The 71,196-nt window shown below is 47.5% G+C and overlaps 2 protein-coding genes across 5 annotated transcripts in view; one reads left to right on the top strand and one right to left on the bottom strand.

Annotated features, from left to right (window-relative positions):
- Positions 1 to 1,109, top strand: part of COX4I2 (cytochrome c oxidase subunit 4I2) — a 6,298-nt gene extending 5,189 nt beyond the window's left edge. For both annotated transcript variants that reach the window (XM_080814451.1, XM_080814452.1), the window contains exon 5: positions 864 to 1,109. In XM_080814451.1, coding sequence (XP_080670577.1) covers positions 864 to 1,000 — 137 coding nt within the window. In that variant the 3' untranslated portion in view covers positions 1,001 to 1,109. The remainder of the gene's footprint in view (positions 1 to 863) is intronic.
- Positions 1,110 to 16,005: 14,896 nt separating this feature from the next.
- On the bottom strand, positions 16,006 to 66,403 carry BCL2L1 (BCL2 like 1). Of its 3 annotated transcripts, none has more exons than XM_080812977.1 (3): positions 66,180 to 66,403; positions 64,076 to 64,769; positions 16,006 to 17,670 (listed from the first exon to the last, which is right to left on the bottom strand). In XM_080812977.1, the coding sequence occupies exons 2-3, from the start codon at positions 64,637 to 64,639 to the stop codon at positions 17,533 to 17,535; spliced, it is 702 nt and encodes a 233-aa protein (XP_080669103.1). In that variant the 5' UTR covers positions 64,640 to 64,769; positions 66,180 to 66,403; the 3' UTR covers positions 16,006 to 17,532. The 3 variants fall into 3 exon arrangements, with proteins under 3 accessions (XP_080669103.1, XP_080669104.1, XP_080669102.1); XM_080812978.1 differs by having other exon boundaries at positions 66,294 to 66,394; XM_080812976.1 differs by lacking the exon at positions 66,180 to 66,403 and adding an exon at positions 65,054 to 65,821.
- Positions 66,404 to 71,196: the final 4,793 nt, after the last annotated feature.

The raw sequence follows: 71,196 nt of genomic DNA, 5'->3' as shown, positions 1-71,196 counted from the left end.
ATCTGTGTTTTAACAAGCTCTCCAAGTCATTCTGATGCCCACTCAGCTTTAGGAAGCACTGCTCCAGAAGGGACGGGGATGTTGGAGGAGAGCTGGCAGCCTGTGCCCCAGCTTTTCACCTCCCACAGCCTCACCTTTCTTCTTCTGTGAGAGTGTGATGGGAATTCCTGCCTTGCATGAGGAAGAAATGAGGGAGACTTTGGGAAGAATTCTAGTCTAGCCCAGTGTTTGGTGCTGACAGGTGCCATAAAGATCTTTTCTTTCTTTCCCACCCACTGGGATAGGAAGTCCCAGTGAGGAGGTCTGACAGGCTGAGTCAGCCTTAGAGCAAATGGACCAGGAAGTCCAGTCTGAGCTGGGTGGGGAGGCCCACGGTCCCTCATGCACACACCTCAAGGCACCTAAAATGCCTTTGAGTGCCCCAGCCTTTTAGCGAACTACTGCCCACTTCAGATTTTTAAAGTGAACACCCCTTCCTCACCTCCTACTTCCAACCTCCTTAGGAAGCAAAAGAAACCATCTCATCCTGGGCCCTTCTCAGTCAGTGGGAGCAAACTCAGTAATTGTAATTTGAACCAGTGCTCCTATTCCGTTGGGCCATAAGGTAAGGAAGCGGGCTCAGAAAGGGGAAGGAGCTTGGCCCAATTCCCAGTGAGTCAAAGGCAGAGCTGGGACCAGAACCCAGAGGTCCCTGCAATGAAGCTTTAGCAGGGAGTCTGGTGGGGGGACAGACAGGGTGGAAGTGGGGTCCTCAGTGCAGGGCGTCCTAACCCTGTGACTGGAGACCCTGGCTCAGGGGGACAGGGTGGAGGACTTGCAGGGTCCTGAGCCACCCTTGCCCCCACCCCATGCCTTCCCCGCAGTGTTTCCAAAGAAGCCCATCACCCTGACGGACGAGTGGAAGGCCCAGCAGCTCCAGCGTATCCTGGATATGAAGGGCAACCCCGTGCAAGGCCTGGCCTCCCGGTGGGACTATGAGAAGAAGGAGTGGAAGAAGTGATGCGGCATCAGGGCTGACCTCCCTGCAGCTCCACTCCGGCCTAGAGCCTGTGGAGGGCCCTTTCCTCTCCTTAATGCCAATAAAGCAGGCCTGTTCTCTTCTGTCTTCCATCTCCACCTCAGTCTTTACTTGGCACGAGCCCTAAAGTATACCTAAGATTGAGTACTGGGGTGAAGGAAGGGGAGGCATAAGCCACTTTCCAGGGGCCCAGAGCCCAGCCAGTCATGGAGGGCTTCCTGGAGGAATAGGAGCTAGGTTTTAAGTCTTAAGGATCTGCGGCTTTCGGAAAGGGAGGAAGGAGAAGGGAAGGTATTCCAGGTGGAGGGAGTGGCTTGAGCAAAGGCACGGGCTTATTCAATTATTAGCAAATATTTACTGAGCACCTACGGTATGCCAGGTACTAATCCAGGCCATGGGGATGCAGCAGTGAGTAAGACGAAGTCTCTGGGCCCATAGAGGAGGCATTCTTTTGTGGAGGGAGACAGAAAAACGAATATGTAATGAGTGCTGTAAGGAAACAAAACAAAGCAGGATAAAGGGACAGAATTAAGGTGCGCCTGGGTGGCTCAGTCGGTTAAGTGTCTGACTCTTGGTTTTGGCTCAGGTCATGACCTCAGGGTCTTGGGATAGAAACCTTGTGTTGGGTTTCATGTTCAGCTCCCGACACCAGTTGGGTGTATGAAAATTCAACTCAATTCTGACATGCAATTCGGAAATAGCATCACAGGTTAAGGGTTCCGTCCTACCAGAAGCCCTGCCCCCGACTTTTAGACACCAGTCCCCAGCCCAAGTTACCTGTGCTTCTGACTGACTGGCTAGAAATCAGAGGATTCCACAACCCGCTCCCTGGGTTTGATTAGTTTACTAACACAGCTCTCAGAACTCAGGATTACTCGCTGGATTACCAGTTTCTTACAAAAGGACAGAACTCAGGAACAGCCAGATGGAAGAAATGCAAAGGACAAGGCATGGGGAAAACCACGGAACTGCCCTGCCCCCTCCAGGCACTGCTCTCCGTGCATCTCCACGTGTTCACCAACCCAGGAGCTCTCCAAAACACCCGTCCTTTGGGGGTTTTATGTAGTCCTCCTTACAGAACCATGATTGATTAAATCATTGGCCTTCGCAGAATGATTCAACCTCCAGTCTCTCCCTCTCTCTCTCTCTCTCTCTCTCTCTCTCTCTCTCTCTGGACATGGGTCGGGGTGGGTGTGGTGCTGTGGGATTCAAAGTTCAACCCTCTAATCACATGGTTTGTTCTCTGGGAAATCCTTAGGTGGAGCCCCAAAGTCACCTTGTTAACATAAGAAGCGTCTCCTTCCTTGCTCTGATTCCTTAGCAAATTTCAAGGGTATTAAGAGCTCTGTGCCAGAAACTGGATGAAGACCAAATTTATGTATTTCTTATTATAAATCACACCATCACAGACTGGCATGACAAAATACCACTGGCTGAGTGACTTAAACAACAGAAATGTATTTTCTCACAGTTCTGGAGGCTAGAAGTCCAAGATCAAGGTGTTCGCAGGATCGGTTGCTTCTGATGTCTGTCTTTGGCTTGCTAATAGCCACATTCTTGCTACATTCTCATGGTACTTTCCTCCGTGCATATGTGCGTCCCTGGTGTCTCTCGGTGTTTAGATTTCCTCTGCTTATAAACATGCCAGTCCGATTGGGTTAGGGCCTTTCCTAAAGGCTTCATTTTCTCTTCCTTGCCTCTTTAAAGACCCTATCCCCCCAAACCACTACATGCGGAGGTTCTGGAGGTTAGGACTTCAGTGTATGCATTTGCAGGAGACGCGACTCAGCCTGTAACAGTTGGGGTTCAAAATTATTCCACTGTCTCCTTGTTCTGGGAGCATCGGGCACCTAGGGCATTTTCTTCTCTTGGCAGAAGTCAAAGACCCCTGAGGGGGCAGGGGGATGACTAGAGACCCAGGATGCTCTTAATGGCTGGGCTCACATCGAGCACACACAGAATCCGCACCACATTCCACTGGTCAAAGCAAGTCCTATGGTGTTCCAGTTACTAGTGCTGCCTTACAAACTACCCCAGAACTTAGTGGCATAAAACAGCCATTGTATTATGCTCACTAATTCTGTAGGTCAGGAATCCAGTCATTACTCTTTGCTTCTGTTCTAGAATGTTTGAGGTCTCAGCTGGAAACACTCGAAAGGCAGTGGACAGAATCTTCTGGAGGTGTTTTCACTCTGGTGGTTGATGCTGGCTGAGCATTAACCTGAGCCAGACAGCTCAGTTGGCGCTGTCAACCGGACATCCTTATTTTGTGGCTTTCCCAGGTGGTCTCTCTGTGTGGGCTAGTTTGCACTACCTTGGAACATGGTGGATGGGTTCCAAGAGTGAGAATTCGAAGAGAACAAGAAGGAAGCATACTGCATCTTCATGATCTAGCCTCAGAAGACACATAGCATCACTTCTGCTGAACGCTGTCGGTCCGGGCACTCGCCAAGTTCCACCTACGTTCAAGAGGGAGAGGACATAGACTTCCTGGCGTGATGGTTACAATGAGAGATGTAAGATGGATATGAGATGGGAGATACTGTTGTGGCCGTCTTTGGAAAATACAGGATATTTGGAAATATCCTCCATCTGAGTACACATGATGAATGTGGAGTGGGGGAAAAGGCAGAATTGTCAGCGAATGCTACATCCTACCACTGACAGTGTAGAAACAATCAACACAGGGGTCCCTGGCTGGCTCAGTCGTTAAGCATCTGCCTTCAGCTCAGGTCATGATCCCAGGGTGCTGGGATTGAGCCCTGCATCAGACTCAGTCTGCTTCTCCCCATCCTGCTTGCTGCTCTCCTGCTTGTGCGTGCTCTCTCTCTCTGTCAAATAAATAAAAAAAATCTTAAACAAACAAACAAACAAACAAACCAGGGGCACCTGGGTGGCTCAGTGGGTTAAAGCCTCTGTCTTCAGCTCAGGTCATGATCCCAGGGTCCTGGGATAGAGCCCCACATGGGGCTCTCTGCTTGGCTGGGGGTGGGGGTGGCAGTCTGCCTCTCCCTTGCCCTCTGCCTCTCCCTCTGCTTATTCTCTCTCTCTCTCTCAAGTGAATAAATAAAATCTGAAAGAGAGAGAGAGAGAAAGAAAGAAAGAGAGAGAAATAAAGAAAGAGGCCTCCAAAGTTCTTATGGAAAATTTTAAACACACAGGAAAGACTAATCTAACAACCTCCACGTACCTCCCTGACACCCACAATTACCACAATTATCTGTTTTATCTGTTCTTGGCCCACTCACTGCCCCATCTCCACCCCTGAATTATTTATTTTTAATTTATTTTACTTAATTAATTTTTTAAAGTTTTTTTTTTATTTTTACTTTTTAAGAGGAGGAGGAGAGAGAGAGCACGCAAGCAGGAACACCCACTATCCAGAGGGAAAGGGAGATTTTTTTTTTTTTTTTTTAGATTTTATTTATTTGTCAGAGAGAGAGGAGGAGTGAGAGAGGGAGAGAGAGAGAGCACGCGCACAACCAGAGGGAGGAGCAGGGGAACTTCAGAGGCAGAGGGAGAAGCAGGCTTTATGCTGAGCAAGGAGCCCCGATACAGAACTGGATCCTGGGATCAATGACCTGAGCTCTAGGCAGACACTTAACCTACGAAGCCACCCAGGAGTCACCCCCACCACCCCTTTTTTCTTTATTTTAAAGATTTATATATTTGACAGAGACAGCTAGAGAGAGGATACAAGCAGGGGAGTGGGAGAGGAAGGAGCAGGGAGCCCGATGCAGGGCTCCATCCCAGGACACCTGGATCATGACTGAGCAAGCAGAAGGCAGAAGCTTAATAACTGAGCCACCCAGGTGCCCAGGAGAGGGAGAATTTTAAGCAGACTCCATGCCCAGTGTGGACCTGGACGCAGGGCTCAATCTCACAGTCCTGAGATCGTGACCTGTGCTAACAAGAGTCAGAGACTTAACCGAATGAGTCACCCAGCCACCTTCTAAGATTTTATTTTAAAATAATCTCTGCATCCAGTGTAGGGCTTGGATTTACTCCCCGGAGATCAAGAGTTGCACATTCTACCAACGGAGCCAGCCAGGCAGCCCACCCCAGAATTATTTTAGATAACTCGTGTAACATCATTTCATCTGCAAATACTTCAGTGTGTGTCTCTAAACAATAAGGACTATTTAATGTATACGACTCCAATACTATTAATATACATACAAGTTTTAACAATATTTCCTTAATATCAAATATCCAGTAGGTATGCACATTTCTCTAGGTGCCTCATAAAAGTTATATTTATGTGAATTTTTTTGGTATGAGGATCCACTTTTTTTTTTTTTTTTTTTTTTTAAGAGAGGGGAAGGCAGAGGGAGAGGGAGAGACAGAATCTTAAGCAGGCTCTGCACTGGGCTCCTTGAAGGGCTTGATTTCAGGAGCCTGAGATCAGGAAACTGAGATCATGACCCGAGCTACAATCAAGCGTCAGATGCTTAGCCGACTGAGCCTCCCAGGCACCCCAGGAAAGAGGGTCCACCTTAAAGCTAAAGATTGCAGTTGGTTCATCTACGTCTTTGGTTTTGCTAAAAATGTAATTCCCTTCCTTTTTCCTTTATTTTCTGGAAGAGATTGTGTAGAAATAGCGTTCATTCTTTACACATTTGGGTGAATTCTCTGGTGAAATCATTGTAGGTGGTAGGGTGGGTGGGTATTTAAATTACTGAATCAATATCTGTGATTGTTACAGGGTTATTCAAATGACCTATTTTACATTGGGTGAATTGCGGTAGCTCCCTCTAAGCCCAGCTTTTACTGTATCCCAGAAATTTCGGTGTTTTGTGTTTTCATTTGTCTCTAAGTTTTTTCTTATTTCCTTTGTGATATCTTCTTTGATTTATTGGTTAACAGTGTGTTTTAAAAATGTCCATATATTTGTGAATTTCCCGGTTTTCTGTTACCGATTTCTATCTTCATTCCAGTGTGGTTGGAGAAGATACATTATATGATTTCAATCTTTTAAGTTTACTGAGCGGCACCCAGTTGGCTCAGTCCCAAGAGCCTGTAAGTCATAATTTCAGGGTCGTGACTTCAAGCCCCACACTGGGTGTGGATTCTATTTAAAAATAAATAAATGAAATAAATTTGTTGAGGCTTTTTTTTTTTTTTTGTGGTTTAACATACAGGTATCCTGGAGAACATTTCATGTGCACCAAAGAATGTGTATCCTGCTATTGTTGGGTGGGGTGTCCTATAGATGTCTGGTAGGGCTAGCTGGGTTTCTGGTTTGTATTTAAGATGTTTATTTATTTGTTTGATGGAGAGACAGAGAGAGCCAGAGAGCACAAGCAGGGGGAATGGCAGAGGAAGAGGGAGAAGCAGGCTCCCAACTGAGCTGGGAGCCCAATGTGGGGCTCGATGCCAGGACCTTGGGATCATGACCTGAGCCAAAGTCAGAGGCTTAACCTACTGAGCCACCTAGGTGCCTGGGGCTAGTTGGTTTATAGCGATGCTTAAATTCTTGATTTTTTCTCATTTCCTTTCGTGTGTATTTTAAGTTTTTTTTTTTTTAAAGATTTTATCCATTTATTTGACAGAGAGAGATCACAAGCAGGCAGAGAGTCAGGCAGAGAGAGAGGGGGAAGCAGGCTCCCTGCCGAGCAGAGAGCCCAATGCGGGGCTCAATCCCAGGACCCTGAGATCATGACCCGAGCCGAAGGCAGAGGCTCAACCCACTGAGCCACCCAGGAGCCCCTAAGATATTTTCGTAAGTATCATGTCACCATGGGGATTACAATTAACATCTTTTAAAAATTATTTATTTATTTATTTGAGAGAGAGAGAGAGAGAGAGAGCATGAGCGCACAAGAGGGGTAGCAGCAGAGGCAGAGGGAGAAGCAGACTCCCCATTGAGCAGGGAGCCCGATGCAGGGCTCCGGGATCATGACCCGAGCCAAAGGCAGACACTTAACCAAGTGAGCTACCCAGGCGTCCCACAATTAACATTTTAAATTGACAATAATCTTGCATTGATAGCAATTTAAGTTGAGCAACATAAAAACTGCTCCTATATGGCTCCACCCTCCTCCTTTCTATAGCAAATTTTTGTCACAAATTGTATTGTTATACATTATGTGTCCATTAACATAGATTTCTAATTTTTTTATGCATTTGCAGTTAAAAAATATTTTTTTTAAGATTTTATTTATTTATTTACTTGAGAGAGAATGAGTGAGAGAGAGCATGAGAGAGGAGAAGGTCAGAGGGAGAAGGAGACTCCCCAAGGAGCTGGGAGCCCGATGCGGGACTCGATCCTGGAAGTCCAGGATCATGACCTGAGCCGAAGGCAGTTGCTCAACCAACTGAGCCACCCAGGCGCCCCTGCAGTTAAAAAATATTTAAGTAATCTCTGCATCCAATGGGGGGCTCAAACCTATGACCCTGAGATCAAGAGTCACATGCTCCTCCAACAGAGCCGGCCAGGTGACCCTTTAATGCTTTTGTATTTTAAATCATGTAGGAGGGACGCCTGGGTGTCTCCATGGCTAAGTGTCTGGGTTCAGTTCAGGTCCTGATCAGGCTCAGCGGGGAGTCTGCTTCTCTCCCTCCTTCCTGTTCATTAGTCAGTCTCTCTCTCTCTTTCTCTCTCCCTCTCCCTCCTCCTCCCTATATCTGGCTCTCAAATCAATCAATCAGTCAGTCAATCATGTAGGAAACAGAGTTACAACCCCAATATACAATTTTATATTTTTCTATGTAGTTACCTTTATCAGAGTTCTTTATTTCTTTGTATGTCTTCAAATTTCTCTGATTTCCATCCACTCTTTTCCTTATTATTTCCTTCCGTCTGCTTGGAGTTTACTTCAGTCTTCTTTTCCTAGTTTCCTGAGCTTAGATTATTGAACTGAGACTTCTTTTTTTCTCGTGTGAGCCTTTATTACACACACTTACCTCTCAGCACTGCCCTCACTGTGTCCTGCGAATTTTGATATGTTGTGTCTTCATCTCATTCAATGAAATATATATATTTTTATTTCCCTAGAGTTTTCCTCTTTGACCCGTGAATTATTTTAAAAAGTGTTTTTTAGTTTCCCAGTGCTTGGAGAGTTTCAGATTATCTTTCTGTTGTTGATTTCTAGTTTGATTTCACTGAGAACACACTGTGTAATTTCAAATGCTTTTTCATTTGTCGAGGTGTGTTTTATGGCCCAGAACATGGTCTGTATTGGGATATAGTCAGTGGGCACTTGGAGGGATTGTATATTCTGTTGCTGTTGAATTCAGCATTCTATAAATGTCCACTGGTTTCCACTGTCTGATGGTGCTATTGAGTTCTTCTGCATTGTTGGTGATTTTCTGTCTAGTTGTTACCTCAGTGGTTGAGAGAAGTGTATTATTAATCGTGGATTTGTCTGTTTCTCTTTTTAGACCTATCAGTTTTTGCTGCTTGCATGATGTATCTTTTCTATCCTTCTTCCCCCAGCTGCTTCTATATTTGAAGTGTTTCTTATAGGCAACACATAGTTGGTTTTAAACATTCACTCTGCCAATATATTTTTATTTTTATTTAAAAAAATTTTTTTAAAGATTTTATTTATTTATTTGACAGACAGAGATCACAAGTAGGTAGAGAGAGAGGAGGAAGCAGGCTCCCCGATGAGCAGAGAGCCCGATGCAGGGCTCTATCCCAGGACCCTGGGATCGTGACCCGAGCTGAAGGCAGAGGCTTTAACCCACTGAGCCACCCAGGCGCCCCATTTTTATTTTTATTTTATTTTTTTTTAAAGATTTTATTTATTTATTTGTCAGAGAGAGAGCGAGAGAGAGCGAGAGAGAGTGAGCACTGGCAGACAGAGGCAGAGGGAGAAGCAGGCTCCCTGCCGAGTAAGGAGCCCGATGTGGGACTTGATCCCCGGACGCTGGGATCATGACCCGAGCCGAAGGCAGCTGATCAACCAACTGAGCCACCCAGGCGTCCCAAAGATTTTATTTATTTATTTGAGAGAGAGAGTGGAGTGAGTGGGTGAGGAGCTGAGGGGCAGAGGGAGAAGCAGGCTTCCCGCTGACCAGGGAGCCCAATATGGGGCTCGATCCCAGGACTCTGGGATCATGATCTGAGCTGAAGGCAGACGCTTAACCTACTGAGCCACCCGGGTGCCTTTATTTTTATTTTTTAAGTAAGCTCTATACCTAACACGGGGCTTGAACTCACAACCCAGTATCAGGAGTCATGTGCTCTGCAGACTGAGCCAGCCAGGTGCCCCTTTCCCAGTATCTTTTCATTGGTGTATTTAGACCATCACACTTAAAATAATTACAGCTGTGCTAAGACATATCTTCCCTCCCCCCACCTCCGTGTGTTCTCTCTGTTATTTATTTCTTGTTTTATTTTTCTGGCTTTTTGTGGAAGAATGTGGACATTTTTTTACAATTCCATTTTATTTTATCCATAGTGTTTTTGAGTGTCTTTTTGCATAGCTTTTTAGTGGTTGCTGTTGGTATTACCTTATGTGCACGTACCTTACTGCAGTCTGCTGGAACCACCATTTCCCAATTTGCGTGAAGTGTATAAACCTTACCCTCTTTACATCCCTTTACCCACTTTCATTGCTGCCAGGTGCGGGGGTGGAGTTGTGGGCTCCCAGCGTGGCCTCCATCAACATTGTGCGTGGAGGAGGAAGAGGCAAGAGCGGGCTCCTTACTGGCCAGCAGACATGAAAGTCCTGGCTCCCTGGGCCTCCTCTCACAATGTCCCACAATGGTGGGGGTGTTGGGGCACCCTGACTCATGAGGGTAGATGGAAGTCGCCAAATCCCTGCTTGGCCTTTGCTGATGTGCATAGGGCCACAGTTTTTGCAGTGGTGTTTGGCTGGAGTAGAGCTTGGAACTGTCTAAAAGTTCTGTCCTGCTGGCTTGTTCCTTTCCTAATCCTTTGACTAGAGAAAGCAGGCTTTGGGGGCTGTTTCATCTTTTTTGTACCCAATGGCTTTTTTGGGTAGCCAGCTCCAGCTTCTTTGGCTCCAAGTCCGGGATCTCTGAGGCGAAAAGAAAACCCATGGGACTCGTCACCGTGTCATTCCTGGGGACCTGAGGTCCCTGGCTGGTTTGCCTTCTCATCACCTTTCAGAGTTTTCTTACGCTTTTTTTTTTTTTTTAAGATTTTATTTATTTATTTGACAGAGAGATAGCACAAGCAAGCAGAGCAGCAGGCAGAGGGAGAGAGAGAAGCAGGCTCTCTGCTAAGCAGGGAGCCTGATGCGGGGCTCCATCCCAGCACCGTGGGATCATGACCTTAGCCGAAGGCAGCCGCTTAAACAACTGAGCCACCCAGGTGCCCCTCTTATGCTTGTTTTATATACAGTGTCCAGGGTTTCTAGTTAGCAGGACAAAGAAAAGAAAGATCTGCTCTATCTTCCTGGAAGAGTGAGTAGATAAGTAGGGTCACTTGACGAGCCCCCCCAACCCGGTCTGCATTTTACTGATTACATTCCTATGTAACTTATTGTGCCCCTCCATCCCCTGCATTTTCCATATATGGTGGTTACATTTAGAGGCTTTGGTTACATTTAGATCTGACTTTTGGACACGAATATTTCACGGGTGTGCTGTGTTCCTCGGCCAGGAGGCTCACGATGCTGAGCGTTTTTGCCTGCCATTTGTAGCCTTTGTCGGCCCTCGTGCGGATTCATTAACTGATCAGGGATACAGATGGCTTTTATATTATTAAAAGATGCCAACCTCAATTAGAGTTTTGCAAATGAAATTTTAAAGCATGGGATACTATTTTTTCATCCACCAGACTGACAAAGATCAAAGAGTGTGAACAAGGATGCTGGCGAGGGTGCAGGAGACTAGCAGTTCCACGGGATGACAGCTTCGGCTGTCTCCATCAATACAACAAACGCACAGATCTTTTGGCTCAGCGATTCTGCTTCTATGAATATCCCATGGGTATACATGTATGTGAGCAAAAGGATGGACACGCCAGGTTGTCGATAGCAGTATTGTCTGGATTAGAGAAGGAACTAGGAATTTGTCCCTCCCTCAAGGTGAGTGTCCCAGCCGGTGTACTTACTACCCAGCTTCACAAGTTGTGGCAGATGTGTTGCTGCCCCGGCCACGTGCCCTCAGCCCATCCTCAGAAGTCCTGTGCAACTTTGGTGATGGTTCTCATTCAAAGAAACAGTCACCTTGTCTTTGAGACTATAGGCTCCTTTGTGCTCAGCGCAAGCATGGGGCAGGCAGGACGTGCCAAATGCTGAGGGGAAATCACACAGGAGTAGCCCTCAAGCAATGAGGAATGGGAATTGGTGGAGAAATACCTCGGAAGGTCTTGTCCCTAGAATATTCCACAGATCTTTCAAAGGATCCCCTGGGAAGGAGCCCCATTGTCTGAGGTGGCCACTTGTCATTGCACCCTGTCTTGGCTTCCTGTCCTTCCCACTTAAAACTACTTAAACCTGAATCCTTACTTTTAGACTTTGCTTTCAGGGGATCTGCAATAAGACGCAGAGCTTGCGGCAGTCAGAGCCCCAAGACTAGTCCCCTCAGGGGTCTGAAGAGCAGTGGTATCGGGTGTGGGAATGGTCTGACAGCATAGCCTAATAACACATTTATGGTGCCGATGTCATTCTTAAGCACTTAAACATAAAACCTGCATTTAATCTGCATAGCCACTCATTACTATCATCTCCATTTTACAGGTGAAGACACTCTGGCAGAGATGTCAAGACACTTTTCCAAGGGCATCCAGCTATCCCAGGAAGTATAGTTTTAGAGCCCTGCTCCCAACCACTACACAGCCTGTCTCTCCTCTGGTCCTCATTGCTCTACCAGGATGAGTGGAGCATGGCCAAGGTTGGGCTCTTCCTGGACATCTACTGCAGGGGTCAGCCACAAAGCACGTGGCCAGCCAGCTCCACAAGGACCCTCCACGAAGTCTGTGGAACCATGGAGGAGTTTGTTTTCCAGGTGCCCAACGAGCTTGGCATTAAGCCCAGGTGAGACTGATGTGCCTAAAAGGGATGGCCAACAGCTGCAGAGAGATGCCCGCCACATAAATGGTTTGCAAATAAAGACTTTATCATTATTTTCATTTATTGCTATTATTTTTACAAGACAATAGGACAGGGAACAGGTGTGTTTGTTTTTTTTGGCAGGGGGTGGGGGCACTGTTTTTCACAGCAGTGCAGTTTGAACCAAGCCTTCCTGATGTGGGGACTGGTCATTTCCCTGCTCAGCAACAAATTTACAAACTGTCTTGTTGGCTAGCCACTACATTGTTCGTATTCCTTTTTATTTAAGTATTCTCTACACCCAAAGTGGGGCTGAAACTCACAACCCCAAGATCAAATCCCATGTTCTACTGACAGCCAGCCAGGTGCCCTTGGTACTATAGTGTTTTTTGTTTTTGTTTGTTTTTATTTGACAGAGAGAGATCACAAGTAGGCAGAAAGGCAGGTAGAGAGAGAGATGGGGAAGCAGGCTCCCCGCTGAGTAGAGAGCCCAATTCGGGGCTCGATCCCAGGACCCTGAGATCATGACCTGAGCCGAAGGCAGAGGTTTAACCCACTGAGCCACCCAGGCGCCCCGGTACTATAGTGCTTTAAGAGTGACTTCCGTAGCACTTGGCTGGCTGTGGGTAGGGCTCTTGGTCAGGAGTTCAAGCCTTGCACGGGGTGTGGAGCTTACTTAAAAAAAGGATGACTTCCTCAAACTTTAAGATTGACAAATATGATCTCAATAAATTTGTCTTATTTGATTTTTTAATAAATGTCCATGTACTAATGTTAGAATTCTGGTCATATTTAGTATTAATTCCCTCCTAAATTATTTAAACCACCTCATTTCAGTAGGTTCACGCATGATTAGCTTGAATAATTTCATGTAAAAAGCCTTGTGAATTCTTATGAAATTTAAATGGTCTCAGTACACAGTCTGTCCCTTTCTTCTTCCCTTCCTTTCGTACTCTTTCTCTCCCTCCTTTCCTCTCTGTGTGCTATTTGGTCTTGCCCAGGTTTAATAACAGTTATAATTTTCTAAAAAAAAAAAAAGGATTTAAAAGCTTTACACCATTTCCTGTGTTCTGGAACTTATCATTAATTTAAAATACCTGAAATGAAAAAGTTCATTTTGATTTGAAATTCACTTGAATACAGGATTATACTTGTCAGTTAAGTAAAGGGAAGAACTGTGGAACATTCAAATATAATTTCAGTTTTAACTTTTGGATGGTTAAAATTTTTCTTTTATCACCTACTTGGGGCTATGAAGTCTCTTGTTGATGCTGACTACCAAGAATTTGAATCAGAGATCATCATTAATAAACCTTGATCAGGAATTGTGTGAACCACTTTGATTATAAAAGTTCATATAAAATAATGTATTCATTGTTTCAATCGAAGTTAATACTTCACTATGAAATATATTTCATTTTTCTCCTCATAAAAATAGTATATAGAAATGGAATGGATTTTCCCTTAGGACCTACATAGGCAGTCTGAAACCCCTCCCAACTTTCCCTCAGCGTGCAATTCCAGTATTTTATGCATGTGCCATGGCATGTATAAGGTTGGAAATCACCGAGTTTGGGGTCTGGGTAAAACACTACACAGCTAGAAAAAAATAATGAAGCTGCCATGAGTGTTGATAACTTGAAGTTGCACGATGAGTACACAGGGATTCATGTATGAATATGGAAACTTCTGTAAGATACCTTATTTAGGGGGAAAAGGCAAAGCAGTGTGTGTCTGCTACCATTTGTGGAAAAAAAGGCGGGGGGTGGTGGTGCGGTGAGGATCAAAATATATTTGTATCTATGTATTAGCCTGTATGTGAAAAGCTGTTTCCAGAGGATCAAAATTCTTTAGAGGGGGCCTGAGCGGCTAAGATAAAAGGACAGGGGCAAGGGACTCATCGTGGGGGTAAGGGTGGGGGGGAAAGACTGGAGACTTTGGTGTTGAACTACGGAGGATGACCCTGAGTCCTAAGAGAGCCCTGGGAAGCTCTGAATACGGTATCCCAAGAGTGGAAGTGTAGAGATCCCTCTGGTGACCAGGACGGAGGAGACACCAGAGAAATTTGGCCCGCGGGAGAGAGGGGTCTGGGGCGCCGCGGAAGGGCAGCTGCAGTAGGCGTGGCTTCAGGTCTCACCCCCCCCACCCCCTCGGCCACCAGAGGGCAGCCAAGCCCGCTCCGGAAAGCGGGCGGGGCGGAGCGTCCGAAGCAGGCCCCCGCCTCCAGCCCCGCCCCCGCCTGGAGCGCCCGCCCCCGAATTCCTCGATCCTTTTCCCAGACCGCTCCGGGACCACCCGCTGCATGGAGTTATCGCTGCTGCGCCTCCCCATGCAGTCCCCTGCCAAGCTCTGTTGCGTTATTTTAGTCTTGACCACAATCGTGTGAGATGGGTACTGCCATTAATCCCATTTAGAGAGGGTAAAGTGGGAGCACAGAGAGGGTAGGTAACTTGCCCAAAGTCAAAAAGCCCAGGAATGGTACCTAGGAAATACACCTGGCCTGCCCACCCTGAGAACCAGAGCCTTAATCAAACCATGGCTTCTTCACTGGTCTCCAGGTTTCCACTGGGCTCCCTTCTAGACCTCCACATAGGGTGTTTCTGTTTTGGGGGCTCTAGCGGGGTATATCACTCCCTTACAACTTCCCTTTGGCTCTCACTGGCCTCAGGATCAAGTTCACTCCCCTCACCCCACCTCTCTGGCACAGTCTTGACCCAGGAGCCTCTTTCTCAACTCCATACACCAGCTATCCTTTCCTTCTGCCTGAAGAACACTCTTACTCATCCTGTGCACTTGCTGCTTCTTGACCTGGACCACTCTTCTGGCTTCCCCCTTTCTTTTAGTTAACTCATACACTCTTCCCGCCCTAACTCACCACTTCTTCTAGGGAGCCTAGACAAGCTCAGGTCCCCCTGTTAAATACTGTTGGGCACTCACTATGAGCCTTTTGGGTTGTACTGGCCTCAGACACATGCTTCACCTTTCTAATTATAATGGTGTCACATCCCCAAAATTCCAATCACCTTTGATTCCTCTTTCTTTCTTCAACTACCTCTAATCCATCAGTAATTCTTGTGGGATTTACCTCAAGTCTGGAGGTGCCCGGGTGGCACAATCGGTTGAGTGGTGACTCTTGGTTTCAACTCAGGTGAAGACTGGAGTCATGAGGTGGAGCCCCGCATCAGGCTCCCCGTTCAGCGTGGAGTCTGCTTGAGATTCTCTCTCCCTCTGCCCGTCCTGCTCATGCTCTCTCTTAAATAAATCTTTTTTCAAAATTTTAAATTTTTATTTATTTATTTGAGAGAGACAGTGAGAGAGTGAGACAGAAAGAGCACGAGTGGGGATAAGGGGCAGAGGGAAGGAGAAAAGCAGACTCTCCTGCTGAGCAGGGAGCCCAATGCAGGGCTCGATCCTAGGACCCTGGGATCATGATCCGAGCTGAAGGTAGACGCTTAATGGACTGAGCCACCCAGGTGCCCCCATAAATACATCTTTAAAAAAAAATGTTACCTCAAGTCTGACTCCTTCCTACCTCCTTCCCACTAGGTCCTTCATCAGTCTTGCCATTCTTTCCTCATGGTCACCCGGCTTCCACCTCTGCCCTCCAATGGCTAGACCCATCCTTGTATTTGTGTGTCTCCCCAAGAATGGGAATTCCATAAAGGAAGAGCTTTGTTCACTGTAGGGTCCCCAGCCCCTAGGAGTGTGCCTGGGCAGAGCAGGGCTCAGTAAACACTTGCCAAGTGGCTGTTCCCCCAGAATGTCAGTTCCTGAGGGCAGGGACTGTGTCCATCCTGCTCACACACACCCCAGTGCTCAGCACACAGCAGGTGCTCAAAAAAACCCCATCAGTGAGCAGGTGGAGAACTTCAGGCCCAGACTGAAGAAGGGATTTGTCCAAGGCCTCTCCTGAGGGCAGCAGAGCCAGCAGTGGTGCCCAGCTCCCCCGAAGAACGTGCTGCCAGCCGCACAGCCCCTCCTTCCCCAGCCCGGGGCACACAAGAGCCCAGGCCCTTTGCTCACTGAGTCAACACAGTTTATTACCGAACTGCACTTTCACCTTCACACAGACTATTTCAAAGAGCTGGAACAAGTGTGGGGTGGGGGCTGGGGGGGGGGACAGGTGCCCCTCAGGAGCCAGGACCCCCAGCTGGCTTCCCCAGACCAGGGCAGGGGAGGGAGCATCAGGCCGTTCAGTCTCCGGGCACCAGCTCTCCACGTGCACACGCACAGCAAGCCAGCAGCTCCTCACACATAAATACAGACACGCTTAACAAAAATAGTATATCATCTTCACAAGGAATAAAAACTAGTCTCGAATATGTACAGCAGAGAGCCCGGGATGGCCAGGGGTAGGCCGGGACCCCCAGGGATGAGACAGGGGGTCATGGGTGGAGTAGAGGAGAGGGAGGCCTGAAGGACACCGGGCCAGGCCACTCTGACCTTGGCAGCCCTGCAGCCCAGGCTGAATGGGGGTGGAGCACACATCTGGCCAGGTAGGGCTGGCCCCTCCTGCCACCCTCACCTTCACCCTGTGCATCAGGGTCTCCCTCCTGCCCTTCCTGCCTGAGGTAGGGAAGACTCTAGGGCTTCCGCAGCTGCTCCCTGTAGCTCCCCTTCACCTCTGGGCCAAGGCCCCCCAAATCCCTAGACTCTATGGGCGGCAGCCCAAGGCAAAGATGCCACAGGCCGATCTTCTTGCAGGAAGTGAGGCAGCTGAGGCCATCAACAGCTCTGGGGCACCTGCCTTGGGCCCAGTTGGTCCCTCAGTCATGGTCATGGGAGCCAAGGGAGGGGAAGGGGAAAGGAACTTGGGTGGTGCTAAACTGCAAGGGTCACCCCAGCTTTGGCATGGGGCGCTTCCTGCAGCTACAACCTCCTCCTTCCCGGGTGGGGCTGGCCTCTAGCCAGAGGCTTTTGGAGGACACGGGGGTTGGGGTCAGGGACTCTGGCCAGGTCAGAGGTGGGGAGGGGGTCCTGGTCCTTTTTTCTTTATTCCAAGCAGCTTGAATCCCTAATTAGTCAGAAGTGGCCCCTAAGTGGCTCTTGGGAAAGTGGGGATGGAAGGAAGGGGTGCCTAGGTCCTCGGAGGGGAAGGGAATGATCAATTCTGAGGCCACAAACATCAAAACGAAGGCAATCTAGTCTCTCCTTCTGGGGAAAAAGGTCAGAAAACTCACCAGCTCCCTGGCAGGAAAGCATTCTTGGGGAGGCTAAGGGGTCGGGGGCTTCCACCAATCAGGCAGGGCCTCCAGCTCCCAGCTACAAACACCCCACACCTGCCAGCTTCCATGGGGCAGATTTTGGGGAAACCTTGTGGGTTCTGAGGCCAGGAGAACTGACGTGTAGGGAAGGCAGCTCTCACAGAAGCATGGTAGATTCTAGAAAACTAATTGCAGGGGACCAGGTCTAGGCCCAACCCTGTTATGGGCAGGTGGCCATAGGTGGCATGTAGTGGTTCTCCTGGTGGCAATGGTGGCTGGACAAAGGGATGTGGTGGGGGCAGGACAAGGGTGGGAGGGTAAGTGGGTGGTCAGTGTCTGGTCATTTCCGACTGAAGAGTGAGCCCAGCAGAACCACGCCAGCCACAGTCATGCCTGTCAGGAACCAGCGGTTGAAGCGCTCCTGGCCTTTCCGGCTTTCGGCTGCTGCATTGTTCCCATAGAGTTCCACGAAAGTGTCCTGCAGTGGAGAGAGGAGAAAGGAGGGTGCTGTTTGAGTCCTCTGTCAGTAATGTGGGTGGGTGGGAGAAGGGGCCCAGCCACCTGCATGCAGGTGTTTTTTATTTTTTTAATTTTTTTATAAAGGTAAGTTTCAGACTTTTTTTTTTTTTTTAATTTTTAAGGTTATTTATTTATTTATTTGACAGACAGAGATCACAAGTAGGCAGAGAGGCAGGCAGAGAGAGAGGAAGGGAAGCAAGCTCCCCGCTGAGCAGAGAGCCCGATGCGGGCCTCAATCCCAGGACCCTGGGATCATGACCTGATCATGACCTGAGCGGAAGGCAGAGGCTTTAACCCACTGAGCCACCCAGGTGCCCTGAAGATTTTTATTTTTATTTATTTATTTAAAGACTGGTTTTAGGTGATTCACAGACCTATACCCTTGTGGCAAATAATACATTTTATGTTAATAAAAATGAAAAAAAAAAGATTGATTTTATTTATTTATTTGAGAGAGAGAGAGAGAGACAGTGAGAGAGGGAACACAAGCAGGGGGAGTGGGAGAGGGAGAAGCAGGTTTCTCTGCCCAGCAGGGACCTGAGTTGAAGGCAGAGGCTTAACCAATAGAGCCACCCAAGTGTTCCTGCAGTGGTGATCTGAAAAACTAAAGCCATCCATGCCCACTCTGGGCCAGATAAAGAGTTCAAGGCCGCCCTCGTTCCGTGACCCTGCTGGGCACAGTCAACGTGCATTATTGCTGAGGTAACGGTGCAAAACTGGGAAGGGCTTTGTCCAAGGTGAGCAGGCTAAAAAGTGCTGCTACTGGAGAACCTCCAGTGGGAAAAAGGCTGGGGCAGGGAAGCGACAGGAGGTTAAGGTTAGCGAGAGCTGACCTGTGTGTGGTCTGGAAGCCGAGGAGCACGGAGTTGAGTCTGTGCACAGTGTAGAACCATTAGGCCTTAGCCTTCCCATGATGGGACTGAGGCAGGGAGGGAGAGGGGACAGGGCTAAATTCCCAGCGATTCAAGGGCAGGCCAGGTCTGGACACTACTGGCCTGCGGCTCCTTCTCCCCCAGGAGAATGGAGAGCCGGTTGATGGGTACGGTTGATGGGTACGCAGAGAGGGCAGAGTAGAGGGACAGCTATTCTGATGCAGGACTGGGATGGGATGGGGTTTGTGAGGCCAAGTCCCTGCCCACCCCCTACCCCCTCCACCCAGGTGTGACTTGGGGCCCAGAAGGAGGTGAGCAACAGTTCTCAGCCCTGAGGACAGTCAGGAGCAAAGCACATGATATGGGGAAGGTGGGGCTGCGGGTTAAATTAACCAGCCTAGGGAGGAGCCAGCCTGTGGGGCAGGGAGAGGAGGGCTGCAGCACCCTTTAATGGGTAAGCTTCACACCCCATTTGTCCTTTAGTTCTCCCAACAATGCTGCAGTGCAGGCCGTCTCTCCCCATTTACAGACCAGGAACCCCTGGGCCTGGGGAGCGTGTGTGTCTAGAGTGTGAATGGATCACAGATGAATGAACAAAGAGCCCATGGGCCCTCATTTCCACCTGGTCCCAACTGGCTGAGGGGTGGCTGTTCCCTCAGACAACACCTGCCATCTCCAGTTGGTTCCAAGTTCCACCAGGCCAGTCTGCTCACTGTGAGACCTGCCTGGCCCTGCTTTTGGTCTTATTAACCCACTCAGTTCACGCTCCACATGGAGGATTTTTAAAGTCCATAGATCAGACCATGGCACGCCTGGGCTTAAAAGTCCTCCAACGGCTTTGCCTTGCACTTAGAAAGCCAGTGTCATTTCTGCTCACATCCCTGGTACCCAGCAGAATGCCATGCGCACTGAACGGCCACGATGACTCAAACACTCCTCAATATTTATTAAGCCATTAGGCAGGCAGCAGTAAGCTAGAGCCCTTACCAGAATGTTTACCAGGTATTGTGGAAAGAAACACCAGAAAAAGCCCCTCCATTCCGACCACATCTCTCCTATCCCACGCTCTCAGCCTTCTCCAGGCTTCCCATCACACGTTGAATAAAGTCCCCACTCCTGACCATGGCCAGTGAGGTCGAGAGGGACCTGACCTCTCCTTCCCCACTGCACACTCATCACACTGGCCTCCTTGCTTTTCCTCGAACATCTGCTCAGGAGCTCGCTGTTCTCACCCCCTGGTGCACTTGACCCCAGATCACCACCTGCTTCACTCACTCTCCCCCATTTTGCTCCTGAATCTGCTCAAATGTCACCTCCGCAGGGAGGCCTGCTTTGGTCACCTCTTCTAAAATGATACCCATCTTCATCTCTCTCTACCTTGCTTTATTTTTCTTCCCAGTACTTTTTATAACCACATTGGACACTTTGTTTTTGTTTTGTCTCCTGCACTAGGCGTGGCTTGACAAGCACAGAGATCCTGTCTTGTCTCTGTATATTCCGTGCCTGGAACAGTGTCTGGCACATGCTGGTGCTCAACAAACATACGAGTCGAGTGAAGGTACTACAAGTCTCTCAAGTGCCAGGCAGTTACCTATCTCACCTTCACCAGGCAGATCTGAGCCCCATTTTTACACTGGATAGGGAAGACCAGTCCCCCAGCTAATAGGCAGCAGAGCTGGGATCAGAACCCAGGGCCGCTCTGTTCCAAAGGATGTATGTTATAGCAGGACACTTCCCCTATGTGGTGGGGCTGGGATGATCTGTCCTGTCAGCAGGGCTAAAATGGATTCTAGGGGGGCGCCTGGGTAGCTCAGTTGTTAAGCGTCTGCCTTCAGCTCAGGTCACGATCCCAGGATCCTGGAATCGAGCCCTGCATCGGGCTCCCTGTTCAGTGGGGAGCCTGCTTCCCCCTCTCCCTTGGCCCCTGCATGTGTTCCCTCTCTCTGTCAAATAAATAATCTTAAAAAAAAATTAAATGGATTCTAGGAAGAGGGATGTGGGGTGGGGCTGAGAGGGAGCCTTGGGTCTAGGGAGAGAAGGGCAGGGGTGTGGTAGCAGCCAGCCTCCTAACTCTTTGGACTCGTTGCTGCCCAGGCGCCGCTCGTGTGGATATGATTCCCTATCTTTCCCCCTTCATCCTGGCTAGCCTGGGTGCTGGCGGACACCATAAGAAAATTCTTCTAAGAGTTACAATTTTTTCTGGTCCTAAGTAAAGTAGGCCCAAATGGAATAACAAAAAAGATGGATCCATAATGCGGGCGAGTCCTGGACTGTTGGGAGCATGGGAGAAGTGAGGCCAAGGCCAGAAAGACCTGGCTATCCCAAGGGGCCCAATGTCTCACAAGAAACCAGGGACACTGGGGTTGCAGCCAAAGTGGGAGAGGCCTGGCTCCCTCGATGGGAACTTTCCTAAAGTAGAGGGCTGGCAGCCACAGGAAACTTTCCTCTCTGGGGCTGGGTTGGAGTAAACAGGCCCTGTCCCTGCAAGGGCACAAAGCACTCACTGTCCAGGAACAGTCATTCCAGGGTGGAGGGAACATTCTCATTTCAGTGTCATAGAGAACAAGACTCTGACCTGCCCAGCCCCTGACTCGCGCATTCCTGGCCAGGACAAACTTCATCTCCTCTTCAGGAGCTCCTTCTCCTGGGGAAGGGGGTGGGGTGGGGGAGTACGGTTTCCAGAGGCTGTGGATTCTGGGGACTACTTTTGCAGACAGAACATGAGCAAAATGGGGTGTGCTATTCCGGGGCGGGTGCTGGGGAGGCAGTGGTGTGGGTATATTTAGCTCAAGGTTCACACGACACACTTGGAAACAAACACAGCCATTTTCTAAGTGGGCGGTTGCCCTGGATAAATAAACAGCATTACAGGGCAGCCCGGTTCTGGAAAAGCAGAGATAAGCCCCAGTGCTCTTCAATGGTTCCCACTAGTTTCAGCCAGAGCTGGCATGGTGGGCAGGGGGGTGAGATCCTAAGGATGGGTTGCAGGAAAGTCTCTGATGTCACAGAGGCTTTCAGGAGACCCAGGCCTGAGGCTGTGACTGCTGACATGGGATGATCCATGCAGGGGTTTTCAGGGCCACTGGGGACAATGGCTAATGACCTCCATGGCAGGATCATGGACCCCCAGTCAGGCAGACCCCACAAGTTAGCAAGGCCAACCCACCTGTCTATTCTATAGTTTCACACAGCTGGACTGTGGTCGAGCTTGGACTCAGAATTGCTGTCTTCTGACTTGACATCAGGGCCCCTCAGAGTGGGGGAGCCAAGAACCACGGTCCCCACGAAAAACCAAGGGTGGGACCACTCTCAAGGTCCTGCCTCCAACAAACAGTCCTGGCCACATACATGGAACGTGACATACTCCAAAGTGTTCCTCACCCCTGTGTGTCCTCTAACTGGTCACCCTCCCCACATCATCTTCCTCGGTACCAACCCCTCCTCAGCTTATGAGACTCTACAATGAGTGTCTCCTTTGTGCTTGCAGGGTTTTGGACTCTCACTCACACCGTAAATATTTCTGGAGTGCAAACCCTGCTCCGAGCCCAGCACTGAAGACACAGCAGTGAACAAGACGAACAAGATTTGCTTTTACAGAGCTTAACGCTCCAGTCTGCGTGCTCTCCATGGAGGGCGATCTCCTCCAGTGGGGCAAAGCAAAAAATTCCTGGACACTACAGTGGTTTGCTGTGTTCCATGGGGCCACAGCATATAAAGAGATACAGAGTACAGCTGTGGTATTCAAATGTCATGGGAAGGCAATTAGGACAAGAATGTAGAAAAAGATGCCTTGGGGGTGGGGGTGGGGATAAGAAAAACAGGTTGAGAAACACTGTCCTAGTGGGAAGCAGAGAGAATATGGAACAAGACAATTTCAGAGATGATGGGGTTTGAAGACCATAAGTTATGGGGAGGTGACAGAGAACACCTGGGACTGACTGATAGGGTGGAGTGGTCAGAAAAGATCTCTCCGGGGAAGTGAGGTTTGAGCGGAGTGAGAGCTGAAAGTCAAGGTGGCAGTGGCTAAGGGAGGATCAAAAATCTTGGGTAAAAAAGAGCATGTTTCGCAGTAGCAACAAGTGCAAAGGCCCTGAGGTGAGAGTGGGAGGCAGAGTGTCCCTGAACTGAGGCCAACTGGTGTGTCGGTTTCCCCGCCTCGGTCTGGGGGCTCAGTGTAGGCAGGGACCAAGTCTGACCCATGTCTGCAGCCAGGCCCATCCAGATAGGCACAGGCTGACTACAGTTAGATCTCTGCCCAGAGGCCAACTGAAGAATGCAGGCCACAACAATTCCCCTAAGGCAGCCCGCCCCCCCCACCCACACCTGCCAGGGACTGAAGCACAGTGCTTACTTGAGTCTGATCAGTCCTCTGATGCCCACCCTTCTCTCTCACCTCGGTTTCCATGCTGCTTCCTAATGTGACCTTGAGCAGCCCAGTATCCTCACTTGCTAAATAATAATAATATAATAACAAGTGCTATTATGGCAACTGACCTTCATTACACACTTGAATGCTTTAGTTGTGCTGAGCACTAAGCTAAAGCACTTTACCTTGACTAGGCCATATTCCCTGATTCCATGTATAGCCACATTCATTTGAGTGATTTTTTGTCCTATCTCCCCCACTAAACTGTGTCTGGTTTTGCCCCTTGTATCTCTAGAACCTGATGCTGTACCTGGAGCACAGCAGGTGCCATTCTTAATGAATCTATTTTATAACTTTTAAAAAATGATTTTATTTTTAAGTAATCTTACACCCAACATGGAACTCGAACTCACAACCTTGAAGTCAGGAGTCACACGTTCCACCTACTGAGCCAGCCAGGTGCCCCTGTAATTTTTTTTAAGTAAGCTCTATGCCCAACATGGGGCCTGAACTCACAGCCCCAAGATCAAGAGTAGCATGCTCTACTGACTGAGCAGCCAGGTGTCCCCTAAATAAATCTATTTTATTTTTTAAAATTTATTTATTTAAATATTTTATTTATTTACTAGAGAGAGAGAGGAAGAGAGAGCAGAGTGGGGTGAAGGGAAGAGGGAGAAGCAGAGCAGGGAGCCTAATGTAGGACTTGATCTCGGGACTCCAGGATCATGACCTGAGCCGAAGGCAGTCGCTTAACCAACTGAGCCACCCAGGCACCCCTAAAATTTTTTTGGGAAGATTTATTGAGAGAGCATGCTAGTGCACACAAATAGGGTGGTGGGGGGCGGGGCGGTGCAGAGGGAGAGAATTTCAAGCCCAGTCCCTGCTGAGCACAGAGCCTGATGCTGGGCTGCTGAGCTCCATCTCACAACTCTGAGATCCTGACCTGAACTGAAATCAAGAGTCAGACGATCAACCAACTGAGCCACCCAGGCGCCCCTAAATGAATCTGTTTTAGATGATCATTTAAATGAAGGACTATTTTCATTTAATCCTCATAACATTTATCAATGGCCTTGTTCTACAGATGTGAAAATGGACGCTTCTGGGTTCACCCACCCTCCATCTAGGAAATGGTCGGACTGGGATTTGTCTGAGTTCTGACCTCTTGCTCATTCTGATGTCTGATCCTGTCATCTCAGTCCCTGCTGTCCCTACCCACAGAGAACCTAATCTACACAGTGGCTGTGGCAGCAGATGCTTCCTGAGCACCTATCCTGCAAGGAAAGCACTCTTCTTCTCAGCCGTTTCGGAAGATCAGTTCATTGAAGTGTCTCACACTGCTGGGCAGTGGGTACTGCTGTTAACCCATCATACCGCTGATGGACCTGCAGCCCTCAGATCATTTGTGACTTGCCCGAGGTCACACAGTGACAGGGTTGCCTGCACCGGCAGTCTGGCTTCAGTGTCTGCTTTCAACCTCCAAACAGGACTGTGTTCACTTTCAAAAGGACGATGCTTTTCAAGGCCCCATAGTGAGCCAGGTGCGTGCACTTCTCATACTGGAGGACCCCGGCCTACACCCGGGTAAAAACTAAGGCTCAGGAGATACCAAGAGACCTGCTCAAAGAGGGTATGTAGGGAAGTCAGCTTCAAGGTCCAGTATATGCAGCAGCAAAACCCCATTATTCTGGGCCAGGGCTATAGCCTGAGTTCCTCTAGGAGGGGGAAGGTTGCCCGAGGCCACTAGCTGAATGAATGAGCTCTGGCCCCCAGCCAGCTGAGAGGAACTGGGTGCCACAGGAAAAGGATGTGACGAAGACCAGGAGGGAAAGTGAAACCCTTCCGTCCTGGCTTCAAGGGGGGAACAAGTGCTTGTGCCAGACGGGCCCTTCCTTCCTCTAGGGTGACTCTGGATGGCCCAGGCCCACCACTTCCTTCCTGCTTGGTTATTTTGGGAAAGAGGTAGGTGGAGAAGAGGAAGGGGCTCCTTGCAGCCCGGGGAAAGTGCCAGCACTGTACATCAGCTCTGTACCTTGCCTTGGCCTTGTCATGGCCCACAGGCAGGCCATGAGTCACTTTCTGCTGCTAGCCTCAGTTTCCCTGAAGGAGAGGCTGATATACGCCTGCTGAATAGATAAATGAGGCCTTGTTACGAGATCCCTGGGAGATGGCAGGAAGGGGGGATGGGGCAAGTGGAGAGGCCTTATCACTCTCTTGGCAGGGAGGTGCAGGCGGAGACTCGGAAGAAGTGAGGTTTGTGGTTGGAATCCACTTCCCTTGGCTTTCCCGGGGGGAGCTGTTGGCCTCAGCAATGTGAAAGGAACACAGCCCTCTCTCCTCCACCGGGGGTGGGGTTGGATTTGGATGTGGGCAATTTAGAGAGGCAGACCAGTTACGGCAGAGGCAGAGATGGGTGACCACACTGTGCGAGGGCAACGCCAGTCCATCTAGCCCAGCTGTGGGCACCACAGCAAGCCTCTTGACTTTGGAGCCTCAGTTTCTCCTACTCTGACCCCCCAAGGCAGTGGTGGTAAGATCAGGAGATGAAAGCACTTAGTAAAGCAGGGTGACCTCTGCATTACTGGCTGAAGTGGGTGTCATGGTGGAGGGGGGCTCAAGCCATTTGGGCTTTAGGGAATATTTGAAGACATCCTCACAGCAAACTTTAAGTTAATCTTTTTCCAACTCTGCCCCTGTCAGCTGCTAGCTTCTCTTCCCCCACCTCCTCCCTCACCATTAGTTCTCAGAAGCTAAGCCTGACAGATGTGCTTATTTCTCAGAAAAGGAAGTGGTTGTGCCGGGAGGAGATAACACCTCCGCTGGGGAATTGAGAAAGCTATCAGGCCCAGCAGTACGTGTGGGCTCTCCACCTCCTCAGCTCAGAGCCAGGGTGCCAGTCTTACGGGCAGAGAGAGACAATTCAGAAAAGCATTTACTGGGGGCACAGATGCTCATGTAGGGGTTCACAACCTCTTTCCCTGGGAGTGATGACTGATATTTACTGAGCACTTACCATGTACCAGGCATGGTGCTAAGAGCTTAGTTCTGGATACGAATTTACTTAATCCCTGGGACAACCCACGAAGTGTTATTGTTATTTTCCATGTTTCAGATGAGGAAACATGGGCAGAGAGGTCAAGGGACCCTCCCAAGATCATTATAGTTCATAAATGGCAGAGCTGGGATTTGTATGAGGCAGTCTGGCTCCTGAGCACAGCACTTAATGGCTCCTGGGAGGGAGCTACATGCTCATATGCATGCATTCTCTGGGATTCCGAGGCCTCCCGCATCTCAACTCTCTCATCTCACCCCTGATGATGCTGTATTTTCTCATGAGTAGATGGCCACAGCCTTTCGTTCTTCTCCCAGTGTCCTGGGTGAGGACCAAGGCTCACACTTCAGAAGAGTCAAAGACTCAAAGTGATCTTATAACATAATCATCCAACTTCCCACGTGATGCACAAGCTCATTCCTAACATCCTCATTTCCTAGACAGGGTTTGGAAAGGTGGAGTGCCAAGGTCATGTAGTAGTTCTATTTCACTCCAGATGGTCCATACTCGTGGGAGTTCACAGTCATCTCTAGGGCATCTCTGCTTGCACACTTGCAAAGCACTTCACTCTTGGACAGCTCTCTGAGAAAACATTTGCCTCTTTCACTCTACCTCCCCCCACTGGCCGGCATCAAGTTTGGTCCATTTCTTTGCCACTTTCCTCCAACTCTGTCCCAAGGGCTGCTCAAGAAGTCAGAGGAAGCTTTGCCAGCCTTCCTCTGCGCCTGGACCAGGTTGTGCTCCTCTCCCAGAACTCCCTCACTGGTAAAGTGGCAGGGCTACCTGGATGAAGCCAAGGCTGGTGACAAATTCTATTTCTCTACTGAGTTGGGCTGCCAAAGCAAAGAGTAGGCAGGTACCCAGTAAGTCTTGCAACGAGACTTACGACGTGTTGGCTTTGGACATCATCTATAAAATGGAGATTAAAGATGTGCTTATTTCACAAGAACACCATGAGGATTCAACAGTAATACACGATAGGTTCTTACAACTCTGCAGGGCACAGAGCAGACTCTGAATAAATGTTGGCTATTATTACTGTTCTTATTATTAGACCAGGGCTCAACTTGCATCTTTTTTTTTTTTTTTAAATATTTTATTTATTTATTTGACAGAGATCACAAGTAGGCAGAGAGGCAAGCAGAGAGAGAGGAGGAAGCAGGCTCCCTGTGGAGCAGAGAGCCCGATGTGGGGCTTGATCCCAGGACCCTGGGATCATGACCTGAGCTGAAGGCAGAGGCTTTAACCCACTGAGCCACCCAGGCGCCCTCAACTTGCATCTTAAGAGCTTTCTCCAGGGTCTGTAAGACCCTGCAGGATTTCCTCAGCTTTGTCTAGGGCCAGACTGCTTCATTCCTCATATACCATGTTCTCTTCAGCCTCAGGACCTTAGCCCATGCTGATCTATCTGCCGAGGTCTCTCCTATTTATCTCTTAAGTCTTCACCTCCAGGTCATTCTTCAAGGAGGACTCCTGCTTTCCTCCTCCTGGGTTCCTTGAGCTCTCTTGCCAGTTTGTTGAGCTGTTCATTTTTTAAATGTTTTTCTTTACATTCTGGTAAACATACAGTGTAATATTAGTTTCAGGTGTACAACATAGGGCTTCAGCACTTCCATACATCACCCTGTGCTCCTCATGACAAGTGTACTCCTTAACAAGTCACCTGTTCCACCCCCACCCAACCTTCAGTTCCCTATATGTTTCTTGGTTTGCCTCGCTCTCTTTCCTCTATGATCATTTGTTTCTTAAATTCCATACATGAGTGAAATCATATGTTATTTTTCTCTGACTTATTTTGCTTTGAGCTGTTCACTTTTGACCATGAGCTCTGTCTCTCAGGCCTAGCCCAGTGCTGGGCCCAGAGAAGGTGCTGATGAGTATAACTGACTGGTGGACAGTGAGGAGGGTAGTGAAGAAAGGCCAGTTCCCCCTCTCTTCATCCCCATCCTCACTGCCTGGCAAAACTAGGGGGCAGCCCTGAGATACCAGGTGATTGGGCAGGGTGACCAGGACTCCCCAGATACCAAGTTCTTCCAGGCTCAGGGAGGGGGACAGGAAGTTTATGGAAAGGTTCTGGAAAAGGCATCTTCTGCATTGTGTTGAGGCAACAGGCAGAAGGCACTGGGGTCAGCAACCTACAAAGAATAGGGACTTGGTCTCTAGGACCAACCCTCTTCCTAAACTCTGTTTCCTTCTGGGGTCTATGCCTCCAAGAACTCCACGATCCAAAGGAGCCATTTGCTTCTCATTTCCACCCAAAGCTATCCCCACCACCTCATCTGGTGCTGTGATCGATGCTGCACGCTGTTAAGAAGGGAACACTAGGCAGAGAGTCAGCAGATGTGGGTTTTGTGCCCCAGCACTATCACTGGCTTGCTTATGTTGAGTCTGTTCTCCTGTCTGGGATACGAGGAAAGTCTGGGACTTCCCCAGCTGTAAAATGAAGGGGATCACCCCAAGCACTCCTACTAGCGCTGCAGCACGAAGAGGATGTAAGTGGCTCAAACACGGATGGCTGAGTGACTATCTGAGTTCTGTCTCTGAACGGTATTCAGAAGACCCAGTAGTTAGCATGGAAGGTAAGAGGCAACATTCTGGAGTGAAGGACATGTTGCCATAAAAAGAGTCTGATCCTTCTCCACCTCGAGGCCTGCTGAGTCTTGCCCCCAAAGCTGTAGGATTGTAAGGGAAAGGGCAATGGGTACATCTATGACCCAGGGCAAGCTCCTCAGAGAGGCCAGATCCTGCCGGACTCTGCCCCTGCGGCCTCAACCTCTTCACCCCAGCACCACCTCCAACTAGTCCAAACAAGTCCCGGGTATTTTCAGCCACCTTTATCTGATCGGAAATGTTTGGAATTCCACAGCAGAAGGCAACAGCTCTGGAGGATTTGAGGAAGGGAGCAAATCCCTGTAACACCCTTCCCTCCCCTCCATACATATGAATGCCCACACACACACACACACACACACACACACACACACCCAGTAACCAAGAACTCAGAACTGAAGGTCCCTGCTGGGTTGCATTTCCTCCATTCTGGTTCCTTCTAGTCTTCTCAGGTCATCCCCACCCAAGTCCATCAGTTGCCTCAAGGTACAGAATAGCAAGATGCCCGAGATGGTGCCAGAGCGAGCCAGACTATCTGCAGCAAGGCGATGCAGGGGTGGGGGCCAGCAGGAGGTCTGCTGTTCAATCAACATCCAGAGCACCTCTAAACTACAAAAGATCACCACCAGGAGGCCCCAAAGCAACTTGCTGTCCCACCTGATGTGACACATGGATCACTCAAGAATTCATGGGTCATGATCCTGTGGTTCTACCTAGCTCAACTCCTTCCCTAAACAGATGGGAAACTGAGACCCACAGGAGGGAAAGGGACTCCTCTGCAAGGCCTCCTGCGTCCTGGAGGATGGGCTTTGGCCTAGGCTCTATGACTGCCTACTTGACGGACCAGGGCAAGACCCTTTACCTCCCCAGGCCAGGGTTCCTGGCTGTAAAGTGATAGCACTGTGGGGCACGTGGGTGGCTCAGTCCGTTGAGCTTTGGACTCTTGATTTTGGCTCTGGTCGTGATCTCAGGGTCAGGAGATGGAGCCTGTATCAGGCTCTGTGCTCAGCAGGGAGTCTGCTTGAGACTCTCTCTCTCCCTCCGCCACACTCCCACCCCACCCGCAGCTGCCACCTGCACATTCTTTCTCTCACATAAGTAAGTAAATAAATAAATAAATTCTTAAAAAAAAATAAAGCGAGAGCACTGTGCTTATGTCACAGGCTTGGCAGCAAGAAGTAAATGGTTCACAGGACTCAATAAAGGTTGAGTGGCCTCATTTGTGGTTCCAATTTTTACATCTCAATTTTTACAGCTACAAACAAACACATAACACAGCTAATATCTACCAAGCTCCTGCCTGAATTCTCAAAACCTTACAAGTAACCGTTGTCCCCATTTTACTAACTAGGAAGCTAAGACTCAGAAAGGTGATGAGATTTTGCCTAAGATGACCAGCTACTGAGTGAAGGGGTCTGACCCCAGAACACGTTAAATTTGCCAGTGCAATAGGACAGATGCAGAGCAATGTTACTAAAGCTCTTCCTTCCTTCCCCCTTTCATCCTTGCACCTGCCCACTATTGCATGAGGATCTGCTATTCTGGGGCCCTGGAAGTCAGAGATAATTCTGAGGACAGGGAAGAGAAGAGGCATGCTCCCTGGGTCCCTGGGTGCTTTGTGGGTGGGAAAGGGAGAGGTGTGCTATGGGTGCTCAGAGCTGCCCCCAACCCAGCCTCTGCAGGGCCAGTCTCTCCCTTTATCTGCCATTATCTTGGAAATGAAAGTGATGCCAAGCAGCTCTGGTGGAGCTCTTATCTGAGTTTTCTAAGACAGATCATGACCCCTTTGTGGGCTGAGCTGTGAGGTTGCAGGAAGGACCAGACAAGCTGCCCTGCTAGCTCAGGACACTCATTCATTCCACAAATCTCTATTATAAAGTACCCACTAAATGCCAGGCACTATGCTAAGTACTGGGGATAAAGCAGTGACTGAATCAGATGAAATTTCCCACCTACAGAGTTTATAATTTAATGGGAGGAGACAGGCAATAAATATATGTGTCAGATTGTGATACATGCTAAAAAGAAAAATAAAGGAGAGAAAAGGGTTAGACAGAAACATGGAAGAGGGGAGGATTAGAACTCTAGTCAGGGAAAGCTTCTTGAGGAGGTGATATCATATCAGAGCCCTGAATAAAGTAAGTGTAGAGGCTCACAATGATCTGAGGAAAGCAGTGGGAAGAACAACTGCAAAGGCCCCAAGGCAGGAACACAGGCACTCCAGGAATGCCGGTGTGACTACAATGAAGCGAATGGTAGCAATGTGGTCTGGCAGTAGCCAAGGGACTATGCAGGGCCCTGAATGCCATTTAAGAACTTAGTTTTGTCCTTTGAATGACATGGGAACACAACAGGCAACATGCTCTAATGTTGGTTTTTGTTTTTGTTTTTTTCAAGATATTATTTATTTTTTTGTCAGAGAGAGAGAGAGTGAGCATGAGCAGGGGGAGCAGCAGGCAGAGGCAGAAGCAGACTCCCTGCCAAGCAAGGTGCCGGATGTGGGACTACAACTCTGGGATCATGGCCTGAACTGAAGGCAGATGCTTAACCGACTGAGCCACCAAGGCGTCCCACTTTGGTTTTAACAGGTTTCCTCTGGCTGCTGGGTGGAGACCTCCAGGGTCAAGGGTGGAAGCAAGAAGACTGTGAGAAGGTGATATAGTCATCCAAGAGAAATATGATAGCAATTTAGCCAGGATGGTGCCAGGGAAGCTGATGAGCAGTCAGATTCAGTATTTATTTTTAAATGTAGAGGGGTGCCTCGGTGCCTCAGCTGGTTAAGCACCTGCCTTTGGCTCAGGTCATGATCTCAGGGCTCTAGAATTGAGCCCCGCATCAGGCTCCCTGCTCGGCAGGGAGTCTGCTTCTCCCTCTCCCTCTTCCTACTTCATGCTCTCTCCCTCTCCCCTGCTCATGCTCTCAAATAAATAAATAAATGAATAAATAAAATTAAAAAAAAAAAAGAGCTGAGGTTGGTAGAGCATATGGTTCTTGATCTCAAGGTCATGAGTTCAAGCCCCACTTGGGCATATAGCTTACTTTAAAAAAAAGAAAGAAAAAAAAAAGAAAGAAGTAGAGCTGAAGGGATCTGCTGATGGACTGGTTGTGGGCTAGGAGAATTGCTAGTCTCTCTGGCCTTGATTCTCACCTACCAAACGCAAAGGCGAAAGGCCTCTAAGGATTTTCTTTTTTTTCCAGATTGATAACTATGGGAACTCTTTGGGATGAAGAGAGACAAAAATCATTTCTCCCATGGAAGCAAAGCCATTTGCTCTCCAGGCCCTAAAGGGTGGATGGCAAGGAGAGGAGGAAGGCAGGGCCTGCCAGGCCTGGGTGGGGATGGAGGTAAAGCTAGTTTGCTTTACGTTAAGAGAACAGGGGCATCAGAGCTGTACCACGTCCAGGGCCCAAGAGGCAGAAGGTGCCCAGTGGGTGAGGGAGTGAATGAGGCAGTGCCTACAGGCCAGGATGTGTGCAAGAACTTCCCAAGTCGTTCCAAGGGGTAAGCCTGACCCAAGGGATTCATCTCCTGTCATTCCTTCTGCATTGATCACATTCTAGGCTGAGGCTCCAGTTCCCATTCTTCATGAATGGATGACTGTGCAGTCTGCAATCACCAAAGCAGCCTTTTAGGGCTGAAAGGAAAAGCCAACACATCTGGTCCACTCTCTCCACAATTTCAGCCATCACGGTTTTGGCCTTATCCATATATCACTGTTCTTATTAACATTTTCCTACCAATTGATTCAATTAAAAATATGTAAATAAATGTACTGAAAATTCTCAACCCCCTGTCTCCACTCCCAAAAGAACCCTTTCTGTAATCTTTTCCCTTTTATTTATTATTTGTTAAATTTTTATTTTAAATTTCTACACCCAATGTGGGGCTCAAACTCACAACCCTGAGATCAAGGCTGCATGCTGCACTGACTGAGCCAGCCGGGTGGTCAAATGGTGGTAGTTTCACCCTTTCAGGTGCTGAAGCCTGGAACACCTTGGAGCCATCGCTAAATCCTTCCCGGTTCTGGTCTGTTAGCAAATTCCTTTGAATTAATACTTTGAATTTATCCAGAATCTCACCACTTCTCACCACCTCCACCACAGACATTTGGTTCAAGCTAATGCCATCTTCTGCCCACATTGTTACAACAACCTCCTTCCTGGCCTCCCAGCTTCTCACCTCCCCCTATGGTCCTTCACCAGAGCAGCCACATTCTGTCTAATCAAAATACTCCACTGCCTTCCCATTTCACCCCGAGGAGGAGGCAGTGTCCCACCCTGGCTCACATAAACCTTCACCTTCTACCACTTTCTCCTCTGTTCACTCTGTTCTAGCCAAACTCACCTCCTCTGCTCTTCCTCAAACTTGCCAACCTCATCCTTCTCAGCTTGGGGCCTCTGTAGTTGTTCCCTCTGTCTGGAATATTCTTACCACAGATTGATAACATGGTTTATTCCCTCAGATCAAGTAGATCTCTGCACACGTGCCTCCTCCTCAGGAAAGCCCCTCCCAATCACTCTTTATTTAAAACAAGAAACAAAAGGGATGGGGCGCCTGGGTGGCTCAGTGGATTAAAGCCGCTGTCTTGGGCTCAGGTCATGATCCCAGCGTCCTGGGATCGAGCCCCGCATCGGGCTCTCTGCTCAGCAGGGAGCCTGCTTCCCCTCCTCTCTCTCTCTGCCTGCCTCTATGCCTACTTGTGATCTGTCTGTCAAATAAATAAATAAAATCTTAAAAAAAAAAAAAAAGAAAGAAACAGAAGGGATGCCTGGGTGGCTTTAGTCAGTTGAGCATCTTCCCTCTGCTCAAGTCATGATCCCGGGGTTCTGGGATCAAGTCCTGCATCAGGCTCCTTGCTTGGAGGAGAGCCTGCTTCTCCCTCTGCCTGCTGCTCCCTGTGCTTGTGTTCTCTCTGACAAATAAATAAAATCTCTAAAAATAAATTAAAAAAAAAGAAAAGAAACACACACACCCCTCCTCGCAAATGGTGCCTCGCCACTGTCCATTCCCCATGATCACTCTATCTTTTCAGAATATAAACTTCAGGAAGGCAGATATTCACAGTAGCTAGAATCGTGCATGGCATGGAGTAAGATACTTAGTAAATATTTGCTAAATGAATAAACGAAATGAAAAGGCAACATATGTTATTGCCACTGTAACTAGAACACCAGTATCATTTGCCACATATGGAAATCAACATAAAATAAAAACAGTGACTATTAGAAAAATGTCTATTTGCAATGATCATATGATCTCCCTGATATGAGGAATCTGAGAGGCAACGTCGGGGATTTGGGGGTAGGGAAGGAAAAAATGAAACAAGATGGGATCAGGAGGGAGACAAACTATAAGAGACTCTTAATCTCACAAAACAAACTGAGGGTTGCTGGGGGGAGGGGGTAGGGAGAGGGTGGTTGGGTTATGGACATTGGGGAGGGTTATGTGCTACAGTGAGTGCTGTGAAGTGTGTAAGCCTGACGATTCACAGACCTATACTCCTGGGGCAAATAATATATTATATGTGAATTAAAAAATAAATTTAAAAAAAAAGAAAAAGAAAAATGTCTATTTGCGTATCACCTGTAAGTTACCTTGAAGGTCAATGGTACATGTACTGATCTCGGTCCCACACTTTTACAAAAGAGACACATGAGATCCAGGGCAGGAAAAAGCTCAGGACAGAAGCAGCCAGCCAGTTGGAGGTCAGTCCAGAGCAGCCATGCAAGTAACCCCTCAGTGCCTTGAAACCACAGCCCCCTCCCCGCAAAGCGTACACAAAGTGACTAAGTTCTTGGGAAGGGTACAGTAGGTTGAACCAAGAGAGCCTGAGAGAGGGGACAGGAAAGCTCTTCTCCAGGCCAAGCATAGAAGTGGAGGTTCTGCTGGAGAGAACAAAGGCCAAAGAGGAGTCTGCCAGGCTGGAGGAGTCTCATGGGGCTGCACTGTGGGGGACGGGCACGCACAAACCTGTAGGTGAGGTCCATGGAGACCAGACAGCTGAGAGCAGAAATGAAAACAGGCTGGGTCCCAAAGGGTAGCAGCTTCAATCCCGTAAACACCACACAGGCATGGGGGTTCAGGTGCAGGACTGAGGCCCAGCTGAGCTCAGGGGGTTGGATGGGACCTTCCTGCCCTCCTCTGTCAGTGATGATGACTCTAAGCTGAGTGGAGCAGAGACACTGCTAATCGTGCCACTAGTCACAGCTGACAGCAGACGTTTAGGGGGAAGAGACAGAGAGCTACCCTCCTAGTCCTCACATTCCAGATGGTCTTCTCCAGCACCCACTGAAGTCCAGCCAGCTCCACCCACATGGGCCCTTGAGGATTCAATCCCTGTTTGGAGGGGAAGATCCTTTTCCTATTCTCATGGGGCTTAGCAAACATGGCTGCAGGTGCAGGGCGTAAAGCTACTGCTGTTGTAACTGCCAGGCCAGCAATGCCTGACCTACATCTCCATGGTTGGTTGCATGCAAAGAAAAATACCAGGGATTTCCGTTGGTGTTCACCAGATGCAGCTGCCAAGGGAAGGTGGGCCTCCTGAAGGCCTGCTGTAAGCAGGGCAGGACAAACAGTGAGCGGGCTGGGAGAGATGAGGTGGCTGGCTTCTAAATTATTTTCTGGCTCTGAGGGCCTCTAGATTTCAGAGACTATCAAATGTTTATCTTTTTTCTACCAAGGTCTTCCACTGAAGCTTCTTCCCCCTCCTCTTCTAGTACATTGCCCTAAGATTTGAGGGGGAAAAAGAGAGAGAGGGAGGAGAGAGAGAATACGAGATTCTATTTGGGAAAAAAACTCCCCAAACTAAACAGTTGTTCCAATTGTAAATTATTGGCACTAGAGTGAGGCTTTTTAGATCTGCACGGAAAATAAGCAATTGGGAAGTTTTGCATGGCAGCATAAAAAGGCCCTGGGTATTTGGAGTCAGGACACATGATTCTTACTCTCGCTCTGCGGTGGTTCCATTTGGCTGCAGACATGTCAACTGAGGACCCTTGGCCTCACTTTCCTCATCTGCCAAGTACAGACAAAGGACCAGATAATCTCTCTGGCTCCAAAGTGCTGTGATCCTATTCCTAGGCCTTCCTTCCGAGCCCTCTCAGGGGCTCAGTGTTGTGTAAGGAAAACGCTCTCTTAGGAGACAAGAGACTCAAGTTATAATCGCAGGGTTGCCTTTTATTAACTGTGTGATCTTGGGCAAGTCACTTCACTTTCTTCCTATGTAAACCAATGACTTGAAAGTGCACTGAAGAAAAGCACCACAGGACCTCTGGTGTTATGATGTCTCCCTTATGTCATTCATCCCTTAGCATATGCTTGCTTCCCAAAGTGCTTGTTCTTTACTTGGAATAGCCCCAGTTTGCAAACCTTAAGATCCCAGAGACACAAAATGGAGGAGGAAGGGGGTTCAAACCCAGGTCTATCTGCAGAGACTGTTCTCCCAATATAGAGATGTGGAGGATGGCATGGATGGTGGAAAGGGCTTGGGATTTAAAGTTAGAAGACCCCAGTTCCCTCGATGGTAAGAAGACTCTGCTTCCTAGCATAGTCGGAGGCTCAATAAGATAACGTGTGGATACAAAGTAGTACTAGACAAACCTTAATGATCCTGTGCTATTACTTTATGACCCAAGCCTGGGTTTCCCCACATCCAAAAGGAGAGCTTTTGAATGCAAGCCATAATATCTTAGGAATATTACAGCTCCACATTTTAGCCTTTTATCCTACATCTTGACCTCCCTTCTTATCCATATGAGGCCCATCCTTCCAAACTCCCTTTACCTGGAGACCCTAGGCCACCTGGCATAGAGCACATAGTGCTCTGCCCTGTGAGGCTGTGGAGGGCTCAGAGTCCTCGTTCTGACATTTATTTGCTGTACAACTCTGGGCTAATCACTCAAACTCTGAGTCTCAGAGTCCATGTTTATAAAATGGGCAGAAGACTTCTCTCTCCTATGAACTCTTCTGATCCTTTTAGTTTTTTCCATTTACTTTGGTATTTGTGGTCTCATCATCTGAATTATTGAGAGCTAGGCCTGTACTTTATACTCCTCTCTCACTGAAGCAGTGAGCACACGACAGGTGTTCAAAGATTTGAACACCTGTCACACAACTGGCAGATGAGTCGTTTCTGAGGTAGTATCAGTGGGGGCCATCACCAACCCTGAAGCGTCACGTGGCAGCCTACTCTTTGGTTACCCTGTGCTAAGCACTGGCGGCAGGGGTGGGCGATATGGGGTAAATGGAAGCTAAAGAGCCGTTTCCTCTAAAGCTTTCAGTGTGAACTGGAGAAGCCAGAGTCACCTTCTGGAGAGGGAACCAAACAATATGGACAATTAGAAGAGGCAGAGAGAGCCAAGGGAAACCCATGGACACCAGAGTGAGTGAGTGAGGGCTTCTGAGCCTAACAGACTGGATTTGGATTCTGTTCTTATTAGCATTTGACCTTGGGACAATCATTTAACTTGCTTTATTCCCACTTTTCTAATCTAGACAATGGGAACAACAGTGTTTCCCTGGCCTTTTACAAAGCATCTTACACATGGTAGGTACTCAACAAATCGCAGCAACTATACAGTCATTAGTATTATTTATCTTAGATGGGTTTTGTCTATGCGCACCTCTAACAGGTGAGCATAGAACCAGTGACTTATGGCTCTGCATAGCAAGTGGAACTCTGGATGAGGAAAGTTCTCTTAACAGAATTCTAATGAGATCTGGACATTCTTTCCATGGAAGGGAGGCAGCTGAGTACATACCATAGGCCTTAAATGGACATATGTGGGTCTCCCCTGGGGACTCCAGAACTTTACAGCTGTGTGTTCTTTTGGACAGTTAGTTCTCTCTGAGCCTGATTCCTCACTTGTGTTAGATTCTGAGACCCTATGCTATTTCTCCTGAGAGGCAGTCAAGGGTGTTCTTTTTTTTTTTTTTTTTTAAAGATTTTATTTATTTATTTGAGAGACGGAGATCACAAGTAGGCAGAGAAGCAGGCAGAGAGAGAGGAGGAAGCAGGCTCCCCACCAAGCAGAGAGCCCGATGCTGGGGCTCGATCCCAGGACCCTGGGATCATGACCTGAGCCAAAGGCAGAGGCTTTAACCCACTGAGCCACCCATGCGCCCCTCAAGGGTGTTCTTTAAGAGCACAGGTGTTAAGAGGATTCAAACCTGCGGTTAAATCCTGCTCTGCCACTTACTAGTTTGGGTCAGTGGCCAGGGCACACTATTTAACCTTTCTGAGCTTTAGTTTTCTCATCTAAAAACCTTCCTTGTTGAGTTCCTTGTGGTATTACCAGATAACGTGCTTGTGCTTGCCTGACATACAGTAACAATTTTATTTGATACATGAAAGTGTTATCTTTTGTATCCAGTACATGGCACTGGAAGGCACTCAATAAATGTGTTGAATCAAACCCAGCCCCAGTGGAAGGGGTGCAGAGAGAAAAGATGCTCCTGTAAAGTGGCACCACTGCCACATGCCCAGGTTAACAATATCTATCAAAATCATGAAGTGCACACATCCTTTGGCCCTGCAATTCCACTTCTAGGAATTTATCCCCCACAAGCACCCTGTACTCACACATGGGCCAAATGACAAACATGACAGGGCTATTCACTGACTATTGCTATTATAACTGCAAGAGACTGCAAAAAAAGGGCCTACCCATGGGACCTGGTTAAATACAGGACAGTACCATGTATGGAATACTATGCAGCCATCAAAAAGAATGAGAAACCTCTTGATGGACTGATACTGAATGATCTCTGAGACACTGTCAAGTGAGAAAAATCAAGGCACCAAACTGTGTGCATTAGTACTTGACTATCTGGGTAAAAAGTGGATGAAACATACAGGTATTTGCTTGTGTCTACCAAGGCTATTTTCCCAGGGAGGGAACTGTAGCTAGGAGGCACGGGTTGGAGACAGACCTTTTGAATTTTGAACCACATGAATATATTACCAATTCTAAGAAAATATATCAAAATTTAAGAGCAAGAGAGAAGGAGTTTGACTCTCCCATGAGAAGCATTTGGGACTCCCCAGAGACTGACTCTCTGGACAGTTATTACACTGTGAGAAGAAAAATGACAACTCTGGTGTTTGCATGCTGTGAAGCCAAAATAACACCGCTACTATGTGATTAATTGCACTAGGGTTACTATCATCTCTGACCCTTTGTCCCAGGATGCTGTTAAGATGGGGGAAGACCAGAATCCATAATGAGGCTCCACTATCTTCTGGGTTAAGGGTGTCCAGGTAGAACAGGGAAAGAAGGCTCTGGTTAAAATAAAAATTATCCTTAATAGCTCTGGGGTGGGGGGAGGAAAGGTGGGAAAGAACTTAATCCTAGAAGGAGTGGGGGTGGCCTGGCTATTGCCTGATGATAATGGCACATCCCATCTTTCCTCCCCTGAGCCCCTCCTGTTTTCCTCAACAATTAATCTCCTGTTTGCCTGCTCAGATCACTCTACTGGGGACTCCTGGAAGTAGACAGAGACCACTGGCTCTGAAATAAATACAAATGGCTAATAAAGTGTAAGTACCCAGGGCACCTGGGTAGCTCGGTTGGTTGAGCATCAGACTCTTGGTTTTGACTCAGGTCTTGATCTCAGGATCATGCAATTGAGCCCCATGTTGGGCTCTGCACTGAGTGGGGAATCTGCCTCAGATTCTCTCTCCCTTTCCCTCTGCTCCTTCCCCGGCTCCCATGCACCATACACGTGTACTCTGCTCTCTCTTTTTCAAAATAAATAAATAAATCTTAAAAGAAAAAAAAGAAAGAAAAGATGCTTTATCTCATAAGTAACTCTGGAAATAGTCCCTGGATATTTTACATTTATTATAAGAATACTTAACATGTACAAAAGTAGAATGATAAAAATGAACCATTATGTACCTATCATTCAGCTTCAATAATGATCAATTCAGTACCAATCTGATTTCATCTGTTCCCACTCTCTCAACCTTGTATTATTTTGCAGCAAATTCCAGATATAGTTCAGTATATATATCTAAAAACAAGGAATATTAAATAGAAAAAAAATAACCACAATACCATTATCATATCTAAAATCTGAAAAAAATCTAAAAAAATCTTAGAAGGGCTTTAAATGTGATCACAACTCTTTCCCAAAGAGGGCACCTTTGTTCAATATGAAATTTTAATGCGGTGTACATAATAAGCTCTAGCTACAACCAAGGTATAAATAATTCAGGTCTGTAGATGTTTAAAACCTACTGAAATAAAGGTATCCCACCAACAAAAACAGTAAGGTGAGAGTCAATTCCAGATTAAGGACTTAAATGTGAAAAGTAAAATCTTAAAAACTTTTTTTTTAAAATATTTTATTTATTTATTTGACAGACAGAGATCACAAGCAGGCAGAGAGGCAGGAGGAAGGAGGCTCCCTGCTGAGCAGAGAGCCCGATGCGGGATTCGATCCCAGGACCCTGGGATCATGACCTGAGCTGAAAGCAGAGGCTTTAACCCACTGAGCCACCCAGGTTCCCAAATCTTAAAAACTTTTTGAAGAAAATATAGGCAAATGTCTTTAGGACCACAGGTTCGGGGAAGATTTCATCAACAAAACACAAAAGGTGTAAATCAGGGAGTGGTGGGTGGCTTGGTTAAGCCTCAGTCTGCCTTGGGCTCAGGTCATGACCCCTAGGTCCTGGAATTGAGCCCTGCATCCAGCTGCTTCTCCCTCTCCCTCCTTCCCCTTCTTGTGCTCCCTACCCCATCAAATAAATAAACAAAATCTTAAAAAAAAAAAAGGTATAAATCATAGAAGAAAACACTAAACTAGAATAAATTAAGAAATTCTAGACATGAAAAGACACATATAGAAAGTGAAAAGACAATCTATAAACTGAGAGCCTATATTTGTAACACATGAAGACAAAGATCAGTATTCAGAATATACAAAGAATTTCTACAAATTCCTAAGAAAAAGCCAATCAAAAGAAACAGCAAAGACCTGAACAAGTATTTTACAAAAGAGGAAACATGAATGGTCAATAGAAGTAAGGAAAGATTCTCCACCCGACTTGTAATCTGAGAAATGCAAATTAAAACCACAAGACACCATCTCACACCTACCAGCTCTATAAAAATTTTAAAGTCTGGCCTTACCAAGTATTATCAAAGATGTAAAGCAATGGAAACTCATATGCGGCTGGTGACGGTGTAAACTCTTACAAACACATAGGAAAGCAATCCAGGCATTACCTTCCATCAAGCAATTCCATTCCTGGGTGTACACCCTACAGCAATGATTCTCATGGGGCACCTGGCTGGCTCAGTCGGTAGAGCATGCAACTCTTGATCACAGGGTTGTTAAGTTTGAGCCCCATATTGGATACAGAGATTATTTAAAAACAAAAACAAAAACACCAGAAAAACCAGCCCTCCAGGTGATTCTGATAGGCAATCTAGTCTCTGAAGCACTGTGCTAGAGAACATGAGCATGTGGAGGAGACATACACAGAATGTTCAAAACCACATTTGGATAGCAAGAACAGGGACACTTGGGCGGCTCAGTCAATTAAGCGTCTGCCTTTGGCTCAGGTCATGATCCCAGGGTCCTGGGATCGAGGCCCGCATCGGGCTCCTGCTCAGCAGGGAGCCTGCTTCTCCATCCGCCTGCTGTTCCCTCTGCTTGTGCTCTCTCTGACAGATAAATAAAATACTAAAAAAAAAAAAAAAAAAAAAAAGATAGCAAAAACAAGGGAACAACCCAAGTAACTACTGACAGTGGAATGGATGCATTAACTAAGACATAATCATACAAGGGGATATGAAAATGAACAAACTACAGCTATACACTTAACACTGATGAATAAAAAAAGGAAATTGCAGATGAATACACAGTGTGATACTTAAATGAAACTGAAAAGCCCACAGAATATTCTTTACATATAGGATAACTATTATTATTTTTAAAAGATTTTATTTTTTATTTATTTGACAGAGAGAGAGAGAGAGCGCACACAAGCAGGTGAACAGCAGGCAGAGGGAGAGGCAGAAGCAGGATCCCTGCCGAGGAAGGAGCCTGATGTGGGGCTCAATCCCAGGACCCTGAGGTCAAGACCTGAGCCAAAGGCAGCTGCTTAACTAACTGAGTCACCCAGGTGCCCCAGGAAAACTACTATTTTTAAAAGGCAAGGGAGGGGCACCTGGGTGGCTCAGAAGGTTGAGCATCTGACTCTTGATTTCGGCCCAGGTCATGATCTCGGGGCTGTGGGATCGAGCCCGGCATGAGGCTCTGTGCTCAGCAGGGAGTTTGTTTGAGATTCTCTCTTCCTAAATGAATAAAGAAAATCTTTTAAAAAAATAAAAAATAAATTAAAAGGCAAGGAAACAATAAACACAAATCTCAGGAGGATGGGTAGGGGATGGCTGTGACTAGACAGGGGCACACAGGAGTTGAAGGTATTCATAAATGTTTGATTTCTTAAACTGGGTGGTAAGTTTACAGGTGATCATTTTTCCCATTCCTGAAACTTTATACATGCATTACATATTCTGTTGTATTTATGATAACTTTCTTAAAAACAGTGTGCTGGGATAGTGCAATACTCGGAGTCAGAACTGCAACCACTAACTCTGGCTACATGTGTGGTATCCAAAGGGTTAAGCCTGTTTCTCTGCCTGTGGGTGGGAGGGCAGGCAGCAGCTGGGGCACAAAGGGAGTCCCCGGCTCCAGCTGGCTCCAGGCTCCAGCTGGCTCCAGCCTGGATCTGCCTGGATCAAGCACCACGCCCAGGAACTGGCACCTGGGGGATGGTGGGGCTCTGGACAGGTGGCACCTGAAGCCCTTGGTGACCTGATACATGGGAGGGACTCAGCTCAGTTAGATAGATGGCAGCTTCCTCCTTTTGGAGCTTCTCCATCTGGTAAGGAAGTGTGCTGGTGACAGCTGGAGCTGGTGAGAGGGGGAAGAGGGTCTGGGACTCATGGTGGGGACGGAAAAGGAACTGGGTGGGCTAGGCTCAGATACCAAGGGAGGCTGCTGGGATTAGCACCTGCTGAGAATGAGATTAAGTTTCTTGGGAAGGGCTCATCTATCTAATGCCCCCTGAAAGCTGTCTCCCTGTGGCTTTTCTCTGCTGGACAGATGGTGTCTGAGCTGCCTCTTGGAGGGTGGGCTCCTTGAGTGGGTGGTGGAGGTGGGGTGGGACCTGCTCCCTGTTTGGTCATGGGATTCCCTTCCTTCTACAGTAACAATAAGAGCTAACTCTTACTGAGGACTTAGTATATGCCAGGCAGTGTCCTAAACCCTTCAGAAAAATCAGCCCCACTTAGTTTTCACAGCACCTAAATGCCAGTGGCCCAGAAAGTAGGTTTACATTTGAGGAAACTGAGGTTTGGAGAAATCAAACACTTGCCATAAGTCAAACAGCAACCAAACTAGGACTTGAATGCAGGCAATCTGACTCCATAGTCCTTTCAGGAAACTACTGGTCATGACATCTTCCCATTCTCATTAAATGGAAGGAAGCTCCTTCCAGTTGCTCAGGCCAAAAATTTGGGGACTCCTGTCTCACACCTCTTATCCAATCATCAGCAAACCCAGTTAGCCCGACGTTTAAATTATATAGAAGCTCTGACCACTGCTCCCCATTTCTGCCACACCTCCACCCTGGTACAAACTAGCACTGTCACCCGCCCAGCTTCTTACTGGTCTCTTGCTCCTGCCCTTGCTCACCCAACCAGTTTTTTTTTTGTTGTTGTTTTTTGTTTTTTGTTTTTTTTAACGTCTCTTGCTTCTGCCCTCACTTGTACAGTGAAAACAGGGGCTTTGGTTAGTTCACACTGTATGCCCAACCTATAGTTCAGTGCCTAATGCATGACAGGCACTCAATAAATATTGGTTAATGAACAAATGAATGAATGACCAATATTTCTCAGGAAATGACTCAGATACAGAGGGGAGGAAGGCCTTCCTGAGTGCCCTCGGCTTTCTCAGCCCTGATGACCTTCAAGAGTCCCAAGGCAGTGGTCAATGTCCTTCTGTATTGTGAAATGTCCTGGGTACACAGCATCATCACTGTGTCATCCACTTGTGCCTGCACAAATGCACACACGCAGGAACATGGGAGCGGGGCGGCTTCTGAGAAGGCATAAGCCTAGGGCACTTATTTCTAGGGAACTGTCCTCCATCTGTCTCTGCACTGTATCCACTTTTATTCTTGCGAATGATGAGTCATTGGAGGGTCTTGGAACTGAAGAATGACAGGATCTAACTTCTGTTTTACAAAGATCACTGGTTGCTATATGGATAAGAGATTAGAGGCGGGCAAGGGTTGAAAGAAACAGAGAGAGCCGATCAAGACGTGAGAGAAGGAATAAGCCAACAGCCAGGCCTTTCCACATCCCACTTTCAGGCTTTACCCAGGCTACTTCCCCTGCCAAATTAAGAAACAACAATAGCACATGCTGGAGAGAGACTCTATTCAGTGGTTTCTATTATTATTATTTTTTTAAATATTTTATTTATTTATTTGACAGACAGATCACAAGCAGGCAGAGAGGCAGGCAGAGAGAGAGGGAAGCAGGCTCCCCGCCGAGCAGAGAGCCCAATGTGGGGCTCGATCCCAGGACCCTGAGATCATGACCTGAGCCGAAGGCAGAGGCTTAACCCACTGAGTCACCCATGCGCCCCAGTGGTTTCTGTTATTAATATAGCACCTTATTAACCCCCTCAGTAGCCCTGTGAAGTGGGTTCTAACAGGACCCACATTTTACAGAGAAAACCGAGGCTATGAGAAGTCAAGTCAGCTGTCAAAGACTACACAGCAGACTATTAGCATCTATCCACAGTGTATCCAGGCTCCAAAGTCCAGTTCCAAGCCCACCTTTTCCAGGAAGCCCTCCCTGACCTTATCCAATGGCCTGGCCTTCTTTTGAGAGCCTATCTATAGGGCTACCATTTATTGAACACTCCCCGGCTGCTGGGTGCACTGCCCAATGCTGTAGTGTGTTATGCAATATTCTAATGACCGAAGGAGCCATCGTCCTGGTGAAATCCGTTTTACCTGTGAAAACAGTGAAGCTGAGAGAAGCAGAGTCACAGAGCAAATAAGCCATCTGTTGTCCTACTCACTTGGCACTGAGCCATCTTTTTATTACTTTCTTCTGATTTTTTAAAAATGTATTTCACTTATTTTTTTTTTTCCTTTACAGTCACTGGGTCACAGGGCAGAGGCTGGTATCCAATACAGCACAGTGTGGTGTATGCTCTGCATGGAAATCTAAGTTTTTTTGTCCCCTTGACCAGACTCTAAATGCTGTAAGGCCAAAGTCCACAAATAACATTTTTGTTTACTCATCCTATAGTGCTAGGCCTGGGCCTCAGACTTAAGCAGAAGAGATCAGAAGGGTCAGGAGTTCTTGCTGAGGTCACAGGGCTAAATGAAGGTGGAAGAGAGGCACTGGGGCTCTCCTGTGAATCCCTCTATCCCTCAAGGACCCTCTGATCCTTTCGCTTGAGCAGCTTTCCAGACAGCTCTGCCCAAGAAGATGAGCCTTCCAGCTCTCTAGAAGTACGGAGCACTGTTCCAGCCAAGCCCCTGCGGACAGGTGGACCACCTGTACTCCAGGTTCATTCTGGGGAGACTTGCAGAGCCAAAAGGAAGGGGCAATGACTTTCAGTTCCTGTTAATGTGTCTAGAAGCGGCAGCTGATTCAGCTAGATGATGTCACCTTCCCAAACCTCCTGACCAGCAGCTGAGATGGTAAAAGCAGGAAACTGGGGGATACTCAGCTGGTTAAGTCCGAACATGCCTCTGGCAAAGGCCAAAAGTAACCCCAGGCTTTGGGGGCATCCTCCTGAAGACAAGCTAAGAGTCCTCTCAGTTGGCAAGGATAGTTAGTATCTTTTAAGACCCTTATTCCAAGATGCTTCCCCAACTCTCCTTTTGCTGAGCAGCTTTCTGTACATCCTGAACTAACAATGTTTCATTTATTCCAAAGGTGGGGCAATGGAAAGAATTCTAGTTTTAGAGCCAGACCAATATGGATGTGAATCCAGGTTCTCCTCTGTACAAGCTGCAGGATCCTGGGCACAGAACTTCACCACTCCAAACTCATTTCCTCGCTGGAAAAAAAATGGGGCCAACAGACCACTTACCACATAGGCTGGGTAGGAGAATAAAATGAGAAAATGCATAGCGTACCTGACATGGGCTACGTGCGCCAGTAAATGGCAGTTATCATCTTCATCTCCGACATTTCCAAGGGAAAACAAAGGCCCAGACTGGCTGCCAGTGTCAGAGCTGAGTATCTGTATTGGCCCAAAGCTTGGACAAGCCAAGTTCAACCCTGCCTTGCTTTTCTGTTTGCAAAATCTTTGCTTCAAATCTTTCCAGGCTGGCTCTTTCTCCTTAATCTACTCTCAGGTCAAATGTCACCTCCTTGGAGAGGCTTTCCTTGATCTCCCTATATAAAGATGTTTCCTTAGATACTCCAATACTCAGTTTCATTTTCTTTACATTGTTTAAGCTTCTGTTTGAAATCATCTTATTTGTTTTTCAGGCTATCTCCCCCACTAATGTAAGAGTTCTGTGACAGCAGTGTCCTTGACTGTCTTATTATTCGTCACAGCACCCCCAGCACTTAGCACAAGGCCTTGGCATGTAAATGGTGCCCAATAAACATTTGCTGAATCACCAAAATGAATGAATGCACATGGGATGGCCAAAGTCTGAACTGACAAATGCCCCACACTTATTCTTCTGCTGTCAGTTCAAGGTCCTGGCTCCCATTTCAGATGCTGGCACTGCTACCTGGGAATCAGTGGACCAACAGGCGGTCAGGATGGGCATCCATGTCGGGCAATGACTCATCTCCTGGAATACCAGGGCTGCCGAGGAGGGCCTCGGAATCTTTCCTTGGCACCCAAGGCTCCCGCAGATCTGGCTCCAGTTGACCTTTCTGGCTTTATCACCCAAGAGGGGCCCTTCCACACATACTCCAAACTGGGCCGCTGCTGCTTCTGGGTCTCCTTTTGAGAGTCCATCCCAGCTAGCGCATCTTAGCTAACATGGACCCCTTGCTGGGTGCACCAGCCCTCCTTTTCCCTGACTATGCTAAGCCCCAGCTCTAATGGTCCCTCCGCTGTGATGTGTTTTTCTTACTTGGCATTTAGCATTTATTGGTGGGCTTCACAGGATCTCTTTTCATGTGCATTATATTGTCTCCTTCTAATTCAGTTCAAAGTGTCCTGAGAGAAGAAATGGGTCTTCCATGGCAATATCTCAGTGAATAAATCTTCTGGGGAAGAGGCTCTTTGAAACAAAGTTGGCTGGGTCCATTGAGGGGTTGGGGCAAGAGCCAGGCTCCCTATTGGACTGGCTCTTTTAGTAAATGAGAAAGAAGAGATCATGCTGCTTCAGTCCAGGAGCCCAGCTGATGAGGTGGTGAGGGAGCCAACAAATCCTGGACTATTATATGCAGTCTGGGACAACCCCAAGGTCATGTGTGTGCTTGGATTTTATTTTATTATTATTTTAAGTAGGCTCCACCTCCAAAGCGGGGCTTGAACTCACAACCCCAAGATCAAGGGCTGCATCTCCACCAACTAAGCCAGCCAGGCACCCTGTGGTTAGATTTTTAAAAAAGGAACAAAAAATATTTTCAAGAATCTGGGCATAATTTAGTTATCAAGCATAACAATAGTAGAAAAACTCTGCTCAGTTCAAAATGACTCATGTATCCATTTTTGTGGACTTATTTTAGTTCTGGATCTTGTTTTCTTACCCACACTTTTCTTTCACCTGACGCCCCTAGCTAAATCCTTCTAGTTACATGAATTTTCCTCAGTTGCCTCCAACTCTCTGTAGAACAGAATGAGGTTCCAATAAAAAATAAGAGTTGGTTTAGTTTTCTTTTAAATGCTACAATGTGGCAGGGGGGCGTCTGGGTGGCTCTGTCATTAAATGTCTGCCTTCTGCTCGGGTCATGCCTGGGATAAAGCCCCATGACAGGCTCCCTTTTCCTCAGGAAGCCTGCTTCTCCCTCTCCTACTCCCCCTGCTTGTGTTCCCTCTCTTGCTGTCTCTCTGCCAAATAAATGAATAATAATAATAAAGAGCAGTAAATAAATAAATAAATGAATGCTGCAATGGTATACAAAAAATGGTGTTCCAAACAACTCATTATACCAATTAAAGATAAGTGACAAAAATAATGCATGTAAATCACTGAATACAGTGCTTGGCACATAGTGACAATTCAAAAAGTGAACTGAAACAACACTCAATTCTTAATGGCTTCATTTCTCTGTGCCTCAGTTTTTTCATATGTAAAATGAAAACAATCTCTCAGGTTTATTCATTTATTCAATCATGCATTCCAAAATCATGCGCTGAATAGTTTACTACCTGCAAGGAGTAATTTTAGGAACTACAAATAAAATGATGAACAAACCAAAGTCCTTATAATCATGAGGCTTGTACTCCAGTAGAAGAGACAGACAAAAATCAAGTAAACACACAAAATGAACATGTCAGATAGAGGTCAGTGCTATGACAAAAAATATAAGCAGGCAAATGACTAGAGAATGATTTAAAAGTAGCTCAGCTATGTTAGACCAAAGGTCAAAGAGAACCTCTCACAGGAGGTGACCTGAGAGCTCAAGGGAAAGAACCAGCAAGGCATACACCAGGGAGAGCATTCTAGGTAGTGGGAACACCAACTACAAAGGCCCTTAGGCAGGGACAAGTGTCACAGGAACCAGAACAGCAGAAGCTCCTGCCAGAGTACAGAGAAGGAGTGGTAGAGTTGGTGGAGGATGGAGAGGCAGCCAGGACCAGATCATGCAGGCCTTAAAGGACTTGGTAAGGACTCAGGGTTTTATTCCAAGTGGGTGGAGAGCTGTAAGCAAGAATGTGATAAGATCTGAACCTGGTTTTTATTTTATTTTTTAATTTTTAATTTTTTTTAAAGATCTTATTTATTTATTTGAGAGAGAGAGAGACAGAGATAGTGAGAGAGTGAACGAGCAGGGAGGAGAGGGAGAAGCCGTCTCCTTGCAGGAGCCCGATGGAGGGTTCGATCCCAGGACGACCTGAGCCAAAGGCAGACGCTTAACTGACTTAGCCACTCAGGTGCCCCATGAACCTGGTTTTTAAAAGATCACTTTGGCTGCAGTGCTGGGGCAGTAGTGATTTTTTAAGGTCCCTTCCCAGCTCCAAACTTCTGATTCTTTCCCTGTCATTCTAGGCTCCCACAAACTGGTTCCAAGAGCAAGAAAGATGTACCCTACTCACTAGAGTGGTTTCTGCCTAGGGCACAAGGAGGGAATCTGTACTGCCTTGTCCTGCAGGAGATGGAGGGAGTGGCCCAGTGAGGGAGGGGTGGGAATCCCAGCTTGGAAAACATCCCCAAGCCACCTGTATTGTTTCTGCCTCCTCTGTGGAAGTTTCTGCCAATGACACAGAGCTCTGGAATGCTCCTCCCCCCCCAACCATACACACACCCAGTCTTCCGTTTACAGAGGCACAGTTGTACTTTGCATTCCTCCCAGGATTTAGCTCAAATCTACCCTACAGGAAATGGTCGATAAAGAGCTACTGATTGATTAATGAAGACAGGGAATATTCTCAGCCATTTCGCAAATATTAATGAGTTCTATGTTGGTCTTTGGGGAGGCAAGGTGATTAAGATGGGTTTCTGGCCTTCAGTGAGGTCAGAATTCAGTAGACAGACCAAAAACCACAGACAGCTACAATATTGGATACAAGAGTAACAGCAGCAACATTTACTGGGTCCTCATGCAGCAGGGGAATGTGGGGGCTTTGGAGCCAGCAGGCCTGGGTTCAAATCACAACGTCACCAATTAGTAGCTGTGCATCTTTCGGCAAATCCCTTAAACTTCCTTATGCCTCCCCTTTCTCCTCTGTAAAATGACAACATTAAGAGTACCTACCTCAATAGTACTGTTTTGAGAATTCAAAGAATTAATATATATGAAACAATTTAAGTGTAATTGCACAAGAAATGTTAACCGTTGTTAAAGTTACTCTAACATCTGTGCTGAGTATCACATGTATGAGGAAACCCTATGAGGCACATATTACTGTCTCCATTTTTCAGAGGCTCAAAGAAGAGGGGGGGAGGTGCCCAAGATCAAACAGCTGGTACATGATGGAGCCCAGATACAAACTCAGCTGTGACTCCATAGCCCATACTTCCAATAACAAAATGATCTCATTTTCTTAAAAAGCTCCCACCATAGTGCTCAACCCACAGCAGGGGCCCCATAAAGGGAGCTATGACTATTATTACATTGCCCTTGGAAATTTTCCAGTAGGAGTGCTGTGGAGCCCAGAGTAAGGGCTTCTTTCAACCTGAAGGGGGTCTGCTGGGTGTTCAAAGATACTAACCTGGGTGTGAACTACAGGCTTTGCTCTGGAGTTCCATGGGTTTCCTCACTGAGGCTTGGGGTACTAATTTGGAATGCCAACTTCCACCACTAAATCAGACCAGAAACTGCCCCAGGTGCCCAGACACCTGTGTGGACAGGCAGGCAGTTTCCTCTGAGTTGACTTCTTGTCTGGCCCTATACATCTCTCAGTTTCATCACTTAGCCACCAGCCTGGGGCCTCATGCCTGCACCTGCTGACTGACCTGGTCCCAGGAGACCCTGAGCCTTAGACTCGGGCTCCCTCCCTTGACCTTGCCCCAAAGGGCCATTTCTGATGACTCCCTGAAGATTTCTTTGATATGGTAACCCCCAGGATTCCTTATGAATGTGGGTGCTATGAGCAAAGGGAAATTTTTCTAGCTGAGTAGCAGACAGAGAGTGGGTAGAACAAGGAAGGGGTGTTGTTCTTGTTTTGAATCAGAGGTGAGCGTGGGGTGAGGCCCGCTGTGCCTCACAGTTTTATGTTGAAGCAGCACTCATCCTAGCTGGGTCAGGTTTCCCACTCAGCAGTCCAGCCTAGGTCGGCAAGGACATCTGAGATTAGGAGTTAATACTCATTTCTACTTCCCATCTGAATCACACTCAGAATTCTGGCCTTGTCTGGTAATTTGACTACTGAAGGCAACCAATGGCTTAATGTCACTGAACACTCAGCCACCAAGTGCTAGGCTGAACAGTAGTTTGTAACAGTGAATGAGACAGTTTTCAGCCTCAATAAGCTCAGAGTACCTTACTTTAGTCCTTCTCCCAACAATTCTGTGAAAAGAATATTATTTCCATTTGACAGATGTTGAGACTTAAAAAACTAAAGTAACTGTCCAAATTCATGAAGCCAGATAAGTGAGAGAACTACGTATCGCTTCCACTCAAAAAATGTTGGTTGAATGAATGAATGAATGAATGACACAGCTATGACTGTGACCTCCTCAGTCAAGGAGCTGCAACAAACCCAAATATTTATAGTTCTCAAAGTGCTTTTTCATCTATCATCTCCCCGAGTCTCACAGCTAGCCCACAAGGGAGGCAAGGCGGGTGTTATCTTTCTACAACAGATGAGGCAACAGGCAGAGCTTGGGCAAGAGGCTTATGGCCACACAGCAAACAAGGAGTGAAGCCATTCTGGAAAAACTCAGAGTCCTCAGAATACCTCGTTTAATCATTCAAGCACGTGGCATGCACCTACTAAGTGTAGCTGTGCTCCCACATATTTTATTTTTATTATTTTTTAAAGATTTTATTTTATTTTTTTTAAAGATTTTATTTTTTTTTTTTTAAGATTTGTGTGTGTGAGAGAGAGACAGACAGACAGACAGACAGAGCAGGGGGAGGAGCAGGGGGTAGGGAGAAAGAATCTCAAGTAGACCCTGCGCTGAACTCACAGCCTGATGCAGGGCTCAATCTCACGACCATGAGATCATGACCAGAGCCGAAACCAAGAGTCGGACACTTAACTGACTGTGCCACCCGGGCACCCCCTAAAGATTTTATTTTTAAGTAATCTCTACATCCAACACGGGGCTCGAATTTACAATCCTGAGATGAAGAGTCACATGCTCTACCAACTAAGCCAGCCAGGCGCCCCAAGTCATGTGTGTTTTAATGTTCACCTCACTAAGTCTTCCACTTAGTTGACAATAATGACTGAGTGCTTTGTATGTTCCAGGTTCTGTGGCAGGTTCTAGGGACACAGCAGTAAATAAAGCAGAGATCATCTCTGCCTTTTTGAAGGCACTTGGCAAAGATCGAAGAAAATATGCCCTATTGCCAAATGCCAGGTCAGCAACACTCACTGTGTACAAAGCATGACTTGGGGCACTTGTGGAGGAGGTGGAGGACAAGGTTATGGGCCACAGGGCTCAGCTTCAGGAATCCTAAAATCTCCAAGCTCTTGGTTCAAAGGGTATCCACATACTCTCTCAGCCTAAAGTTTGCTTTTGGAGAGTAGCTCCAATAGCGATCACAGCAACTTGGTCCCCCATGAAGACACTGATAACAATAGCAGTAATAGTAGCCATCATACTGAGTAACTACTATATGCCAGGCTCCATGTGAAGTGTTACATGTATCCTACCAGTTACTTTCATGCTCCCAAGAATCTTTCAAGAAAAGCACTAAAGGCAGCCTTTTCTGCCTATGGGCCCTGTCCCAGGGCTTTAATAAAACCACCTTTACACACACACACACACAATATTATCTCTTTTTTATAGAAGAGGAAACTAAGGCTAGGGGAGACTACGTAATTTGTCCAAGGATAACAACAGAGCAAGTAGGATTCAGTAATTGGTTTGGCAATTTTGTACCTAACTCTTAACTGATGGAATTTATCCTAGGGAGGCCATGGAGAGGCAGACACCAGGAATACCAGGAACAGCTACTGCCTGGAAGGGCTGGAGGCTCCAGAGCCCCCAAAAGATTCTTCCTCACCCCCTTCCATCAAGTCTGAAGATCATACAGATGAGAAGGTAAAGAGGAAATGGGTAGGTATCCTCAAGCTATTTCTAAGGCAATAGGAGTTCTCTTTCTCTCCCCACTAAACCTCCAGGGAAGAAGTCTATGACCTCTATTTGTCACCCATCAACCCCCCAGAGACAGACAGAGGTAGGCATGGGTAGGGCACTCTTTTCTGCCTGGGACTGGGTAGGTGAGGGGCACATCAGAGAACAAGGGAGAGGCCTGACTGGACAAGAAGCCTGTACATGTGCTATGGTGCATGTCCTTCACATGGAACCCACTTGGGGGAATGCCAGGACACCTTTTGGACCCAGGAAGCCTCAGAGAGAAGAGACCAGTACAGCCCTAAACTGCAAGCTAAGCTAACAATTTCTAAGCACTGTAACTAGGTCATCAGGTTCCTAGAGAAGCCAGCTGTGGCTGGGGGATGGGGAGGGAAATTTTGTAGTCTACCAAGATCCCTACTTCCCTTCAGGCCCCGCCCTCTCTGAAATCTGCACCTGCTTCCAAACTGACCCCTTCCCCCAGCTGGGCCCAGCTGTCAACGGCTCCCAAAGCCCTGCCCCTGCCTTCCCTGGGCCAGAACCACGGGGGCCGCTTGCACGGGAGGTATCTTATTGCCACCTGAGCCCTTCAGAAAGGGAGCTGTAGGACAGGAAAGGAGTGGCCTCTCCTGGTGGTACTTCTTGCTCCATGAGGGCAGCAAGAAAGTTGGGCCCCTTTGGGCCTGCCTAGGGTACCTTCCTGGCATTGTTGCCACAGGTGGCAGGAGACAGGTGATGTTTACCCTGCTGAGACAAGACTTGCCAAAAGGCTTCAATCAAGCCTTTGAATCTGCACCTGGCCCAGAGCCCCAAAATAACAACCAGGGCAGTCTACCTGATCCACAGGTCGCAGGTGCCTCTGGCTTTTATCTCCGTGCAGTTCTGCCTGCTGTGCCCTAGCTGGAAAGGGATTCTCTTTCTCAGAAGTTACAGGAGACCTGGAGGCATCCCTCCAGAGTTGGGCCTCTCCTCACTGGCCCCACCTGTACTGTCAACTATCCCCATCCCTCTGCCCTGAAGCCTCTAACATTAGTCACCGCTCCCTTTTTCCTGACCAGCATTACTGACAACTCAGACCCTTTTCAGCCAGTCTGCCTTCTCACTGCCTCCCAAATGCATCATACACTTTCTACCCACCAGATCTGCCTGGGTGGTTCTTACCTACTGAGGCTGCCCTTATCACACTCTTTCTACCTACCGAAAACCTTCCAATGGTCCACATCTTCCTAATAATACTGATGCCTAACACTGACTGAGTATACGACATCAGGCACTGTGCTAGGTGGGCTACAGGGTCACTCTCTCACTCAATCAATATTTGCTCCTATGTGTCTCCTATGTGCCAAGCACTCTGCTAGATGCTAGGGATGAAGGAAAAAATGAGACAAAACCCCTAAACTCTGGGAGCTTAGATTTTACTAGAGGAGACAGACAGTAAACATGTAAACATGGGTGGCCTCTTGAGAGGTGATACTTATTTATTTATTTTTAAAAATATTTTATTTATTTGACAGACAGAGATCACAAGTAGGCAGGGGTGGTGGTCGTGGGGGGGGGGGAAGCAGGCTCTCTGCTCCGTGGGGAGCCTGATGCAGGGCTGGATCCCAGGACCCTGAGATCATGACCTGAGCTGAAGGCAGAAGCCCAATCCACTGACCCAGTCAGACGCCCCAAGAGGTGATATTTAAATTGAGACCTAAATGGTAAGATGACAGCCCTGATCAATCTAGAGAACGGTGATCCAGGCTGAAGAAACACAGCATGCCTATGAGAAAGAGATTGCTATCATCTTTGTTAAGGGATGACTATTACCTTCCTTTTACAGATGGGGAAACTGAGGACTCAGCGTGAACTGCGCAAAGCTACACTGCTGAGAAAGCTATTATTTAAGCCTTTGGTGATCTTTCCCCTTCCTGACACTTTCCACTATTGGCACAGAAAAGGGTCTGGGCTGGTGATGCAGTTGGCAAGGGAGAAGGTGCATACTGACGATGCAGCCTGAGACAGAGGCCTTGAGACAGAGTCATCAGCTGGAGAGCTGATGGTGGAAGTGGGCTGGTTTGGCAGAGGTCCAGGGCACCTGTGGGATGCAGCCAGCACGTCTGTCTTCTACTTCTGGAAACTATACCACAGACATGGCACAGTTTGCCTGGAATATTTCAGGTCTATTCCTCCTGCTGCAAATGAGTTTGCTTCCTTAGGGACAGAGACATTTTTGTCACCTAACCTGCATCTAATAATAACCCTTCATGTTCATGAGCAGATGCTGGCTGAGCCCTTACCCAACCTCAGGCTGTGTGCCAGGAACTCGGGGTAAAATAAGCCAGTCTGGACCTGTGAAGAAGCAATGACACCGTGGCTTGAGGTTAGGCTTTGGCACCAAATACATCTGAGTGCAAGACCCAGACCTGCCTCTTGTATGGTATGTTAGTGTAGACATGTTAGGGAGCCTCTGGAAGCTCTGGATTCTCTGTCTTGCACAGCTGTGAGGATCAAACAAGATGATTATGTCAAGAGCATAAACACAGCACTTGGCACAGAGCAAACACTCAACACATATTATCTGTTATTACTAGAAAATACTTCTGCATTTCACTTTCTTGCTTACTCTGATGGGTTGCTATTCTCTCATTTAAGGGTGAGAATTTGAAGCTGATATGCCTAGTACTATACCGCAAGCAAGCAAACAAGCTAAACTTCAAATCTGAGTCCAGACTTTTACCCATGGGTGTATGGAAGGCGATCAATACACACCAACTATAATGAACCTTGCCTGGTGTGTCTGGCAACAGAGGGGGTGGATGGGTGACACACATAGCCTGATTCAGATGGCAGAAGAATACCAGTAAGGCCCAAGGTATGTGGCATGGAAACAGACCACTGAGGGACAGGACCCAGATCCACTCACCACAGTACCCACAGTATCCCCAGCACATAGCACATACAAAGCTTTCACCAGTATTTGCTGATTTAACAAATGAAATACAACTCTGAGGACAGCTCCAAGTGATGAACAGCCTTAGGGAAGACAGGCATGGTCAATAACACTGCGTTCAAAGTCAGAACACAGATCCTAAGTCTGACTCTGCCATTTACTGTGGGACAAGCCCACTTGCCTTAGTTTCCTCCCTGAAATGGGACTGAATGTACCCACCTCACCTACCCGAAATGATGAATACAAAGGAGTCTGGTAAATTATAAATTAGCGTCCACACTCACATAAAAGTTACTATCATCATGCTACAGACTACTAAGGCAGTAAAGTGTTGAAGGTGTCATCTAGAATCTGAATCCTAGATTGCCTTGGTATTAATTAGCTTACGAGGCCCTGAGCACATGTCATTTTTCTCTGAGCCTCAGTTTTCTCAACCATAGAATGACGATAATCTTGTAGGGTTTTAAAGGAGGGTAGAGATAAAGAACACAGGCTTTGGAGTAAGACAGTCTTGGTTTCAAATCCTGACCCTGCCTCAGGCTAACTAAGCCCTCCAAATCTCGCGTCCTCTAATGATCAAATTGTTGGGATAGTAACACTGAGATGATGTGGGTAAAAGGCCTGTCATGTAAGTGGCCCTGGATAAACGCTCACCATCACCTAGCTGGTACAGTGAAGGGGAAGGGGCAGAGCACAGTATTTGAAAGTGGGAGCCTGTAAGTAGCTATGCTGCTTACTAACCGTGCTACCTTGCATAAGTTGTTTAACCTCTCTCTACCTCAGTTTCCTCATTTGCAAAATGGGGATAATAATAGTACCAACTTCAAAGCGCTGCTAGGTGAATGAAATAAATAAATACATGTAAAGCACTTTGAACAATGCCTGGCTTAGAGTAAGCACTTGATAAATGTTAGGTACTATTAATAGTAATGTTAACAATAATATTAATCACCAAGTGGAATAAGAGGGAGGGACTGTTTAATCCTGGGATGTGGGCATCCCACGGAGTAATTCCAGGGAAGCGCTTGGACAGCTGTTTGTAGGCAAGTTTTCAGCCTCTGAGAGAAAGGCTCTTGCATGGAAAGGACAGGAGACTGGGGGGTTCCTGAGCTAAAATCCCAGTCCTGCTGACCAGGAGGCCAGCCTCTGGGGAGGCAAGTCAGGCTCCTTGGAAGGGACACTGTGTTCCTGGCTCCGCCTGACTGGGGGAACAAAGGCACGTGTGTGTGGCCAGGGAGGAGGGAGGGGAATGTTTCCCTTTCAAGAGCGGAACAAAGGATCTGAGGCATAGTTGAGTGCGTTCCAATCCCCTCCCAAGCTAGCTCCCATTCCTCAGATGATTGTCCAACAAGGTTTTCAACCTTTCTAGCTTCCTCCAGAAAGGTGAAGGGGGGAGAGGCGGCCCCACTTCACTCTGTCCTCTGTCATCAGTCTCCAAGAGGCAGGATTTACATGTGCCAAACCTCCAAGATCTCCCTTAGGAGTCTCCATCCTGTGTGGGGGGTGGGGGTGGGGTGCGGTGGGGACCTCTGAGGGAACTCAGGGTTAATGGATGATACAAGGCACTGCAAGTGACAAGCTTAATGTTCCTCTAGGGGGAGTCCCAGACTGAAACTGCTACTGAGTGATGGAGCCATGAAGAGAGCTCAGGAGTTCTGACCAGCCCCCCAGCATGGAATGGGGGAAAAACTGACAGAACTAAGTGGAAATGTATTTTCAAATCTTAAAGGGATGATCAAGGGCTGGAGAGAGAAGCTAGGTGAAGGGTCAACAGGGAGGGAGGAAAGAAAGTAACTGACAAGAGGAAAGGGAGGGACATGTCCAAAAAAAGCAGTTTGTGGGGAGGGGGGAGCCTTTAGGGACATGACTTTCCAGTTTCTACACTCTCGCCAGCAGGAATCGGCTGCAGGGCTGGGACAGGAAGCAGTCCATGGAAGTCATTGCAATGGCATTTCCTGAAGAGCCAGAGAAAAACCTCTAGTTCCGAGGGGAGCTCTGGAGTCTGCCCAAAAAACCCTGTAGCTTAGAGCTAGCTTGTAAGGCTCCAGCTTGGACTGGGAGTCTCATCAGGGATGGAACCAAGTACCAGAAGGTCCCAAAGGCAGTTTCTTTCTGCAAAAACACTATTTGCAAAAATCAATATGTAATAAACGGGAAGCCAGAAGGAGCCCTAGGATGCGGCTGCTGTTTACTGCTGATATGTACAGTCACTGTTCTGAAAGCCTTAAGACATGGATTAACTCACTGAGTCTTCAGAACAAGGCACTATTATTATGGCCATTTACAAGTTAAAAGACTTGCCCAAGGTCACACAGCAAAGAAGTGATCAAGTGCAGATCTGAAAATCCAAGCCCTGCATTTTCCCCCTGATGTGTGACCCTGGCAAGCCATTTCACCTTTCTGAGCCTGCCTTCCCTCCAGCTCACCTTCCTGGGTGGCTATAAGCATCAGAAAGGCATGAGGGATATGAAAGCGCTTTCTGAGCTATAAAGTACTACATAAATGTGGTTTATTATTATTGAAGGGTCCCTCAAAAACCACCCTACGTTTACACTGGGATTATTTAATTTTTGTAGTTAAAGTATAGCTGTTGATAGAAAAGAGACATCCTTAAATGTAACTAATATGAAATTGGGCCTTAATGGAGGAACTGGCCTGGGGGTGAAGTGAGTGGGCTAAGGCAAGACAGTGAGTCTGAGCAGACTGACAGCAGAACAGGAATCCCAAGACCAGTGCTTATACCACCATGACACAGGAACACCAAGAGCTCCTGCCATGACAAACACTGCTAGGACCTGTCTGCCTTGAGGATGTGTTGGAGGGGGAAACAGTCCAAAAAAGGAGTTTCTGATATGAGTTCTGTGATGAAGATGGTAAGAATTATGATACCAACATACGCCAGGCTCTACACATCACAGGCATGCCTCATTAGGTCTTTGCCATGACCTGATGAAGCAAGTATTATTTGCCCCAAGGTTAAGAGAATTCAAGGAGCTTGCTCAAGGTCACACAGCTAGATGTGGGTGAGCTGGGACCTAGGCCTGACAAGCTGCAGTTACTCAGACCGAACTACTGCTAGAATGGAGGACCATTCAGGATACCAAATTCAAAGAGAACAATCCCTAAAGAACATTTAGCTTATTTAGACTTGATTTCATGACCTCTAAGTGGTTAAAAAATGTGGCTTCCATCAATACACCATGTGCAAGCCTGGCTGTATTCTCTAGTCACTTCTCACTACTTCCACCTCAGCCTCCTGGTTCAAACCACTCTTCTTTCTCACCTGGCAGGTGCACCAGCCTTGTCACTGGTTCCTCCTGGCTGCAGCCTTTGCAGAATTCAGATCACTTCACCCCTGCTGCAAACTCTCTCCAGGCCTCTCTCTCATTCATTCACAGCCAAGTCCTCAGCATGGTCTATAACGCCCCGCGCGATCTGGCCTTTGGCTACCTCTCCCCTCTCAGTCCCAACCACTTTTCCTCTCTCACATTCTTCAGGTCTTGGCTCAAACACTATCTTTCGGTGATACCCATCTCTCAAAACTGCAGTCCCACCTCCCTTGCAAGGCATGACCTTGACCCACTTTATTTTCCTCAGAGTGGTTACTATCACCTGATGTTTATATATGTAATTACATGCTTAATGTCTATTTCTCCCCACTGGACTGTGAGCTTCACAAGGACGGAATCTTAATTTTATTTAAGGCAGTAGTACCCCTAATACCTAGGACAGCCTGGACACAGGAACTCAAAAAATAGCGTTTGACTCAATGACTGAATGATCAGGTCAGTGAAAATTCCCATTACTGTTATTCTAGTTTGATAACTGTCTGTTTCTTCAGAAATTTGGTGGGCATCTCTTTCATTAGGTACCTGCTTTGCTCAAGACCTCTGCTCAGTGCTGAGGAAGCAAGTGTGGACAAATGTGGACTCCACCTTCAGGAAACTCCTAAATCTGGTAGAACTATAATAGCGTGAAAGATGTCTTCTTGACACAAAGTTCATGCTACCAACGTTATTTTCCTCTCATTTATCCAAGTTCTGTTGGATACTCTACCAATAAAAAAGGCACGGCCCCGCTTCCTCCAGATATTTGAAACTGGTGATCATAATCTCTTGAGTCTTCTCTTCCCCAGGGTGAACAAAAAGACCCAGTGGATTGTCTGACTCAAGTCTGCCAACTGGGAATGGGGAAGAAAGACTGTCGGCTGGAGGGACAGAACAGAAGCTGCTCCAGGAGCAGAGTGACTCCTTCAACAAGAAAGGAGGCGTCCCTAGGGAGGACTCTGTGGAATTAGGTTGGGCGTGGGGGTAGGGACAGGGCCCTGCTAATTAAGGTAGTAGGAGATTATACTTCTGTTGAAGAGCAGCTCACTGAGAATTACTCCTAAATCCATCCATGCCGAACCCAGGCAAGACCACGGTTGCTGAACAAAAGCCCCATGATGGAAGGCTGAGGACGCTGGAAATGCTGAAGTCCACTGGCCTCAGGACAGATACTTGCTGGGGAAAGGACAGCTGACAACCACTGCTTCCTGCAGCCCAAACAAATCTGGTGACTGCCCACACAAAAGTCAAGAAAACCCTGTGGGTTCTGTTGGGACCCACTGAAAAAACACCTGGGTAATTTTCTACCAGAAGCTGAAGGGCTCTATGGGGCCACTGGGGAAATTAGTCCCAGGACGTTTGGAAAATCCTGTGATGGTGACAGAGTTTCAAGAGCAACCTCAAATGTACATGCAGAACTGAGTGTTTGAGGTGGAGTCCCTGAGACATTTCTACCTCACTTTGGGACCTGAATGAGATTACTAAAAATTTCCACGTTTGGGGTTTCTAATGGGGTTTCCCCAAGAAAACCGCAGAATTGCCAACAGCTGCTGAGATCTACAAAGGTCACTGAGGTGCTTCAGCTACCATATACCCATGACAAAGAAGCCGGAATAGGCAAGAAGAAACCTACAAAATCTAGAAGACCACAGAACCATGCAGCCCGGGAAAGGCCAAATTATGTTTCCTCTCTCCACACAACAGGTTCATTGCTCTCGACAATGGTTTTCCATCAAGCTAACGGGTTTCCCAGGGGCTGCAATCCCAAAATGCCTTGCCACCTGGGTCCTCACCCTAAAATTGTCCACATTCCCACTGGAAAGCCCCCAAAACACTCTGTCCCTACAGGGAAGATCGTATCATATTCCATTCTAGATGAGTATCTCAGGAGTTGGCTTTGTTTCTTGAGAGACTCTGGGGCCAAAGTTCAGTTTTCTGAGGCAGATGGTCCACTCATTAAAAGAAGTGCTTCCACCCTACAATTAAGGCCCAGGAAGGGCTTTTGTTCTAGATTCTTTACTAGAGTCAAGCTCTGGCAGGTGGCTGTCATTATTCTATTTTACAGGTAGGAGAGATGGATGGACAAGACACAAACAGGTTCAGCATCTTGCTAGGTGACTCCAGGCAGGCAGTGGTGTGGCTACATGTGGAATTCCAGTCCTTGGAGCTCAACCACAATCAAGAAGATATAGCCAAAGCAGGCCACCCCCCCCCCCCACATGATTCTTATCTACTGGCCGGGCCTGAGAGGGTTTAACAATGAAAGAACTGACAAGAAGGTCACTCTGACTGGGCAAAACCCTGATGCCTTTACCAAAGCCAGAATCTGAGGCTACTACACACATACCTTGGGGAACCTGCTACTGCCAACAGAGGCACTGTTCTACCTGTGGCTTCCTGAACCATGTCAGATCACAGACCAGAGCGAGCACCTCCATGGGCATGTCTGTGTGGCCCAACAGCATTTCTGCCTTTCTGTGCCAGGATATCTGGGTCACTTTACTACTCCTACGACAACCTGATGTGGATGGAAAAGACTTTAGGCTTCAGACTCAGGCTGACCTAGGTGTAAATTCCCACTCAAGTCACTTAACTGGCTGAGGGCTACCTGGAGCCAGTGACGGAGCTACCGGGAGCTTCACATAAAAAGTGGGAAGAAATGCACCTACCTTGAAAAGTTACTGTGTGGGATATATGAAATAGCACGTCATTTCCATGAGGGAAGCTATCATGTGAGGCTTACTGCCAGCGCCTAGCACAGGGCCTGCCTCAGAGTAGATGCTCAGTAAATTTTGGTTGCGTGAGTAAAAGACCAACACAATGCCTCATACATGGGATGTACTCCGTAAGCGCTTATTTCCTTCCCCTTTTCTGCAGGGATGCTAAATTTAAAGCATTATCCCAAGGTAGTAATGGCCCGCAAGTCCTACACTCGTGGATCTGCCACAGCCTCCAGGAGGGTTTTGAGATGCCACTGCAGGAGCCAGTCAGTGCAGCTCAAACAGGATGGTACTTGACAGGGACGTGTGTGGGTAGCTTCTATCCAAAGGATCTCTACTCTAATATTCTTTACCTCCTGGCCTCACGGAGCATGTGTGCCCAAAAATGGTGCTGATATAACTGGCTTCTGCACACATCCCCTCTGTTCACCAAGAGGAAGTAACATACCGTATGTTGTCTAACGGGCTCTGAAAATTCTTGAGCAAAGACACAGAAGATGGAATTTCAATCCAGGGGTGATCTAATGAACTTGCCCAGTGTCGCCGTGTCTAAAACCTCTTTCTGTATATAATACTGGGCGACTGGTAATTCTCTGATCCAGGCAGCCCTCTGCAGAGGCTGCTGGACAGAACAGGCACCTTTCCCAGACTGCCTTTTGTTAATAGCTGGCAATAACCCACCTAGTATTAGCACCCCTAGCCAAGGACAATAGTCAGGCAAGGTGGGCACAAGGCCCACGTCTCTACTAGGAGATGCCTCAGAGGCTGGGTCAGAAGTGCTGGAATCCTGTCCCTCCTGTAATCAGCTGAACAAATATTTGCCCCCAAAGAGAATCAAAGCAGGAGGGAATAGGCGAGGTCATCACACAAACCAACAGGAACTATTTAATCATTTATCCCCCCAGGGAGTTCATTTACAGAACGGCTTTCAAGTCCTGTCAGCCTTAGCTCGAGAGCTCTCCACCTTTACCTCCCCCCAACCCCACCCCAGTCATCTGACCTCCACTGACTTGACCCCTTTGTGTTTTACGAGAACTGGCAGCAGGAAGAGTTAATGAAGTTGCAAAGAAATGGGAAATGAGACAGGGGGAAGGGCAAACTAGGCGGTCTCTGGCTCGGAGGTAAACTGAAGTGCCACGCCCTAGGCCCGCCTATGGATAATTTGCATTCTTGACATTCCTGAGTCCGTGGTGCAAGGCCCCTTCCATCTCTGCTCCTTCAATAGATGACTTATTTTGCACAGTCTGCTCAATTTTCTGGGTGTGCTGAGGGGACCGAATACATCTCATAAGCCCTGCATCTCCCCTAGGCAGGGAGATCAGCAAGGCAATTAGGACCGAGTTCATTGTAGAAGAGCAAAAACTGCCTACAATGACCACTGGTAAAGAACTCTCACCACTATCTGCTCCTAAGTTGGTGATGGGCGAGAGAATTCTCCCTCCCTGGGAAAGGAATGGGGGCGCGGCACGACTCCTGCGTCTGGAACCAATAACAACTACTACAGAAACTTGCTGGTGCCAGTCACTGCTCGCATTAGCTCTCAGATTTACAATGTTCTGCAAGGCAAAAAGGGCTTGCCACCTTTTTTTCGGGGGGGGGGGTGTGGAGAAACTGAGGCTCAAGGTAAACCGGCCTGTCCAAGGTCACACAACTGGCTGGATGACAGGGCTGGCACTCACACCTATGTCAGCTTGTTTCTGAAGTCTGTCACTGAATCTCCATATCCCAAAGAGCCCCACAGACCAGGTTCTCGCTTTGCCAGCCAACAGTGCTCCCTGAAGAAGCCCTAGGGCCCTGGCAGGAAAGCAACAGGCAGAACAGCTGGAGCTCCCCAACCGACCCCAGGCAGTGAGGTGCAAAGTCCCGGGGCTTAATGCGTGATACAGCAAGAGCTCCACAAACAGGCCAACCGTGCAGAAAGTTGCACCCTTTAGAGCAAATGAACAGAGGGGTGCAGCACAAACACAACCGGCCCACTGGCACAGCTTACACTGCCCTAAAATCTGACAACCCTCAGCCATCCAAGCCAGTGGGAAATTCTGCCTGGCCGTACCCTGTTCTGAGACGAGAGGAACATGTATGCAAACTCTGAAATAAAGGGAACTTGATTTGTGGGAGGGAAGCCCAGGACAAGACTGACATCCCTGGGGGGAGTAAGAATGGAGGGGCTCAAAGGCATTACACTCATCAGCCCTTTCTGTGGTGAGCCATTTTGTCAGGGTGAGGGGGAGCCCTGGGATAACTTCCCACTTGCAAAGATTTGGGCCCAAATGAACACACAGGCTGTGTCTTCCTCTAGTGAGAAACTGGAACACAAGTATGAAAGAGTGGGGTCATGAGGGTGACCAGAATGAAAGATGCCTGGTCCTTCAAGAACTAGGTCATCTGTGTTTGAGAACAGTTAACCTCTTGTGGTGCAATGAGGCTGGTCACATCTCCTTAACAAACAGTCTCCAATAACCACCCAGCACAACAGAAAGAGATACGGGGGAGAGGCTGTTAGACATCTCCCGGATGGGAGGCCAAGGGAAAGGTACACACAAGGGGCGTGGTCCTTACCCAGCCGCCGTTCTCCTGGATCCAAGGCTCTAGGTGGTCGTTCAGGTAAGTGGCCATCCAAGTTGCGATCCGACTCACCAATGCCTGCATCTCCTTGTCTACGCTCTCCACGCACAGAGCCCCACCGAAGGAGAAAAAGGCCACAATGCGACCCCAGTTCACCCCATCCCGGAAGAGTTCATTCACCACCTGCTCAAAGCTCTGATACGCTGTCCCTGGGGTAATGTGAAGCTGGGATGTCAGGTCGCTGAATGCCCGCCGGTACCTCAGTTCAAACTCATCCCCAGCCTCCCTCAGCGCTTGCTTTACCGCTGCCATGGGGATCACCTCCCGGGCATCCAAGCTGCTGCTGTGGCCAGTGGCTCCATTCACCGCAGGGCTGTCCGCCAAGTGCCAGGATGGGTTGCCATTGATGGCACTGGGGGTCTCCATCTCTGATTCAGTCCCTTCTGGGGCCTCAGTTCTGTTCTCTTCTGCATCACTAAACTGACTCCAGCTGTATCCTTTCTGGGAAAGCTTGTAGGAGAGAAAGTCAACCACCAGCTCCCGATTGCTCTGAGACATCTTTATAATAGGGATGGGCTCCACCAGTCCATTGTCCAAAACACCTGCTCACAAACTGAGTCTGGTCTCTGCTTAGTGCTTCTCTTCTGAGATCCGAAGCCAAGATAGGGTTCTGATGGGAGAGAAAGACCTTCAGGGAAAAAAAAAAAATTAATATGCATGCCCTTTACCCTACAATATCCTATTCCCCTTCCAGATACCAGAACTGGTTTCTTTGTGGCTCTTAGGAAGGTCTGGGTCTAGCTTCCAAAAGACTTCAATGAAGTCAAATTGAAAGCACCGTGGGCTGTTTCTGAATCACTATACCGGCTTTTTTTTTTCACCCCAACCACCCCCTTTTCTCCGAAATGCTTTCCTCAGAAAGTCACCCCCACGGGTACTCTGCCCCTCCACCCCCACCCCCGCACCACCTACATTCAAATCCGTCTCAGGCAGCCGCAGGCAGGTGCAACCCCCGGAAGATCTTTTGTAACATAGGTCGGGAGAAGAGGTGGCAGCCGGGATGCCGGCAAGTCAGCCGGCCTCACGGCGGCTGGCAAAAAAAAGGAGCTCCGGCTGGAAGGATCATGCGACCCGGCAGGCTGGGAGCCCAGAAGGCGACACAGGAATTACGAAGCTCAGGAACCGGCCCCCTCGCTTGCTTCCTCCTCCATCGCCCGGATCGAGGGCGGCCACTCGGCAGCGGCCTCCTGCCACCCGGGAGCCCAGCCCCCTCGCTCTTGCACGCCCCTTGGCTCTCCGCCTCCTGCTGGGAGCCAGGAGAACTCTCCCGGAGGTGGCTGGTTGTGGGGTTTAGGTTTTTTGTTGTTGTTTCTATTTAAGTACCAGCTCAGGGTAAGGCTTCCGAAACCCTGAAGGGACTTCTCAATGGGGCTCAAGGTTTCGAGAAGGGACAGAGGGTGGGGGAAACTGCCTCGGATCTGCGGTCTGACTTCGGAAAGGCCATCCCCGGGCCTTTCCGGGAGGCTGACGGCCGGGGACCCCCCAGAAACACCGCTGATTTTCTTTGACTTCCCCAACGGCCCTGGACGTGGCGGCGGTGGGGGGGGATTGCCGGGTCCTCCATTCCCCGTACGGACACAATGGCCGCCGGCGCCCTGCACAAAGACGGGGTGAGGGTGAGGCGCCGGGCCTCTCCTCGGGTCAGGGAGAGGGGCTGAGGCCTGTTCGAGCCTCCCCCCCGCCACCCACAACAGCTGAGACCACGTTTTCCTGAGGACAGGCCCAAGGCGGCTTCCTGGCGCCCCCGGGAGAGCTTGGGGGCGGGGGACTGCACCTCTCCGGAGCCCGGAGCGGGTGGGCTGCGGCCTGGCGGCTTCTCCCGCGCGCTAGGCCGGGTACCCGCCGGGCCACCGCCCCGTTGCCAGGCAACCGCTCTCCCTCAGGGGCGCCCCCTAGTCCTTTCAGGGAGGAGGGGTCTCGCCCCCGGCGGCCCGCCCCGGCGTGGCCAATCAGCGAGCCCAGTCGGCACAGAAGCGGGACGGCGAGGGCTCCCATTGGGCGCAGCGCCTGCCACGCACAGGGGAGGCGGCGCTCTCACCTGCGAGCCCCGCGAGCCGTGGGGGGCCACATCCCCCCTTCATCGGCCAGGTCGTTTCCAGACGCGAGGGCTCTTCGTGGCCAAGTTCCGCGCCACGGACCCGGGCCGGCCTACCTGGCTGACGGCTCGCGCTGTCTCTTCCGAACGAGCCGGCCTCAGTTTCCCCTGAAGAGACCGGGGGAACTTGCAAGCTCAGTCACTTCCGGTGCCGCGGCAGCGCGCGCGAGCCCGAGACGCAAAGGGAGTGCGCGCCTTGAGGACTGGCGTCAAGACCTGGGGGAGAGCGCCCCCTTCCGGCAGATCTGGGGACTCTGGAGACGCAAAAAAAAAAAAAATCAACGTTTATATTCATTTTTCCATGAGTTCGTTCATTTAATCAGTCAATTTCATTCATCTGTGAGTTTATATATCTAAAAAGCGTCGCGTTGTAGCTAAGAATCTTGTGTCTTGGATGCCAACTCTGTCAGTTGGGCCAGTCAGTTCCTCAACGGCTCCGTGCCTCAATTTCCTTAACTAAAGTAGGTAAAAAACCAATCTCCCTCATTGAGCTATTGCGAGGATTGAAAGAGTTGTTATTTATGAAATCTGTAGCACAGTGTGTGGTCCATGGTATATGTTGCATAAATCTATCCCACAAATGTTAATTATTTGGGTTGCTAAAGATAGAAACAAGACAACACATGGCCCCTGCTTTCATGGAGACAAACCCTTGAGTTGGAGAAAGACAGTAAACAACTAAGAAAATACACAAGGTAATTTCAAATAGTGGCTAGTGCTATGAAAGGAGTGAGTCAGGGTATTGTCATAAAGAGAGTGAAGGGAGATATTTTAGACTGGGTGGTCAGGGATGAAAACCCACCCTGCCTGCCCATCGAGAGAGAGAGAGAGAGAGAGAGAGAGAGAGGCATTTATTCAACAAATTGTATATGTAGGGTGGCTAGGGATAGCCTCTTTGAAGAGATGACACACAATCCAAGACGTGAAATAAAAGAAAATGCTGACCCATGGTAAGAACCTAGAGAACAGCAACTTGGTTTATGCAGAATGTCCTGAGGCGGGAAGATCTTGGCATGTTCCAGAAACTGAAGGAGAAGCAAGTTGACTGGAAGGTAGTGAAGGAGAGGAAATGTGGCATGGGAGGAGGTTAGAAAGTCAACCATGGAAGTGAGTTAGACTTGATCCTAAACACTGAGGGGTGTTTTATGCTAATTTAATTGATTAAAAATAGGTATACAAGAACACCAAAAATTACAAATATGCAATAGCACAGAATGAAAAAGTTAAATCTTCTTCCCACCCCTGCTTTCCCCACAGTGATCATCACTTTCTTCTGAGGTCTTTCAGAGATGGTCGGTGTATTCACAGGCTAATTAAGTGTACTGATTTTTTATACAAATGTTAGCTTGCTATAAACACGTCTACATCTTGCTTCTATGACTGAGCTCCACATTTTCGGTCTGCCTCAGTTTTTAAAATTAACACACAGCTTATAAAGAATGCCATATAATTTCCTTGCCTAATATTTTATTTGCGAACACTCAGGTGGTTTCCATTCCTTTCTTATTACACGTAATGCTATAACTTGTCCATTTATTATTTTGCATACGTGGGAGTTTATCTGTTAGGTAAATTCCTGGAAGTAGAATACCAGTAAATGAGTATATGAACTTGATTTTGTTTTGTTTTAATGAATATTGGCAAAATACTCTCCCTAGCAGTTGTACCACGTTGCCTTCCCATCAGTAAAGTATGAGAGTACCTCTTTCTTTACATCCTGAACTGCATGTGTTATCAAACCTTATTTTCCTTGCCAATCAGACGGATAAAAACCAAGAGGCACTTTTATTTTTCATTTCTTTTTATTAAGAGAGAAGTCGAGCAATTTTTCGTATTTATGAGCTTTTTAGTGGGGGTGGGGCTCTAGTTCTTTTTCAGGATCCCCGTCAAGCAGGAGCTGGACATGGGGCTGGATCCCAGGATGCAGGGCTCGATCTCAGGAAGCTGGGATCATGACCTGAGCCAAAAGGCAGACACATTTAATGACTGAGCCACCCAGGTGCCCCTGGGGAGGGAGGCCGGTTCTAGTTCTGGTGAATTCTCTGTTCACTTCATTTGCCCTTTTTTCAGTTTTCTTTCCATTGAGCTTTTGCTTGTTGATTTGTAAGAATTTTTATCCTTTTTTTCTAAACCTAAGATGTAAATATTTTTTCCAGTTTATCATTTATTACTATGGACAAACTTTTATTTTTTATGTATCTGAATTTATCAGTCTTTTCCTTTGTGGTTTTCAGGTTCTATGTCATTCTTATGAAAACCTCCAACTCAATATTAGAAAACAAATTCTCTATTTCTTCTGGTTTTTACATGACTTCATATTTTACATTTCAATTTTGTGCCATCATAAGGTCACTTTGGTGTGAGGCAGGAATCTACAATTTTTTCCCAAATAACCACCCAGTTATCCTAATATTATCATCTTTTGCCAACTTGTTTGAAATGTCTCTATTATCATAATCTTCATTCCCAAGTGTATTGGGGCCGATTTCTGAACTTTCTATTATGTTCCAAGGAAGAGCTTTTTTTTTTTTTTAAAGATTTTATTTATTTATTTGACAGAGAGTCAGAGAGCACAAGCAGGGGTAGCAGCAGAGGGAGAGGGAGATGCAGGCTCCCCACTGAGCAGGGAGCCTGATGTGGGGCTCCATCCCAGGACCCTAGGATTATGACCTGAGCCAAAGGCAGATGCTTAACCGATAGCCACCCAAGTGCCCCCCGCCCCAATGGAAGAGTTTTATACCAGGGCAGGATGTGATGATTTGTGTGAAAATTATCATTATGGAAGTCTATGATGTGCTCTGGGGGTCCAGCAGAGGGCAGATCAGCCCTGCCCAGAGACATGAGCTTTATTGAACTGGTCCTTAAAAGGAGAATAGGATTTTGCCTGGAAGAGAAAGGAGGTAAGGGGCATTTTAGGTGGAGGGTGCTGCCTGAGCAAAGGCATGGAGGTCTAACGTGAGAGTCCATGGTGTTTCCGAGAAATAAATTGGGAAGGCTGAGAGGGGAGAAGTGGTAGTGGAGACTGAAGGTGAATGTGTATCCGCACGTGCAGGACATTGCATGGACACCAAAGAAGCCAGCCAGGTGTCTTGAACAGAAAGGACATGAAGAGATTTATATTTTGGAGAGATGGAAAGAGTCTTTTGGGAAGGGAACTTTGCAATATTTACCAAAAGCCTTAAACACTGGTCTGGAAAGATCATTGAGAAATGATCTTTGATTCCATGCATCCAAAGATTTATCCTCAGAGATGTCTGTGCAAGGTTATTTATAACACAGGAAAGAAAATTAAAAATTAAGAAGGTCAATAAATAGGGTGACGGATTACATGGGTTAAATTCCCACATTAAAATTATAACTGAGTAATAATTAATGAAGTGGAAAGATTCTCCAAGCATAACACTTAAAAAACAAATTGCAAAACTATACTGAGAATTACGATTTATAAAGAATGTACATTACACACAAAATATAGTAGAAGGAATTCTACCAGAATGCAAAAAGGTAGTTATTGTTGGGTATTCAAATTATGGGTGATTTTCTTTTCTTTTTTTATACTTTTCTATGTTATCTAACATGACTATATTGTTTTAATTGGAAAACAATTTTTAAGATTTTTTTTTAAAACACTGTTTTTATCTATTTGAAAGAGAGAGCAAAGTAGGGGAGAGGGGCAGAGGGAGAGGGAGAAGCAGGCTCCCTGATGAGCAGGGAACCCAGTATGGGGCTTGAACCCAGGACCATGGGATTATAACCTGAGCCAAATGCAGATGCTTAACCAACTGAACCACCCAGGCCCCCCAGAAAACACTGTTTTAAAAACATGTTTGCTGATATTAGATGATGAGGAAATGCTTGTGGTATAATGTTAAGTGAAAATAAAAGTATACAAAATTATTTTTGCGACACAATCTCAACTCTAAATACCATGCATAGGAAAAAGGCCAGGAAATCATTATGATAAAGACAAAAGAAAGTGGAGAAAATTCTTGCATAGATGCTAAAGAGAAACAGAAACAGAGTGGTCAGTAAATCTGTAAAGATGCTCAACCTCATTAGCTATCAAGGAAAATGACAACTGAAACCTCAGAGAAATGCCATTTCACACCCACCAGACTGGGAAAAATGGGAAAATCTGATAAAGTCAAGTGTGGTTCAAGAATATGGACTATGGAATAACTTTGGGGAAAAAAACGTATTGTTACCTAGCAGAATTGATGAAGCCCTATGACCCAGCAATTCTATTCTTTGATATATGCTCTCAAATAACTCTTGCACATGTGCAAATGCACGTATAAGAATGTTTATAGCAGCAGGGGGGCCTGGCTGACTCAGTTGAAGGAGCATGCAACTCATGATCTCAGAGTGGTGCATTCTAGCCCCACATTGGGTGTGTAGAGATTACTACTAAAAAATAAATAAATAAACTTGGGGCACCTGGGTGGCTCAGTGGGTTAAGCCTCTGCCTTCCCTTCAGCTCAGGTCGTAATCCCAGGGTTCTGGGATCGAGCCCCGCATCGGGTTCTCTGCTCAGCAGGGAGCCTGCTTCCCTCTGTCTCTGCCTGCCTCTCTGCCTACTTGTGATCTCTGTCAAATAAATAAAATCTTTAAAAATAAATAAATAAACTTAAACAAATTAAAAAAAAGAATGTTTATAGCAGCACTACTTTTTTTTATTTAAGATTTCATTTTTATTTGTCAGAGAAAGAGAGAGCACAAGTCGGGGGAGCAGCAGGTGGAGGGAGAAGCAGGCTCCCTGCTAAGCAAGGAGCCCCGATGCGAGACTCAATCCCAGGACCCCAGGATCATGACCTGAGCTATAGGCAGACGCTGAATCAACTGAGCCATCCAGGCATCCCTATAGCAGCATTCCTTGTAATAACAAAAATTTGGAAACTACTCCTGGGTCCATTATAGCAAAACGTTTAAACAAATAGTAGTATATTTATACATAGTAATA

The sequence above is a fragment of the Martes martes genome (assembly GCF_963455335.1).
Source record: "Martes martes genome assembly, chromosome: 9".
Lineage (NCBI taxonomy): Eukaryota > Metazoa > Chordata > Mammalia > Carnivora > Mustelidae > Martes > Martes martes.
The sequence above is the reverse complement of the archived record's forward strand: the minus strand, read 5'-3'. Positions and strand labels throughout refer to the sequence as shown.

Excerpts from the sequence above, each read along its gene's own strand:
- BCL2L1 (XM_080812977.1), bottom strand. The coding sequence starts at position 64,639 with ATGTCTCAGAGCAATCGGGAGCTGGTGGTTGACTTTCTCTCCTACAAG. Across the intron at positions 17,671-64,075 it reads TCCAGGAGAACGGCGGCTGG|GACACTTTCGTGGAACTCTA; the intron begins GTAAGGACCACG and ends TCTCCACTGCAG.